Source organism: Cavia porcellus, unplaced genomic scaffold (genome assembly GCF_034190915.1).
Source record: "Cavia porcellus strain 051 isolate PalLab524CR breed Dunkin Hartley unplaced genomic scaffold, mCavPor4.1 scaffold_18, whole genome shotgun sequence".
NCBI classification, from domain to species: Eukaryota; Metazoa; Chordata; class Mammalia; order Rodentia; family Caviidae; genus Cavia; species Cavia porcellus.
Genome location: NW_026947501.1, coordinates 8,518,620 through 8,581,148, shown reverse-complemented (window position 1 = coordinate 8,581,148; position 62,529 = coordinate 8,518,620). Strand labels below are relative to the sequence as shown.

Here is a 62,529-nt window from a genome sequence, read left to right as displayed (position 1 = left end):
TGAAGAAATGATTGTGATTCTCACTTTTGGCTTTATTGATATGATGGATTACATTTATTGAGATAATGTATGTTTAACTATCCCTGCATGCCTGGGATGAATCTCACTTGGTCATGGTGTATAATCTTCTTGATGATTTGCTGTATCCTATTTGCCAATATTTTATTGAGGATTTTTGCATCTGTGTTCATTAGGGAAATTGGCCTGTAGTTCTCTTTTCTAGTTGGGTCTTTGTCAGGTTTTGGTACTAGAGTAATATTTACTTCCAGGAATGACTTAGGAAGGATTGCTTCCATTTCAAGTTCATTGAAGAGTTTGAGGAATATCAGCACAAAGGCTTCTTTGTATTTGTTATAGAATTCCACAGTGAATACATTTGGGCCTGGACTCTTCTTTGTAGGTAAGGACTTAATTACATTTTCAATTTCATAATAGAAATTGGGTATTCAGCAGTTTTACATCTTCTTGCCCTAGCTTTGGCACTTCATATGTTTGTAGGAATCTATTTCTTCTGTGTTATCAATCTTATGAGAGTAGAAGTTTTCAAAATAGGTGTTGATGACTCTGTGTCTTTCTTCATAGTTTGTAGTGATTTTGCCTTTTTCATTCCTTATTGGAAGAATTTGAGCTTTTTCTTCCCTTTTTAAAATAAGGTTGGTAGGAGCTTATCAATTTTATTTATTCTTTCAAGGAGCCAACTGTTTGATTCATTGATTCTTTGGACTGTTTTTAGTCTCTATTGCATTAATTTCTGTTCTGATTTTTATAATTTCTGCCCATCTTTTGGCTTTTGGCTTGACTTGCTATTCTTTTTCTAGATGTTTGAGGTGTAGCATCAGGTCATTTATTTGTATTCATTCTGTTTTCCTGATGTGGGAACTCAGAGCAATAAATTTTCCTCTGAGGACAGCTTTCATTGCATCCCACAGATTCCGCTGTTATATCTGTATTTTCTTTTGCTTGTAGGTATTGTTTAATTTCTTGTTTAATTTTGCCTGTGACCCACTGATTGATCATGAGCATATTATTCAATTTCCATGTCTTTGTGTGGTTTTTGAAGTTCTCTTATCATTAATTTCTGGTTTTATGGCACTATAATATAATAACATGCATGGGATAATTTCAAATCTTTTGCATTTATTTAAATATGTTCCGTGGGCTAGTATATGGTCTATTTTAGGGAATGTCCCATGTACTGCTGACAAGAATGTGTATTCTGATGTTGTTGGATGGAACACTGTATATGTCTATCAAGTCCATTTGTTCACAGGTGTGATTCAGTTTTGTTATTTCTTTGCAGATTTCCTACCTGGTTGATCTGTCCCTTTGTGTCAGTGGTGTGTTAAGGTCTCCTGTTATAATTGTTTTATTGCTTATTTAATCACTTCTATTAATACGTGCTTTGTAAACTGTGTGCTGTGGAATTTGGTGTATACATGTTTAAGATTGTTATCTCTTCCTCTTGAAGTTTTCCCCTAACTAGTGTGTAGTGACCTTTTTTATCTCTTAGGATCATTCTTGGTTTGAAGTTCACATTGTCTGCAAACAGATTAGTTACCTCTGCTTTTTTGGGGGGAGGTGGGAGTTACTGTTGCATGGAGTATTATTTTCCATCCTTTGACTTGCAGTCTGTGATTTTCCTTTTGTGTTAAATGGGTTTCTTGTAGACAGCATAAAGTTAAATGTTGTTTCTTGATCCATTCTGCCAGTCTGTTTCTTTTAATTGGTAAATTGAGACCATTCACATTAATGGTTATAACTTATATATTGGTTTATTGTTGACATGTTATCTTGCTGCTGTTGTATCTTTATCTTTCCTTTCTGTTTAATTTTCTCCTTTGCTTAGTGGATTTTTCCTAAGTGTATCTAAACTATCTTTCAGTATTCTTTGCAGAGTTGGCTTGGTGATCATGAAGTTCTTAAGCTGCTCTTTATCATGGAAATATCTTATTTCTCTATTTTTAAGGACATTTTTTCAGGGTACATTAGTCTAGGTTGGAAATCATTTTCCTTTAAGATCTGAAATGATTTGCTCTTCTTGACTTTATTGTTTGTGTCAAGAAGTGTGCTGTGATTTTGATAGGTTTTCCATTATGGGTGATCTGTCTTTTCTCTCTGACAGCTTTTAATATTGTATTTTTATGTTGGATTTCTAGGATGGTGATTGTTATATATCTGGGTGTAGTTGTATTTTGCTTATGTATATTTGGAGTTCTATATGCTTCACTGATCCTGATTTCAGTTTCCATTCTCATGTTTGGGCTATTACTTCTGTAAATAGCCTCTTGATATCATTGTGTTGCCCTCTTATTTTCCATTTATTCCTATCAATCTTATGTTGTTTTATTTGAATTATCTTGTAGCTGTTAACTTGTTATTTCCTGATGAGTCCTTGTTATTTTTGAAAGATCATTCATTTCCTTCTCACTAGCTGCAATCTTGTCCTTGAGGTCTAAAATTCTATCTTCACTTTTGTGGAGGCAGATTTGACATGTTCAATGGAATTTTAAAATTCCTGTATATATGTTTGAATCTGCTTCATGTATTCTGTTTGTTTCTTATATTGTTCATCCAGGGATTCTATCTTTGTGTTGTATTCCTCTAATTTTTAAATTGTGTCTTCTTTATATATGTTCAGCATTTCTTTCATTACTTTTATCATTTCTTGTTTGACCTGGGAGATTATTTCTAGTTTGAATTTCTTTAAAGCTTCCCAGAGTTGCTTATTTATTTTAGTTGCTATGATTTCAGGTATTTCAGGTGTATTTTATATATTTTCTTCTATGTTCATGGCTCCCAGGCTTTCTTGGAATGAGCTGGATGTTTGAGATTGCATGTTGGTCTTTTGTTTTGTCATTTTCCTATATATCTGTTTTCAAATGATGTTCCAAGGCTTCCCCTGGGCATGTTGGACATTGTCTCCTATGCCCTGGGCTCCTGGAAATGAATGGTGGTTGCTAAGCATGATCCTGTCAGGCCCACAGGAACTCCTGTGCCACTTCCAGGAAGCTGGGTGGGCACCTAACCACTACGGATGAAGGTTCAAAGCTCTCCCTGGGCTAGAACCAATGTTATGGAACTTACTTCATGTGTCCTCAACTCCCCTGATTGAATAAGGTGGCTGGGTGTAATCTAATCTTGCCACAAACCCTCCCTGTCCTAGTCTGTTGTGACTGTAAGGTGAGTGAGTCCTTGACCATTGGGAGTGATGATGTTAAACTCTCCCAGGGCTCAGGATGATGTTCAGGAACTCAGCTTTTGTGGTGGCAGTGCAGTTCCTCCTCCAATGGCAGCACAGTTCCCCACATGAAGAGAAGGTCACTGGGTGTTTCCCAGGCAGGCTGGATATCTTCATAGTCCAGTCTAGTGTGGCTGCAAGCTGAGTGGGTTCTTGACCACTGGGGGTGATGATCTTAAACTCTCCCAGGGCTTAGGATGGTGTACAGGAATTCACCTCTTCCAGCAACACAGTTCCCTCCTCCAGCAGCAGCTTATTTCCCTGGATTCATTGAAATTGTTTTATTCTATTTTGTTTGATTTTATTATGTGTGATGGTATGAATAGCTATTTTGAAGAAAAGAAGACATTATGACAGCCATTGCTGATTTAATATCATGTTATTTATCTCTAAGTTATATCTTATTGGATTTTAATATGTGTGATAGTATAAACAAATCTTTTATTGTAAAGGAGATGATATTGTTGTACTCTAAGAAAATAGCTTCATTATACATGTATTATAGCAAACCGGCAATGTGGCTTACTAAATGTGTTTTTTTTATCCTTTTTCCCTAACTGATATGTTAAGTGACCTAATTGATATGTTGAGCGCTACTCTCCTCTGTAAAGAATTGCAAGAATCTCACCTAACTGATATGTTAACCATTGTTGCCCTCTCCAAACTACAGAAGTTGTGCTAAAACAAGCTAACAAGGGTTGTTAATCACTGTTAGGCACCTCTATTCTCCGCTAAAGAGCTAAAGAAAACTAGAAGGGCCCATTAATTTACACTTGTTTAAAGTAACCTGCTTGTGTGCAGAGAGATTTGTGTATGAGTTTAACCTTTACCTGACCTTGACACATAACCGCCGTTTTCTGTTCTGTATGGCACCTTATTGCTTCCCTCTCCCCTCACCTATCTATCTAGGCCATAAAGAATTTGGGTTTCTGGTGACCTCTTCCCGACGCGGTGATGATCTGTCATAAAATGAGCCTGCCCCAATTTTAAGAACTGTTTAGCTTCAAAGAAATTACTGGGAAATACTATAGCCCAAACCCCAATTGGTGCTTTCCTTTTGTTCTGTATGCATCAAATGAGTTAGATATCAGATCTTTGTAAAACTTAAGTTTCAGCTTCTTGTAACTCTTGACCCCTTCACACTCACTAGCGAAAACGAGCTGTCCTGGGATAATTAACTTCTCCACTTTCTTCTCCAAATATTGCTGCAGATGTGCCACTCCGAGATAATGTCAGTCTGCAGGATGGGAGTAATTTGAGAAACACCAGAAACTCCCGAGATTGTCAGAGCTAAGTGGACAGCAATTCAGTTTCCAGACTCAGGTCAACAAGTTTGATGGCTCTGCAGGTTTCTTTGTTTCTCCCCCCCCTTTTCCTCCAGCCTCTTTTTAAAGTCCTCCCTTCAGTCTCTGGGACACAGTCTCCAAATTGGCTCCCGGAGACTGGTTGCCAGGCCTGGAAATAAAGCCTTTGCCACCTAAATTTTCGTTCTCTTACTTCCTTGGATTTTATACCAGGGCCCAAGTTATAACATTTGGGGGCTCTCCCTGGATGGAAGCAAGACCCCAGACTCATTTCTGAACATTTGAAAGTAAGTGCTCTGGAGGGTTTGTTTGGGCCGCGGTCAATTTGTAATTTTGAGGGGATGCCCTCAATTTGGGAGCGGGAACCACCCGAGGACAGAGTCAGTTGGTTTGTGGGACAAATTCTGTCCATTTGTGACTCTGCCTCGGGTGGGGAAGTGCTCTGTTTGGAAGGGGACGCCCTTAATTTGGGGAGTGAAACCTCCCGAGGACAGAGTCAATTGGTTTTTGTCATTTGTGACTCTGCCCTGGGTGGGGAACCACTCCGTTAGTTAATTTGTTCATTCATCCAGATCCCAAAATTTGACTAATTTTTGAGCAAAGGCCATTTTGCTGTAGCTTGTCTTGCCTTGTCTTGTATGTCTGTTTGTGTGTCCATTTGTTCTAATTGTTCTCCTTTTGGTTATTCCAAAGCTAACAGAACATTCTCTCCTAGGAACCCCTTCTATGAGCCCAGAATGGACTAAGGGATTTAGATACTTATGTTCAGAGTTTTTGTACTTAGAATTGTTTGCCTGTTTAAATTTGTTACTAACTTAGGGGCTTGTTGCCCATTTCTGTTGCAGGATCCATATGGCTTATTAGGTTTAAGGTTCATAATAAGAAAAATTATTTCCTTTAGCTCACCAAACTGTGCAAGAAATACCCTTTGTTTGTGTCTTTAATGTTGTGGTGCCTTGTTTAATATGTAAGTCTTCAGTTGATTGCTTGCAACCTCGGCATGCCTTTTAAAAGGAGTATTTTTCTTTCTGGTCAAAATATAAACATATGTGCACATATATGTGTATATTTATGGTTTTTAAGAATCACATCAACTTTACCAAGTGAAAACCAGGTCATACTGTAATTGAGCCAGTAAAAAGGTTATAGTTTTTTTTTTTTTAAAACAGCATTTTAATGTGGTAAAAAGACATAAAATAATTAAATATGTTTTAGACTACTACAAGGTGACTTCAAGGGTTTTGTTGAGAGTTTTAATGTTGTCTGAGAAGCGAGAGAAAAGGTAATTGACTGGTGATAGTAAAAAGGAGGGACAAAGAAAGTGGTTTGTCTTCAAGTAAAAATGTCTGGCTGTGCCAGAATATGAAAGAAGATAAAACTTAGAGGTATATTGTAAGTTACAGAAAGCTCAAGATGATGTAAATTTTATTTGTCTTGGTTTATAGTACTGAAAACAACAGGTTTGACAAGAAGTAAATGTGTTCAAAATTTGACAGTATTAGATCAGTTTTGATAGATTTATTTATAAGATTCTAAACCTTTGCTGCAAAGTGTTTCCATTAATATGAGATTATAGATGATAATAGAGATAAGATATAAATTCTTGCATGTGCTGTGGACATCTGGGAGATTATATGGCACGATTTTGTTACCTATGAAAAAGCTTCTTTTTGTTAAGTATGTAATTTCAGTAAAATGATGGCCTGCCATGTGGCACCCTGGGACAAAAGGTGGTGTGCCATCCAGAAAAAGCCTGCTCTCTGATCTGGAATGCCAAAACCATGTTTTCCCTTTGTCCCACCCCAATTGGACATCCAGAGGTAAGGAGGTTTCCCCAGTATTGCCAGTTGTTCTCTTTGCAAGTCAGTCGGCCCCACATGTTAGAAAAAAGATTACAAAGGTTTGAGAGTTTTGAGAAAATGCCCCTCAGCCAGTTGATAGAGATAGCCCAAAAGGTCTTTTAAAACAGGAAAAATTACCATCTACTGGGAAATTTGTCCAGCGTACCTGAGTCGTCACAACTGACTTAGAGTTTAAACTATTGAGCAAGTGGAATCAGGAGATTCCAGAAGTCTGGGCAGAAGACAATCCTCCAAGGCTAGCAATTAACCAGGTTCCCCTTGTGGTGGAATTCTTACCCCAAGCATGCCCCTTCCACTTGTGGCAATGCCCGATAAGTCTGCAGGCCTGGAAAGGGATTAAAGTCCACATACAGAGGCTAAGAGACAATGATATTCTCATTCCTTGTGCCTCTCCCTGGAACATGCCCTTGCTTCCAGTCCAGAAGGGACAAATAACTATCACCCTGTACAGGATCTCAGAGAGGTTAATAGACGAGTTCTGAGTCTATACCAACAGTGCCAAATCCTGAGAACACCTGGTACTCTGTTCTGGACCTGAAAGATGCTTTCTTCACTTTGCCTCTTACTCTGGTGAGTCAACCCTTTTTTGCCTTTGAATGGACTGACCCAGATACAGGGGTAAAAGAACAGCTGACCCGGACACGTTTACCTCAGGGTTACAAGAACTCTCCCACTCTTTTTGATGAGGCATTAGCAAGAGATCTTTTAGAATTTAGGGAAAAACACCACGAGATAGTGATCCTCCAGCTCATGGATGACTTATTAATAGCCTCGACCCCCCCAGAAGCTTGTAAGCTTGTCAAGAGACAACTGAGGAACTGTTAAGGACTTTGGGGCAATTAGGCTATAAAGTCTTGGCTAAAAGGGCCCAATTGTGCCATCAGGCTGTGACTCATCTGGGCTACAAATTGCGAAGAAAAGGGGATTTTGTCTAAAAAAGAGTCCAGGCTATATTGCAGATCCCATTCCCAGAAACTAAAAAACAGGTGTGTGAATTTCTGGGAGCTGTCAGATACTCCAGGCTGTGGATTCTAAATTTTACTGAAACAGCTCACCCTCTATATGGCTCCCTTAAGGGAAAAACTCACTAAACTGGACTGATAAATGTAAACAGACCTTGCAGCAGCTCAAGTGGGCCTTGACAGAGGCCCCAGCCCTGGAACTCCCTGATGTTACCAAGCCATTCACCTTGTTCATAGATAAACTCAGGGGCATTGCCAAAGGAGTCCTAACCCAGGACATTGGCCCTTGGAAGAGGCCTATAGCCTATCTTTCCAAAAGGCTCAATCCAGTAACAAGAGGGTGGCCTCCATGCCTAAAAATTCTGGCTGCTGTGGCAATGCTACTTAAAAGAGGCTAAGAAACTCACTTTTGGACAGAAGATTTCTGTATTGACCTCCCACAGTTTAGAGACTCTTACCAAAACCCCTCCTGAAAATGTGAGTGCTAGAATCTCACACTATTAGGCCCTGCTCCTAGACCCAGAATTGGTAGTTTTCAAGACTTCTTCAGCTTTAAACCCAGCCACCCTTATGCCTGACAATGACCTGAGAAATTTCACAGATGGAAGCAGCTTCATTCAGAACAGCAGAGGCAGAGGAGTGGCCGGGGCAGCAGTGACCACCAAAAAGGAGGTACTCTGGGTTAAATGGTTAGAGCCTGGCATCTTTGCCCAAAAGGCAGAACTCATTGCTTTGACTGAGGTACTAAAACTAGCCATGGGAAAGAGGGTAAACATCTATACTGATAGTAGATATGCTTTTGCTACTATACATGTACATGGAGCCATCTATTAAGAGGGAGGTCTCTTAACCTCGGCCAGAGCTAAGATTAAAAAAAAACAAAAACGAAAAGGGCTCCACAGATCCTAGATTTGCTGGCAGCAGTCTGGCTGTCAGCAGATTGCTGCTATTCACCTGAGGAAACAATTTGGCAGATCAGGCCGCTCAAAGAGTAGCAATCACATCAGAGGGGCCAGCTGAGAAAGTAACTGCTCTGATGCGAGTCCCCCCGACCTTGTCAGAACCAGTCTATACAAAGAAAGACTGCACTGGTTGTTGTGAGCCATCTAACAGATTCCAGTCCCTGGGACTAAAAGACAAGTGCAAAATTTCTAGGAGCCACAGGACTGATCCAGAGTTTGGGACCCTGGCAGAGGCCTGTTGCCTACCTTTCCAAGAGACTTGGTTCTGTGGCAGCCAGATGGCCACCCTGTCTGTGGTGATTTCCTCAGTGGCCCCCTCATAAAGGAGGCTTAAAAATTGACTTTTGGGCACAAACTCTTAATTGTTTCCTCCTATTTGCTGGAGACTCTCATCAAGGCCCCACCAGACCGATGGATGTCTAATTCCCGAGCCATACATTATCAGGCACTATTTCTGGAAACAGCAGCTTCAAACTCTGCTACTTTGCTGCCTGAGGATGACCCCTCATTGCCTCACCATAATTGTACTGAGGTCATTGATCACCTCACGGGACTTCGACCTTATCTAGTGGATAAGCTACTATCTAGAGTTCCACCCTACTTCTCTGATGGAAGCAGTTACGTCTATCAAGGTAAGCGGGTCGTGGGAGCTGCCGTTACACAAAATCTTAGGTTCTATGGGAACAAATCTTAGAGCCAGAGACATCAGCATAGTGGGCTAAACTCGTTGCCCACACTGAAGCCTCAAGTTGTCTTTATCAAAAATGGTGTTTATTGTCTTCTGGGGTCAAAAGATTAAAATGCTCCCCAAATTTGGACTTGTTGGCTGCCATCTAGATGCCAAGGAGAGTGGCTACTATCTGCTGTATAATCCATTGGGCAGAAGATGATTTGTTATACGGGAAAATAATTTGGCAAATGCCACCTTCCAAAAGACAGCCAGAAAGCCTCAAAATCAGTGGGGATTGAGATAAGCTTGACATTACTACTGATCCCATCTACTTTCTTTGTCAGAGCCCATTTGCACTTGAAAAGACCAGCATCTGGCAGCTCAACTTTCGAGAGATCCCCAGGGCCTAATATCAAGCTAGCCCAGTTTGTGAGCTTCAGATGCCCTCAGTGCCAATTGGTAAATCCAAAAGTACTGCAACAAATAGAAACCACTGGTTATCGTGGGACTATGCCTAAAAAACACTGGAAAATAGATTTTACAAAAATAAAAAGCCTGAACTTCAAAGATATAAGTGTTTACTTATAATGGTTTATACTTTCACTAGATGGGTAAAAGTGTTTTCTACTTAGTCTGAGTCAGCTCTGATAGCAGTTTCCCTGATTTGGTCTCCCTTTTTATCCACGGGGTCCGACAATGGCCTGGCTTTTATAGCCTAGTATCTCAAATTAACCTAAGCTTTGCAGATCAATTAGAAAACTCGATTGGGCTTACCAGCCTCAGAGTTTAGGAGAGGTAAAAAGATAAGTCAGATTTTAAAGACTATAATTACTAATGGCCTTAAAAACTGGTGAAAACTGGGTGTCTCTTTTCCTTTTGCCCCTTTTGCGTGCATGATGCACCCCCTATGTTGCAGATATTTCCTCTTTTGAGGTTTTATGTGAGAGATCTTCCTCTTATCCTTAAAGGTTTCTAGAAATTAGCTGATTTAACTAATCAAGATCTTATTAAGTCTCCCCCAGACTTTTCAGCTAGCTCTGACTTCCATCCACTGGTTATTTCCCTAGGCACCTGGACAAGTGACCTCACCGTGAATCTCTTGAGCCACAATGGACTGTCAAAATAGCTGAAAGCCTGCCTGGATTCAGGTCCCAATTTCAAAAGACAATCAGCCTGCGGATAAATGAACTGTCATTTCTTCCAAGGATACTTTAAAGCTTAAGATTGTCTAATATAACTGATAATTTTGTGTTTTCCTCCTTTGTAGAGACCCCAAGGAGGTCTCTGTCTGACTTAAAAATTGTTACTTGTATGATAAAACAGAGTAAATTTAAATGTTGGTTTTCTTTCTCCATTTGGTTAACAGCTTTAATGACAGCTGCAAGACCTTTGTTAATCCTCCTACTGGGCCTTGTATTGTAAACAAGTTGATAAACTATGTCAAAGATCTTAAAAGCTTATGATTTTAAAGACACATGCAAGGTTATAAATAGATGCCAATGAGTCAATGATTTGACTCACTGACCAAAATCAGTGGGGAATGTTGTACTCTAAGAAAATAGCTTTGTTATATGTGTATTATAGCAAACCTGCAACGTGGCTTACTAAATGTGTTTTTTTTTATCCTTTTTCCCTAACTGATATGTTAAGTGACCTAATTGATATGTTGAGCGCTACTCTCCTCTGTAAAGAATTGCAAGAATCTCACCTAATTGATATGTTAACCATTGTTGCCCTCTCCAAACTACAGAAGTTGTGCTAAAACAAGCTAACAAGGGTTGTTAATCACTGTTAGGCACCTCTATTCTCCGCTAAAGAGCTAAAGAAAACTAGAAGGGCCCATTAATTTACACTTGTTTAAAGTAACCTGCTTGTGTGCAGAGAGATTTGTGTATGAGTTTAACCTTTACCTGACCTTGACACATAACCGCTGTTTTCTGTTCTGTATGGCACCTTATTGCTTCCCTCTCCCCTCACCTATCTATCTAGGCCATAAAGAATTTGGGTTTCTGGTGACCTCTTCCCGACCTGGTGATGATCTGTCATAAAATGAGCCTGCCCCAATTTTAAGAACTGTTTAGCTTAAAAGAAATTACCGGGAAATACTGTGGCCCAAACCCCAATCGGTGCTTTCCTTTTGTTCTGTATGCATCAAATGAGTTAGATATCAGATCTTTGTAAAACTTAAGTTTCAGCTTCTTGTAACTCTTGACTCCTTCACACCCACTAGTGAAAACGAGCTGTCCTGGGATAATTAACTTCTCCACTTTCTTCTCCAAATATTGCTGCAGATGTGCCACTCCGAGATAATGTCAGTCTGTAGGATGGGAGTAATTTGAAAAACACCAGAAACTCCCAAGATTGTCAGAGCTAAGTGGACAGCAATACAGTTTCCAGACTCAGGTCAACAAGTTTGATGGCTCTGCAGTTTTCTTTGTTTCTTCACCCCCTTTTCCTCCAGCCTCTTTTTAAAGTCCTCCCTTCAGTCTCTGTGACACAGTCTCCAAATTGGCTCCTGGAGACTGGTCGCCAGGCCTGGAAATAAAGCCTTTGCCACCTAAATTTTTGGTGTCTTGTTTCCTTGGATTTTATACCAGGGCCCAAGTTTTAACAATATAGTAGCCATTGTTCACTTTCTGTTATTTGGTTCTGGATGCCCTGTAATACTTTCATTCTCTTTAATGGTTCTATACTATTTTGTTATTTGGTTCTGGATGCCCTGTAATACTTTCATTCTTTTGAATGGTTCTTTATTATTTTATGTTTGATACTATTATATGTGAAGGTACTCTTAACTATTTCATTGAAAGAGACATTATAGTGTTGTCTTGTGGTTGTACTCGGGTTGTCTTGTGGTGAAGTACTGTGTTGCTTACATTGTTCTGTTCTGATCTACTTTGTTCTGTCTATTGGAAACCCAAATATCAAATTCAGTCACCCAAGTATTGTAATCTTCTTTCTAGTTTTCCTCACAATCCAAACAGTTATATTTGTTATCCCACTGAGACATTATTGGAACCCCAGCCAGTCAATTCCAATTTACCATCACCAATGCAACCCACAGCAAGAGTAAAGACACCAAGACATATTTCAAGTTAAGGGCAGCCAAGGGGTTTTAAGTCCATTTACGGTGAGGACATGTGAACAAATGCCTGGATCCTAGGCCTCTCCCAGCATTTATTCTCTTGTCTGGAAAGGGGGGTAGCTCAGAGATGAGTGATAGTCAGGATGTCTGGTATTACTGAGTAACTTGAGCTGGCTGGCCAGGTGCAAAAATGGCATCTCTATAATTTGCAGAGATAAAGATATGCAGAAGGATCAATTTACATAACCCAATTAAGTTAACAGTGGAATAGTTTTGGGGACTATTGCTTCAGTTTCTGATATGCAAATTCTTGTGTCCTGGGGAGTCATAGCCTCTTATCTTGAAGCTCCTACCCAGTTGACAGTCCCAGAGCTATTTGCTCTAACATCTCGCCAGCTCAATCCTGTACTACCGAGAGCACCATGAGAGGAAATGGTACTGTCTGATGGCTAGTCTTTGCACATTAGCACCTCAGCTAGCCTTATTTGCAATGCTTAGAGCCAATTGAAGCGAGAAGGAAATACCCTAGTCAGCCTTTTACACATCAGCATAAGGAAACGAGTCTCCAAGTAATCAAAGTCACAGCAATTGTTTTGGATTGGAACGGGAGTCACTAGAGTTGCCTTCCACATTGTCCTCTTTTGTCTTAATCTCTTTCAAATTAAAAAAACCAAACATTTATTTGTACTTTGAAAGGCAAAAGTCTGGAGTTTTTTATATGCTGATAGCTAGAAATCAAATCTAGGTGTGGTTCTGCCACACATCATAGGAATTTTCCTCCATATCCTGTGGCTACTATTTTAAATTGATAAATTTGTAACTCAAAAGCAACTCAGTTGCTTGTGGTAACAAAGGCACTCTTTGTATCCCTCCAGGTTAAATCAATTTAGCATTTTTACTAGGGTGAAAAACATTACTCATAGCTGTAGGTCTGTAGTTGTCACATCCAGAGGTCATGCCTTAGACCAATATCTTTGGTCAATAATTAAAGCATTTGTTCCTGTGTCTAAAAACTCTTTAAATGGTTTTTCTTTATTTATCAGTTTTATTTCAGGTGGACCTGTTTAATCTGTTGAATCCAATAAATATCAGAAGACCCCAAATCCTCATGTATCCTTTTTAAATTTATCTTAAATTTTCCAATTTTTGTTAAGGGAAGTCCAATTTTTGGCAAGGGAAGCATAACCAATTGAGCAATGCAAGAACCTGGGGAGAGATGAATAGTGTTTTGAGTAGATTAAACTGTAAGCTTGATTTTCCCTTACAACTAAAACAAGCAACATTTTTTTTTACCTCCCTCCCTCAGGCCACACTCCTGGCTCAGTAGAGCTCTTTGTTTCCTTATCCTGCTTGGGATTTGATTTTAAAATATTGCTGCAAAAGAAGCCTACAAACATCAAAACTCTTGTTAATCAAAATCCACACAAGAAGAGTAAATGCTGAAATTGAGCATACAGAAAATTTCCATACACATTTTTGATTCTTTAGTATGTATTGGTCCTGTACTTAACAACTAGTAATAGCCATCTATTTTTTTACTCTTTGGTTTCTTATAAGCTGATTTTTCCTTTGAATTCAGTTAAGCTTGTTAGTCTCCTTAGCTTCTCTCAAACCTATTTGTCTCACTATCTATTCACTTCTCTCCCCTGGTGCATGCAAATAAGAAGTGTCCCCTCACCTACTGTTTCTTCTTACCCTGGTCCATGTCTGGATCAGAAGCTACTGACTACAAGCTCTGTAATAGACTCAACACTGATGAACTGGGTTCCAAATTGAGAACATCTTGGAAAGATTTTTCTTTTGCTGTGTGCCTTTTTAAGATCTTTAAAAATTCATTCCCAATTATTGAAGTCAGGATCTTGTGCTTGCTGGGAAGGTGCTTGTGCCACTGAGCTATATCCCTGAATCCATTTTTGCTCTCAGATAAGATGGCTTGTTCACAGTGGGAAGACTCACACTTGTTCTTCCCTCTATTTGCCTGGAGTTCCCAGTGAAATTTTTCATCCTGTGAAGACCTTCTCCATATCCAGACTTTCCACTCCAGGCACACTTACTCTTTCAGGCTAAAATTCCTACCCCAAGGATTTCAGGTCCCTGTTCCAGGCACAATTATTGTGGACCAGACCTATATCTCCAATCTGTCAAGTGAGTGTATGGTGAAGGCTTAAATAAATGAGATAAATGGTATGATTTTAGGGCTCCAGGAGGATCAAAACCTACAGAGTTCAGGGACTCTGGTGGCTAAGATGGAGGATGCCTCTGGGCGGCCTGTGTATTATTTTTTCAAACAGTGCAGAAAACTGAACAGACCTTGGTAGTAGTTCAAGAACTTTGCAAGTAACAAATTATGTTAACAAGGAAACGTATCTCAGGAGAAAATCTCTATATTGCATTTCACTACAGGGGTGAAATGCCTGTGGCTAAAGTCTCTATTTAGTTAATTGAATTGGATCCAGGTATCCTCAGCATTATTTACCCCTGGCCATGAAGCAGTCCTACATGTTAGTTTCCTTTCCAGTTTCAATGGCACCCAACAGTGAGCCACAGGCTGGAAGTCACTCCATGCAACATATGAAGCTAACTGAAAATCTGTCCCCATCATGTATAAAGTACCTTTATAGATCATCTTTTATGTTTTTCTAATGATAAAAGACCTTAATAGACACTTTTCAAGAAGATACATGTTCATAAATATATGACAAATTGTTCAATGTAATTAGTCATTAGGACAACTAAAACTATAACAAATTATACTTCGTATCCCTTGGAATGACCAAAATTAAATGATTGGAAATATGATATGTTTTGGAAGATGTGGGAGAACCTGGCCTTACATATTTACACTGTAACTGCTTTTGGAAAAGAGTTCATCAACTACTTATAAAGTGAAATTTACAAATCCTCTGGACTGTAGTAATAATACTCCTGGGTGTAAACCCAAGAGGAGTCATATTTTTTTTTACAAAAATGCTTGAAAGATGTGTATAGAAGCTTTACTTGTTAAAGCTAATAAATGGAAGCAACCAAAATCTCCAAAACCAGAAAAATGGTAAATACTTTTCTACAGAGAAATTCTAGTAAGCAATCAATAATGAAGAATTTACAGATATGAAAGACAAGTGGATAAATTTTACAGACATTTTGTTGCAGGGAACAAACTATACACAAATGAGCATAACAATATGATCCTATTTATATGAAGTCTGAAAACTGGCAAAGCCAATCTATGGAGATGGGATCCATCTGAGGGTGTTTTGAGGCAATGCATCTTGGGTGGAGAAGCTCTTGGAGTGCTCGGTAGCTGGCCACACAGGTTTCCACAGATGGCAAACTGCTTGAATGCTACATTTAAGTCTGCTGATCTCGCTAAGTCTAAATTACACCTTAGTGAGAGGGGAACCCCATGGTCAGTCAGTGTCACTGAGAATAGCAGGGAGGAAGGAAGCAGGCAAGCAAATCCCTTTTCCTTCCTTGAAAGAGAACACATTCTGTCAGAGTTAAGCAGTCAACTTTAGGATCGTTCTCTTATCAAAGCTGAACTGAAGTAATCATAGTCACTTTTTACACCTAAGTTCACAATCGTTATTCTACAGGTTTGACTGTTACCATTTTTGTGCAGTGAACATTTCCTGCCAAGGATAAAGATCATTGTAAACAACTCTGACAAAGAACCTTCCATCAGAGCCATGGACTCAATCATTGAGGGATATGAAAATAAGTCAGTGTGAGGTAGCATCTTTAAGATCAAGTAAACCTCTGTATCATTGAATCATGTTTCATTTTGTTTGCATAAAAAACAGATTTAGATCATTTATTTCTCCCTCAAAACCTTCTCCATTGTCAATTATATAAGTCCTATGGCTTCTTTGGGAAATCATGCATGTAAAATATACAAAATGAAAACATACTGCTTCAGTATTTATACATTCTAGCATGATTCCGTATTAGGAAATAATAGGAAAGTTTGTTAAAAGTGTGATAACTCGGACCCTGGTATAAAATCCAAGGAAGCAAGAAATTAAAATTTGGGAAGCAAAGGCTTTATTAGGTAAAATCCAGGCCTGGTGACAAGTCTCCGGGAGCTGATTTGGAGACTGCACCCCTCACAGCTAAAAGTCAGGGCTTTTATCTTGTAAAATCCACAATGGATTTTATCTTGTAAAATCCATTGTGCTGGTCACACAATGTAAGGAAGGGGATGGGAGTGTGATGCACTACAAAACAGAAAGGGCAATTGCAAGTCTCCCTGCATACTAGCAAGTTTAGATAAGAAGAAATCTTGTTTTTCTTAGCAAAGAATAGAGAAGTCTAACAGCAATTAACAACCTTAGTTATCTTACTTTAGCACCACAACTGTTCTATTTGTAGAGGGCAACAATGGTTAACATATCAATTAGGTAAGATTTTACAATTCTTTACAGAGGAGAGCATTGATTAACATATCAATTAGGTCATCCAAAGGGAGTAGGAAAATAGACAGTAAGGCCAAGTTACAGGTATTGCTATGATACAAATGTAATGAAGCTATTTTTGTGAAGAACAGTACATTCTAATGCAATTAACACAATTTGTGATGGGCTCAGGAGCTATTACCTCAGGCCTTTGTTTTGTGGCCTTTTGGGAAGTTAAAACTTAACCTAGTTAGATGTGAAGGGGGAAGGGGAGGGGAAGCAGCAGGTGGGCTTATACAGAACAGACCTTATGGCGTGATAGTTAGGGGGCTTAGGTTATAACAAAATGACTCAAGGTTAAAAATAAATCAATTTTAATTTGCTTGTACCAGAACACAGAATACAGCCACCTGTCATAATATAAATGCAAATAATAGTAAAGTCTGTCATGAAAGGGGTTTTTAAAGCTGGCATAACTGATTTCACATTTCTCAATTTAGAAGAACCATCTATTCATTAAACTTTACTACCTACCATTTTATTTTATAACATGCTACAAAGAACTCAGTTAAAGTCTATTAACCTGAAATAGTCCATGCTAAACTAAATCTAGGCTAAATAAGAGACAGTCTAACAAGACAAAGTCCCATGGGAGCTCATTAAGAAAACCAGCTACACAGAGCTATGAACCAAGCAGGCTACTCAGTGTTTATAGGAAAATGGGATATGCTTGTTAGAGCAAAGTTCTTTAAATATCATCTTCACACCTTTGTGCACTGTCAGCCACTAGAAATCACAAGTTGGATTTCATTCACGTAGGCTTCTCTATTGGATTTTATTTACAGGAATCAGGAAGGCATAACAGGCATCAGCTTAACAGGCATCATCTATCTCTAGAGTTATATGATCTTGTTTCCTTCACTAGAAAAAGATGTTATTAAACAGCTAGAATATGTCAGTTAGACTCTTTCACACAGAAGTACAATAGTATTAATGTATTTTGAAATTATTTTCCTAGAGAATGATAAAAATGAATTAAACTAACATAGATAATTTTGAAGCAATATAAAATACATTAAAATTAAAAAATAGTTGTGAAAATTCATTAAAAATTAACAAAATTTAAAATGCTGATGTGAGAATAAAAAAAAACAAGAATTAGAGGGAAGTTTTCCATTAGTTACTGCCTCTCTTGACAAAGCTTAAGTCTTATCAATATCAATCATCTGCTTTTAAGAAGCATGTCAAAATATAGATCAATAAAGAAATCCACATCAGTAGCAAGCTTCATCTCTTCCTCGACATAATTGTAAACAACCCCACTTTCCATGGTTACTCACCTTTGGTAAATTGAGAGCTTCGATAAGGAAAGGATAGTGAATGATAAAACTTTAGGTTTCCATCTTTGTCAATAACTTCCTATAATCAAAAAATATATGAAGATAATGAAACAACCAAATAACCAGAAGTGTATAAGACATACTTACTTTCTTAATTTACAGAATATAGGGAAGGAGCTGAGGCAGATTTTTAGAAACAGGAGTATATAAAAGCAGTACTAACAACCACATCTTCTCTAACTAGCTCAGTTCTATCCCATACAGAGATAGTGAGCACAGTTCTACACTAACATTACCATCAAAACAGCCAACCTAAAATGCAGGCACACAAGTCACTTGTGTTAAATTTACATACAGAACAGGAAAATTGATTAGACATTCCAGTAGAAGAACCACTGAACAAAATATGTATTAAAATTAAAGGTTTTAGAAAAGAGATCTACATTTTCCAAACTATGAAAAGCATACCGTTCTTACACAGAATGCTTTTTTTCCAGTTTTACTAATGTATAGAAAGATTTAGATTTATAGTGTACAATATGATGTTCTAATGTATCTTCACAAAATGATTACCACAATCAAGCTAATTAAATTTTATATTGAAAACATTTAAGAATTAATCTTGTATAAGAAACTCATATGACTACTCAGAAATAAAGCCTATGTGAAATAAACTACATGTTGACATAATAAAGAAAGGTACAAGTATTTGAGAGTGAAATGATATTTAGATTATTTCTAGTGAGCTCTATGAAAATTCCTGTGATTCTGAGTTTTTCTGTATGATTTTTAAAAAACCCATTATTTCTCTGTTAAAGGGCTATATTGCTCTCACCTATCTTCTTCAGCTGTCAGTAACACCTTCCCATAGACTCAACTCTGTGGTCACAAGTGGCTGATTCTCTTCTCCCCATGCCTGTGTCACTGCTTCCCTTAGGCCTGCTGAGCTGTGCATATTGGTGTAGACCGAGCCTGGAGAGAGCACCTTCCTTAGCACACAGGACCATATTCATGGCATCAAAGTAAGCAGGATGAAACAGTTAATGGCACCAAAACACAGCCTCCTCTCTGAGGGTCCCAAGTCACAGGGAAGCACCAATTATACATGTGTAGGAACACCAAAAATCTAATTTTGGCAAAGAAATTCCCCAGGTAGCTCATACAACTTTTTTGTAGTCAAAGGAGTTAGCACCATCTCACTTCAGATTTTTTAAGCTAAAACAAAAGTTCTGATTAAGGTCAGGCTAAAATCTTTAACTTCTATTCATACATTTTCAACTTAAGCTGTATTCTTTTGATTTATTTGCATGTATTTATGCAAAACAGAAAGCTGAAACTTGCTAAGAGCAATAGAAAAACTCCCCTGAAGCTGTTGAGGCAAACAAAAGATGCTGGAGAAGAGGAGAAATAAAAATGACAAATGTTTAAACAGGATAAAACCAGTGTGGTTAAAAGTAAGGCATAAAAGGGAGAGGGAGAGTGAGAAGGCTGGGTGGGGAGAGGCAGAGCAGTAGAGAGGAGTGGGTAGGGGCAGAAAACAACCAACCTGAGAACCACAGAGGAAAGAGACACAGATAGCAAGGAATTAAAACCAGCTGAGAGTTTGAGGACACACTTCTGACATGTAACATGACATGCTTTTTCAATATAGTATTTGTGAGATTTCAAAAAATTAAAAAACAAGAAAGTATAGTCTTGGTGACCTACTGACTAGTGGGAGGCTGAGTTACTAGGATGGCAATACACTTGAGGTCAGTCTTGGCTACATAGTGAGTCCAGGCCACCCTGAACTACACAGTGAGAGCCTGTCTCAAGGACAGGCAGGATTTCCTTGGGAGGAAAGAATTTCATAAACAGTGCTGTATCAAACATTTTACCAAATAATCAATGCATTTACACATTGCACTGGGGATGGGCATGCGTGCCTGTAGTCTCAGGAGCCTGAAGCAGGAGCATCACGTGAGTGCAGGAGTTACAGATTATCCCTGGCAACATAGCAAAACACCATCTTAAAATAACATTATAATTATAGAGGTTTCTAATGAAATTTTTCTGACCAAAGTATATTGTGGAAGAAAAAACACACTTTGAACTGGAAACTTACACAAGCCAGCTCTGTATCCTACAGCTCAATACAAGTGCTTCATTCCAGGGGATTGTTACTCACACACCTCCTGGACCCAGACAACACTCATCACAGCCACATTTCCTTGTGGGTGAGCCCAGGTAAACATTCCACTCCACAAGAAGAGGCACCCCTTAGCTCCCTGGTGCATGGGAGTGTTCACAGGAAGAGCCCTGTCCACTGCTGCTCAGGCTTGGCTCAGGCAGTCACACTCCTGCACTCACTGCTGGCCTGGCAGCCCTTTTAGCAGCCTAGGAAGCTCTTTGCCTGCACCACATCTCCCATCTAGGAGGAGAAGCCTAGCACTTCCAAACTGCCAGAGGTTTCTTTTCTCCCTTCTATTTCCATTGCATCTGCACCCAGATTTAAACAATCCTAATCTGCCTGACAGTGGGCTGGACTTCTCCCCATTAGCTGATACCCTCTCCTTGGAGAGATAGGAATCGTATGTACCACTCTGCTCACTTGCATATAATAGTATCGAATATAAGAAATGGTGATTAAATTAAACTTCTAATTCCTAAAAGCAGTTAGCATTTCTAAATCTGTATTTTCAGTGTACAACTCTGCCTTATGCAGTATCTTTGTTAGTCAAATACTGTAATCTGAAAATGAAAGTCCTGGACTGGGGCTGGAGCTCAGTGATGCAGGGCCTGCTTGGCAAGCACAAGGCCCCAGTTCAATTACTGGTGCCAAATTAAAGGTCTGAAGAAACAAGTGCTTAAATATTAACAGTCCTATCAATAATACTTTCATCTGTTTTCCAAAATGCATATCATTACTTCTGTACTCAATTTAATTAGTTAAAATAAATTATTCAGTTGTCTGTATTTTCCCTAAACATCCCTTACACATTATTTTAAAGGACTTATGAACATATTTTAAATTTCCCAAACTGTTATTTTCAGTTTAGCAAATTGTAATTTCCTAACAGCAGTATTTCACTGCAGCCACTACTCTGCCTATCTCAGTTCACTGTAAGACTTTTGTAAACCCACCCCAGTTCTGGTAAGAACTGCAGTGTGAAGGTCTTCAGTCAGACCTCAGCACTGTGATAGAGTTCAAATGGTTGATGGCAGACAGGCTCCAGGAACCAAAAGAAAAAGGGTGCATGAGTTATTTACTTGTGGGAGTCTGTAATTATATTCTTTAAAAGACACACTTCACCTGTATAGTATTTTAAAAGCAAATTCTTCATATTAATTTTTCCATAGTTTAAGAAATCAACCAAATGTGTACTTAGAGACCACATTAAACTGACTAATCCACTAATGGTAAAAAGTACTGTTGTTCATGTAATCTCATACTTTTTAATATACCATACTAGCAAATTAAAAAAAATAGACTTTTTTATTATCTACATTTATCTTTGGGGACTTTCCCTTTCTGTTCTTAGCAGCTCTTACCTTCATTCATTTTAAAATGTTTCCAGGGCTGGGGATATAGCTTGATGGCATGGCACCTGCCTGGCAACTGCGAGGTCCTGAGTTTGATTCCTGGTTTAAAAAAAGTTTCCACTGCAATAAGATAATTTCTTGTACTCTTGCTGAAAAGAAACATTATATGTTCAAGGGAGGCTGTGATTTAAACAAACTATGTGCCATTCATTAGCGGAAGAAATTTTGCAATACATACTATTTGGGCATCCACAATTCAGCTAATATATAAAATACATACCAGTATAACCTACTGATGACATTTATGTTTCAAAACATTTAAATTTCCACTAGTTTTATTTATTCAAAAGATTTCAAAAGGGAACAAAGTATGCAGCTATAGTGTTTTCCATGTTTATCTGGCTAATTGTTCATTATCCATTTTTCTGCTGTCACATAAAATGGATTATGAGGACTTAAAACTTACAGGAAAGGAGCAGTTATAATTACTGACAGTGTGAATGGGTCTGTTGGTTTAACTTCAGAAGGAACAAAACTGTGACTTTTAAATGCCTATCTAAAACTGATCAGTGCCAGGTGTGGTGGCACATGCCTGAAATCTCAGCACTAGAGAAGCTGAGGCTGGAGTATGGTTATGAGTTTGAGACCAGCCTGGGCTACAAATTGAGCATAAGTCCAGCCTGAACTGCATAGCAAAACTCTGTCTCAAAAAGACAAAAACAAAAACAAAAACAAAAACCAAAAAACCTAATCAGAAACTATAAAGCAGTGGGTATGGGTATGTGTGCAATTTTTTGTTGGACAGGGTCTGGCTACATAGTTTAGGCTAGCCTCTAATCCATGCTCTTTCTGCCTCAGCCACCATACCCAGGTAGTAATTTTTTAAATTAAAATTTAATAGTAACTCTTTAAAAAATGAATAATGGCATTCGTATACTCACTTCTTAATGACTAAAATAGTACATGTAGAAGTCCACTGGAATGAAAGTGTAAATGTCTGTGATAATCTAACATTCTAGAAGAAACTTACTACTTTCATAACTGTAAAAATTTTCAACCAACTATGCTGATTGTACAGTTAATATTTAGATAAGTTAGACATGACTCTTAAAGAATAACCTAAGGCTTAAAACCTTCACACACACACACACACACACACACACACACACACACACACACGTACACACGCACACATACACACACAAACACACAGTAAATACTATGCCCTTTATGTAAAATTACTATCAGTACAGGTTAAAAATCTTAAAAACTAATCCAACTTTCTCCATACTGACATCAAGGCCAATCAGTCAACCTGTCAAAGGTTTCAGAAGACAGTGGTAGAGAAGGATGCTAAATTCAGGTCTTGTAAACCCAAGGCAGTGTTTCCACTCTACCACATTCGTTATAATGAAATGGAAGTGGCAGTTGACTAATTATAAAAAGTATATTCTATTTCACACCAATAATTACCTGTTGAAAATATACAACTATTAGAATCTACCTTAAATGTTCATAGCACTACTCAGTTTTTCCAAGAAGTTAAAGGTTGTGGCAGTTTTCATAAATATGTTAAAAATACATACTGAGTGCTCACACCTACTGTATTCTTCAGTAAGAGACTCTTCAAAAACTGGCTTCTCTAAATTTGATAGGCCACAATACAACCACCATAAGTTCTATCCTAAAGACCTTAATCCCTTTCTCTCAGTAGTAGGTGGTATACTGGTATACAGAACCTTACATTTAATTAAGTGCAGTGAAGAAATACAAACTTTCCAAAATTATTACTTATTTTTTTTCGAAGGGGTGTGGTTTGGGCATGTGGCAATCTAGAATCATTCAGATACCACTAAAAAATAAGATTCAAAAAATAAAATCTCTCATTCTAGGCATATGTATCATGTCACCATGGTCTCAGAGTCTCAACACTGAGACTTAGGCATCTCTCTGCTAAATGGTACAATGACGTAAAAATGTTGAAAAAATATCTTTAGATTTTAAAACACCTTAAGAGCAACTAACACCTTTTTCAAATTTTGCAAACACTCCTTTGGCATGGTAAGGACCAAAAGACATGCTGTCCACTCAGCCTTCTTAGCATCTGGGATGGAATAAAGCAGAACTCAGCCCGAAGGGGTGGGATAAAGACAAAATGTAAGTTGAAGACATGGAGACAAGAAGACTGAGGCTGTAAGAAAGCAGAACTGCTAGCATGATCAAGGATTCAGGGAGAAGCAGAAGCAAAAGTAAGAATGTTGGTCTGCAAATTAACCTGAAATTGTAACACAGGTTTACATAAACATGAAATATTAAAATTCCATGAGCCATACACATTTAAAAGCTTTATTGTCTTTAAAACAATGTAAGATCATCACAAGTTCAAATTCATTCTAAATATGCCACATGGCCTTTTTTGAAATAATATCTTAACTAACACACTGATTATTTCAGAATGTGACAAAATCAGGACTAGAGGGGCCTCCTTCTATGAGTAAAGTCTAGACCTTTTAATGGAACTGAGGTTTGCATCTTCACTAGCTACACAGAGGATATGAACACTGCCCAGCCACGCACCCCAGTGAAATCCATCAGGGGTATGCTCAACTAGTATCACTGGTTATAGAGGTATGGAGCCCAGCATATCCCTGAGCCACAGAGCCACCCACCTGGGAGTGACAATAACTCTTGTAGAATTTGAACTCTGCCCATCAGAACACAAGACCCCAGCACCTAGTTCAGTTTTGAGTCCCAGCTAACCATAAAGCAGGTTCTCAAGGTGTTGAACTCCACACAGCCAGGAGCAAGGCCTCGGCATCATATGCTGCGGTGCATAATGGCTAGCTGCACATTCCAGAGGCTCTGAAATCATCTCAGCTAAAGGCAAGGTCCAGGCAATGCCACACTTGGGGTCATGCTCTGCCTCACTTCCTGGGCACTGTAGGTTTTAAACTCCACCAAGCCAGGTGCTAGGTGCTGATGACACACTGTGGGTGTGTCCCTACTAGTCACCTGGGTGCCAGAAATTCTCAACTCCACTCTACGAGGCTCTAGGTCCCAGAAACACACTCCTGGAGTAGACCCCTGCTAGCAGCAAGAGGATCCAACTTCTTTCCAGCTCAACATCCCAGAGCAACCCAGTGCAGTAAACCAGGGGTTCACTCAACCTGCCTCACAGGCCACAGAGCACAAGGACCTGGTATCATAGGTCAAGGGGGCACACTGGCTAGCTATGGGGAAAATAGAGGACTGAAACTCTGCTCAGAGCAGTGGTCCAGTGCAATCCATGAGGAGAGTGCCTGACCAGCCACATGGGTCCCTGAGGAAAATGACACAAGATAAGAGCAAGAATCACTCTCAGTCTTCCAGTCCACTGAGAACAAACCCAAGAGAAAATGAAATGGAAGATACTGGACAATTGAACTTTCTCAACTGATAGCAAATGAAGTAAAGAAACAAGTCCAGAAAGTATTAGAGGAAATCAGGTCAGAAATAATCTATGAGGTACAAAATGAAATGACAAACATAATGAAAGAAATGCTGCATATATCTAAAGATCTAGATTAAAAAACAGAGGAAAAGGAAAACGAAGGAAACCTTGAGATACAAGACAGAATTAGAATGCATGAAACAGATTCAAAGGAATATTCAAGTAATTAAAAATTTCATTGAAAGCTGGCAAAACTGTATGAATGAAGCTAAAGATAGATTCTCTGACTTGAAGACAGAATGGAAGATTATGATCATGAAAGAAAATGTCTCTTAAAAAAAAAACAAGGAACCAGGAAACAACAATTCAACAGCTGCAAGATGATGTAGATGGAAACAATATAAGATTGATAGCTGTCAATGAAAAAGAGATTTCAACAAAAATGAACTGTGAAGACTATATGCAAAAATAATAACAGAAAGTTTTCCAACCATGGGAAGAGTTTCTGATATCAGATAAGTGAGGCATCAAAAACCTTAATTAATCAAAACAAAAATAAATCTTCACCCAGACATATAATAATTATGATATCAGAAATTCAGTGCAAGAACAGAATTCTAAAATCTGTCAGAGAAAAAGATACAGATCTGGGGAACTCTCTTTGTCGCATGGGGACCAGTGTGCAGTCTCCTGCCAGAACCAGTGAGTGCGGCCTAGGCAAGGAACCCTGCCCCAGGAATCCTGCCCCGGTCTGGGGGAGCTCTCTTCATTGCCTGGGATCTGCCTGCGGTTTCCTGCCTGGACCAGCAAGTCGGGTAGGCACAGAATCCCGCCCCAGTCTAGGGGAACTCTCTTTGTCACCTGGGGATGTCACCAGCTCATGGTTTCCTGCTGGGCCCAGCCAGTCTGGCCTAGGCACGAAATCCCATCCTAGTCTCCGGGAACACTCTTCATTGCCTGAGGGGCCAGGCCTTGGTTCCCTGTGGGCCCAGCCAGTCAGGCCTAGACATGGTCTGGGGGAACTCTCTCCCTCACTTGGAACAACACTTGAAGCTCAAAAATATAGGAAAATGACAAAATGAGAGACCAAAATGCAACATCAAACATCCAGCCCATCCCAAGAAAGCCTAGGAACCACATGCATAGAAGAAAACACATTTCACATACCTGAAATACCTGAAATAATAGTAACTGAGATAAAGAAGCAACTCTGGGAAAACTTAAAGGAATTCAAACTAGAAATAATCTCTCAGGTAAAAGAAGAAATGGTAAAAGAAATGAAGGAGATGCTGAACATATCTAAAGAAGACACAGTTAAAAAATTTGAGGACCTAAACAAAAAGATAGAATCCCTAGAAGAACAATATAAGAAATAAACAGAATACATAAAGCAGATGCAAAGAGATATACAGGAAATGAAAAACTCCATTGAAAGTTGTAAAAATCGCCTGAATGAATGTGAAGATAGAATGTCAGACCTCGAAGACAAGATTACAGCTAGTGAACAGGAAAGGAAAGATCTTTTAAAAATAATGAGAAATCAGGAAATAACAATTCAACCCCTGCAAGACGATGCAAAGCAGAACAACATAAGGTTGATAGGGATAAATGAAAAAGAAGGGGACAACATAAAGGATGTCAAGAGGATATTTAGAGAAGTAATAGCTGAAAATTTCCAAACACGAGATTAGAAACTGATATCAAGATCAATGAAGCATATAGAACTCCAAATAGCCATAACCAAAATAAATCTACACCCAGACATATAATAATGAACATCCCAGAAATTGAACAAAAGAATAGAATATTAAAAGCTGTCAGAGAGAAAAGACAGATCAACTATAAAGGAAAACCTATCAGAATTACAGCAGACTTCTCAGCACAAACAATAGTCAAGAATAGAATGAAGTATTTCAGATCCTAAAGGAAAATGATTTCCAACCTAGGCTGACACACCCTGCAAAACTGTCCTTCAAAATCAATGGAGAAATAAGATACTTCCATGACAAAGAACAGCTGAAAAACTTCATGATCACCAAGCCAACCCTGCAAAGAATACTGAAAGATAGCCTACATACATTTAGGAAAAAACAACGAAACAAAGCAGACAGTTAAACAGACTAGAAAGATAAAGATGCAACAGCAAAAAAATAACATGTCAACAATAAACCACTATATAACAGTTCTAACCATTAATGTAAATGGTCTCAATGCACCAATTAAAAGAAACAGACTGGCAGAATGGATCAAGAAACAGAATCCAACCATATGCTGTCTACAAGAAACCCACCTAACACAAAAAGATATTCACAGGTTAAAAGTCAAAGGATGGAAAACAATACTTCATGCAATGGGAACCCAAAAAAAGCAGGGGTAGCTATTCTGTTTGCAGATAATCTGAATTTCAAACAAATAATCATCAGAAGGGATAAAGAAGGACACTACATACTGGTTAGGGGGAAAATTCAAGAGGAAGAGATAACTATCTTAAATATATATGCACCAAACTCCAGAGCACCCTGTTATATAAAACAAGTACTAACAGAAATGAAAAACCAAATTAGCAGTAACACAATTCTATCAGGAGATCTTAACACACCATTGACACCAACGGACAGATCAACCAGACAGAAAATCAACAAAGAAATAAAAGAACTTAATCACACCTGTGAACAAATGGACTTAATAGATATATACAGAGTATTCCACCCAATAACAACAGAATACACATTTTTCTCAGCAGTACATGGGTCATTCTATAAAACAGACCATATATTAATTCACAGAACCTATTTAACTAAACGCAAAAGGGTTGAAATTATCCTTTGCATGCTACTGGTCCATAGCAGCTATGAAATTAGAAATTAATGACAAAAGATACTTCAAAAATCCCACAAACACATGGAAAGTGAATAACACACTCTTGAATAATCAGTGGGTCACAGATGAAATTAAAGAAGAAATTAAACAATACCTACAAACAAATGAAAACACAAATACAACTTACTGGAATCTGTGGGATGCAATCAAAACTGTCCTCAGAGAAAAATTTATTGCACTGAGTTCCCATATCAGGAAAACAGAATGAATACAAATAAACAAATTGATGTTACACTTCAAACATCTAGAAAAAGATGAGCAAGTCAAGTCCAAAGCCAAAAGAAGAGAAGAAATTATAAAAATTAGAGCAGAAATCAATGCAATAAAGACAAAAAATCCAAAAAATCAATGAATCAAAGAGCTGGTTCTTTGAAAGAATAAATAAAATCAATAAGCCCCTGGTCAACCTTATTAAAAAAGGGAAGAAAAAGCTCAAATTCATGCAATAAGGAGTGAAAGAAGTGAAATTACTCCAGACCCTATAGAAATACAGAAGATCATCAACATCTATGTTGAAAACCTCTACTCTCAAAGGTTTGATAACACAGAGGAAATAGATTCCTAGACGCATATGAAGTACCAAAGCTAGGTCATGAAGATGTGAAACTACTGAATAACCCAATTCCTATTAATAAAACTGAAAATGTAATTAAATCTTTACCTACAAAGAAGAGCCCAGGCCGGATTCATTGCAGAATTCTACAAGTAATACAAAGTTGACCTAATGCCAACACTCCTCAAACTCTTAAATGAAATTGAAAGGGAAGCAATCCTTCCTAAATCATTCTTAGAGGCAAATATTACTCTAGTACCAAAACAAGAGAAGGACCCAACTGAAAAAGAGAACTACAGGCCAATGTCCCTAATGAACACAGAAGCAAAAATCCTCAATAAAATATTGGCAAATAGGATGCAGCAAATCATCAAGAAGATAATAAACCATGACCAAGTTGGATTCATCCCAGGCATTCAGGGATGGTTCAACATACGTAAATCAATAAATGTATTTTAATCCACCATATCAATAAAGCCAAAAGTAAGAATCACATGATCATTTCTCTAGATGCAGAAAAAGCCTTTGATAAGGCTTTCCAACATTCATTCATGATAAGAACCTTACAGAAAATTGGAAGAGATGGTCTTTACCTCAATATAATAAAGGCCATTTATGACAAACCAACAGCCAGCATCATACTAAATGGCCAAAAATTGAAAGCCTTTACTTTAAAATCAGGCACAAGACAAGGATGTCCCTTATCACCACTCCTATTTAATTTAGTACTGGAAATACTGGCCAGAGCAATTAGACAAGAGAGAGAAATAAAAGGGGTAAAGATAGGAAAAGAAGAAGTTAAATTATCATTATTTGCAGATGACATGATACTCTATATAGAAGATCCCCAAAACTCCATTGAAAGACTCCTAGATATAATAAATAAATTCAGTAATGTAGCTGGATACAGAATCAATACTCAAAAATCAATAGCATTCCTATACACTAACAACAAAGTGACAGAGAGAAATAAGAGAGGCAACACCCTTCACACTAGCAACCAAAAAATAAAGAGAAATATTTAGGAATTACTCTCATGAAAGAAGTGAAAGACCTATACAGGGAAAATTATAATATACTGAAAAATGAAATTGAAGATGATCTCAGAAAGTGGAAAGACATCCCTTGCTCATGGATAGGAAGAATAAATATTGTGAAAATGGCCATTCTCCCAAAATTTTGTACATATTCAATTCAATCCTGATGAAAATACCATCAACATACCTCATAGAACTCGAGAAATCACTCCTAAAATTCATCTGGAGTGAGAAGAGACCTAGAATAGCAAGGACAGTTCTAAGCACTAAAGGCAAGGCAGGAGGCATCAAATCCCTGACTTGAAGTTATACTACAAGGCAACTGTAGTAAAATCAACATTTTGATTATATATGGTTGTACTGGGGCCCATCTCTCATTTCCAAGCCTCACTCAGTCCAATCAGTATTTATGGCATGTTCATTATACACATGACAAAACTCTAGATTCTAGAGTAGTTTACAAATGTAAACTACGTGACTGCTGCTCTTGAAGAGCTTACAATATGAAAGGCAAAACATAAATTTTAATAAGCAAAGCTTACATGCTAAGACAAGGCAAATTGATAGGTAGGGAACACACACAGTCATTATTTAGAGAACTCTGAATACGCCTGATCAGGGAGGACATGCATATCATGTACATGACCCATAACTAAAGTTACAAAAAATTCAGAAATATGCTGCAAGAGAAAAAGAAACAAATGAGTCCTGTGGTTTCTGCCACAAACAGCAACAGCCTAAAAGCCAGTCCAAACTGAGGAGATGGAAAAGAAGAGGTCAATAAGCAAGCTGTGAGTGACAGGACAAAAGGGAAGATGCACTGGAGGTCAGGCTGCTGGGTAGGAGATGATTACCTGAGCCTCTTCAAACTCACTGCAGTATACAGTGGAGGCACTCGTGGAGGCTGTGTCTGGGAAGATCAGAAGCTACTTTCCTGTGTGTCTCTTTCATTTTCATTTTAAAGCATGCATGAATGCAGTGGTGACACAACTGTATGACATACTTTGTATTATTGGAGAGATGTGTATATTTAGCATAAATGAATATATAAATTCAAAAATTACATTCTTTCTTTCTATAATAAAGTTGGATAATAGGAAACTAGTATTTGAAGAGTACTAAAAATGCACTTGTTCTGATCATTTTAAGGTTAACTACATCAGGAGCATCATTTTGTGTTACAAGGTTGGTTTCACTGATTAGATTTATTATAATGGCTCCATATTACCAATAAAATAAAAGTAAATAATATTAACATTGTAAATGCTATCCAGGTGTGGTGGTGGACTCCAGTAATCCCAAAACTCAGGAGGCTGAGGCAGAAAGGTCTCTGAGAGTTTGAGGCAAACCTGGCAACATAAATGAGTTCATAGCCAGTCTGGACTGCATAATTAGAGCATGAATATATCTATAAAAAACAAGAAATAAATAAGTTAACAAAAAACAAAGCAACAAACAAACAAAAAATCAGTACACATTAAATTTAGCTTCCAGAGCAGGAAATATTTCAAAACAGAAAGCAAGGAAAAGTTTCAGAATGAAACAAACAACACACTGATGTGGCTATTGTGAGATCAAGAATCAAATGAAACTGCCATCAAAAGGAAAACACTTGATCAAAGTGTTTAAAATATAGACAGGAAGGGAATGGAGAAAACCAAAACAACTATCAGAATGGAGCAACAGAAAGAAAAATATCCGGATCCACAAGGAAAATAACCTACAAAACATACCCTCCTCTTTTAGGACACATATTTAATTGTCCTATGTAAACATTTTGATTCTTATCAATTTTCATACCTCATTATTCAAATCTTGAATAACCTAATAAATGGCTGCTACAAGTGTCTTTTTTGGTGTAAAGTTGATAAATAATTGATGATCTGAGAGTCAAGTAATGCCTAAAAGACACCAGCACAGGAAAGAAAATCGAACTTAATAGTTAACAAGTGAGAGAATCTATTTTACATGAGGGCCACTTTAAAAGCAAGCAAGAAAAAAGTAATATAATATATACTCATGAGAGTTAAACAAATTAAGCTGGAAGGTTACATTATACGATTGAACATACTCAGTCATGAAATATGATTAGAAATAACACATTATTCCCAGATTTGCTGGATTGGGCCACCTTAAACTAACTTGAAATAAAAAGCTTGGAGGTTCCACTCTAGTGAACATAGTTTGTTGCTTGGTCTCCATTCTTTCCTTCTTTCTTTCCTCCAACCCTCCTTTTCTCCTTTATCTTCTTTCTCTCTATCTTTTGTGAGCCAGGGTCTCACTACACAATTCATGGTGGCCTTAAAAATCACAGCAATCCTCCTGCCTCAGCTTCCTGAGTGCTGGGATTGCAGACATGCACCACTATGCCTGGCCTCATTTCTTCTTCTGAGAGGGCTTCTGCCTAAATCTGTTGCCCAGGTTGGTCTCAAACTTCTAGGCTCAAGCAACCTTCTTTCCTCAGCCTTCAGAGTACTGTAGCTGAACTATAGGGGTGAACCATGAAGCCTAACGTTTTACTGACACTTTTTAAAAATCTAAATATTTACACACCAAACTGTAACAATTATTTTCAGCTTTACATATTCCTTTCAGGCCCTGATTAACATTAGTGCCAGTTTTCAGAATTACACTTAAAGAAATAGAGTGGTATCTTGGTTCATGAATAGTTTGGTTTGCCAGTAGTTTGGTTCACCAAAAGAAGTATTTGCAAAAATTTTTGTTTGTTTTCAAACTCTCCTTTGGGCAACAAACATTGCCACCATGATAATTTTTTGAGTTTTTTTTTTTTTTTTTGAGACTGGGTCTTGCTATGTAGTCCAGGCTGAGCTTGGACTGCTTATGTAGCTGAGGGTGGCTTGAATTCACGGAATGATTGCCCTGACTCAGCCTCCCAAGGGCTGGCATCACAGGCATCTATTATGCATGAACACAAACATGGTTATTTTCCCAGGAATTGTGGAATGAATTAAATTCTTGAACCGAGGCACTACTGTATTATTTATTTTGTCATTGCCACTGCATAGCAAACTTGTTTTTCTATATAATTCATACCCCACTCTCAGTTTCTGACATGTATCTTTGGATTCCTAATCTAATTTACCTTGAATTCTGATAACTATTCTTCCACAACAGCATGGTCAGATCCAAGCATCTTCTACTTTCCATCTGTGTCTCTAAAATTAAAAACAAAAACAAAAACAGCACTTTACCCAAGAATAGGACTGCATGACACAAACTACTAAAGGTAGCAGTGGATGCCTTTTACAGAAAAGAAACTCAGACATTACTGTTTTAGTAGGAAGACTGGCTTTTAGTCTGAAGTGTAATTGTGTCAAAACACTTTCAGAAATAAATTCTATTCTTAATGATACCTTATATTTGAGACCTATGTTCCTAAAATTTTCATATTTTTCACATTTTCCCCTTCAATTTACTTCAAATTGAGAAGTAAAATATGCTGATTGAAATTAAACTACACTGTTCAAAACAATCACAGAATTTTCACAAGCAGAATGTGGTACACAACATAGAACCAAATGACAAATTACAAGTGATACAACTGGATCAACTAGAAAGCAAGTCAAAACCTCAGCAAGCTGATAGTAACATGTACAGTATACTAAGGGAGGCTTAATGGTGAGGTACACCGATCCATTATCTAAAATGGAAAAAAGTCCAAGTACAAACTGTGCCAATTGTACAGTGGTATATAAACTGTAACTCCAAGTAAAGATTATGTAAAATGTGAAAAACCATGGATGCATATACTCACTGAACCATTAGGTCTCTGAGGAAAGTCTGCATAGCTCTGAAAAAATATAAAATGCGTTATTACAGTGTTGGCTCTCAAGCAAAGCTCTGGCATTCATGCCTCTGAATAGCAGCTCTTCTGTTCCTTCTTACAGTTGGGTTTGTGGTGCATTTTCAGCCATCTTTTCTGCCGCCTAGCTGTAGTCGTCTTGGGGTAGCCAACCAGCTTCTTTGGGTGCTGCCTTCTTAGGGTTTTGACATGCCCAGTGCCTGTTCCTCACACACAGGCACCTCCAGGTGATCCTATTCATTGAGCTGAGTAATTATCAATCACAAGCTTCCCTGCAGCACTCAGGTAGGAGGCTCCTTTCTCCTGGCATTGTTCATTACCTTTAGCTATCAAAACTGCTTTAGTACAAGCTATTAATGAGTGACACTCTACTTCCAATGGTCATGGTGATTAACACTCTCTCTTCTACTTAGGTGACTACGTAGATGAAGAAGAATGTCCCAAACAATGCAATAATAGGGAGCTTAGGAGCAGGACATCCGAAGGAGGAGCCAGGGATCATCCTTGGCAGCTGTGGGCTGCTGGTTGTAGTGAGCTGTTGCAGAAGGAGCCCTGTTGTATAGCCAGCTGTGTCCATCTAAATCTGATGTGGCTGTGGCTCACTAAGGCTACTATCATGATTGTCCCACACAGCTAGGTCATCAGTTTTGATTTTCAATAGTTCAATCAATAACCACCCAGAAATAAGACACCTATTCCTTTTTTTTGGAAATTGCTGGATAGCTTTGTAATGTGGAGTCAGGGATCCCCAACATTCAAGAGCCTGGGATGTGGAGGCAATGCCCTTATGGACTCCTAGTGTCTGTGCTGTGCATGACGCTGCTCTGCAACACACATTTTCACTTTGCAGCATAAGTCATAAATTGCACTGTATCAAAGAATTTCTTCTCCAAGGCAGAGACCCAAGGGTAAGGGGCCTCAACTCACAGCCAGAGGATGAGGCAGAGAGAGACCCAGATAGGACCATGTGTGACGCACCCAGGTTCACTCTGGAGCATGCTGTACTAACGTTCTAGACAATTGTCAATCTAGTTAAGCAGACAAATCAGGATGCTTGAGTACATGAGCCCTGCCACATAACAGCTGGGCTCCACTCTCATGGTATACAGGCCTGGGAACTAGTGGCATTTGCACACACTGTGCCTGAGTAAGGGTGGCTGTGACCACTGCAGGCTGGGTGCTGGCCTCAGTGCTCAGTCTGTCTTGTCCATCTGATTTTGCCCTCGTGGAAGTCTTAGACTGGACCCAGAGGACTCAAGAGTTTACCCTTCCCTGCTAAAGTGGGACAGTCAGGGGGAGTCATGGCTGTGCATCAGTGTTGAGTCAGTGGTGGGTCACAAAGGGCCTCAGGGGCACACAGCCCTCCTTCATGTAGGCAGAATGAGCCTGGCAAGTCTCCTAACCTCTCTCTCCAACAGTCTGTTGATGTTTGGTGTCCCTTATAAACAATGATTGTTACCTGATGTGGAAGTTGTGTTGTCTCTAGAAGTTTGAGAGTAAGAGGTGCATTAGTGATGGGGATCACTTGAGTATTAATTAGATCTTTTTTTCAGGTGGTATGAGAGTAAAGGATATTAAATGTATATTTGGAGTCAGTGTAACTGTTTGTGATTTTGTCTTTAGTAAGTGTGAGGGCCCATGTGAGGGCAACGGTGGGGGCCACTAAAGCTGAATACATGGGCAGGGCTGCAGCATTCCTGGGGCATGGCTCAACTGAGAACAGAAGTGCCTCAAAGTGCAAGATAGGCTACAGCTGAGGACACCTGGCTCCAACCCCAATTAATAAGATAGAGACTGTAGCTGTGGGTATTTCAATCCTGTATGAAAGTCACCTGGAGACTCTCCTAGGCTAGTTCTCTTTAATTAACATAACCTATTAATTCTAGGGTTCCTTGAAGCACGCCTTAGGTCCTGCTCAGGTGTCCTGCGTTTTCCACTCTAACTTTTTCCTTGTTTGAATACGAAATATATATAGGTCACCTAAAGACTCGCGAGCTCTGCAGTGGATTTTACAATCTCCCGGAGTCATAAACTTGAGCTAATTGGAATTTTAGCCTAAACGAGTGTGTCTGCCTGGAGTGGAAAGGCTGGGTAGGAGGAAGGCCTTCCCAAGATGGAAACTTCACCAGGGACCCCTGGAGAGGACAGGGAAAACAAGGGTGAGTCTGTGCAGTGAAGAAGCCATTTTATCTAGGAGTAAACATGGAGTAAAAATTCTCAGCCAAGGAGCAGAGGTGCACATACTGCTGCTCCAAAGCCTATCTAAATGCCACAGAAAGACCTAGCAAAGATGTTGAAAGAAGTACCTAAATACAATCCATGTTTTGCTCAGACAAGCCCTATAGATATTGCCAACTGGGCGGGAGCTGGAAAGAATCTTAAAAAGGCACAAAGCACAGGAAAAATCCTGTCCCATGAGACATTCTCAAGTTGGAATCTGGTTCATTCAGTTTTGAGTTCCTTTAAGAGTTTGCAGTCAATAGCCTCAACTTGGACCTGAAGGAAAGGAAAGAGCCCGCAGCAAGGCTTTGTGCTGTGCTTCTGCAGGATCTTCTTTTTCTTCTCTTTTTATTGTTTATTTTTTTGTACTGGGAGGTTGAACTCATGACCTCCCTTTTGCCAGGCAGGTGCTTTGCCCACTGAGCTGTGTCTCTGGCAGTGATTAGTTTTGGCTTTTGTGAAGATGTTTTGGGTGGTAGTAGGCTTGTTTGCATTGCTTTAGATACATTGATTATAGACACTTTGATGTCTTTTGAGTGCTTGTGTTCTTTGTGTTGTCATCTGTGATCTGAGTATCAGAAGCTGTAGGCACAGGAATACTGGTAACGAGAGGGAAGGGAGGAGCACTCATTTGTATGACCACATATAAATGCGGCCAGGGGTCTCATCAGTGATGGGAAGTAAGGTGGCTGTGCTGAGGGAGCAGCTAGCCGAGATGTTGATTATAGGGTCTTGCATTAGTATTAAGTGAATTAGTTCTAGGTGAGAAGATGTCATTAAGGCAGGAAGTGCTTTGTGTGAAATACAGTCATCAGGACAATGGAGTGAGCAGACTGTAATGGATTGTTTTAAAGTGAATTCTTTGGTCTCTTATATTTGTTTGGCTGCTGAACCAAGGGTTCAAAGGCAGGAGGGCCATCTCTGTATTGTGTCACCTTGCTGTGTTGAGGGGTAGGCTAGTGCTTGGAAAGAAGCGTGTGTGTGTGTGTGTGTGTGTGTGTGTGTGTGTGTGCATGAGTGTGTGGGTGTGGGTGTTAAATCTCCTAAAGCAATATGACCTTGGAGGTAGAAAGCTCACACTCTCCAACCTTCCCTTCCCTTTGGGCTGTTTTCTGAGGAATGTGTGATAGTTTGATATTTGTGGGAAGACAAGTTTCCAGTCCTCTTTTGTTCTTAAGTATGCTGGCCCCAGTAAGAACTCAGAGGATGGCATCCCTCCTGTTCTCTCCTCCCACTAGCCTCTGCACCTGTGCAGCACAGGCATCCTTGAGCCTGCTCCCTGCCACCATGTGTCAGCACTTTCCTCTGAGAGGCAGGCTGAATGGAGGAGAGGAGGGTCGGGGCTTCTCCCTTCTCACCCCACACCAGGGATGGCATCAAGACTGCTGTGCCATGCACTGGAAGCTTCTGGTAGTCTGTATACTGTGCTGCACATTTCCTAAGGCAGGTGGTGTGGTTTTTGTTATGTGACAAGCTGTTTGTCTCACCTTTGTGCGATCAAGTCGCTGGCCACTTGTTACAGAATATGGGATGTCATTCTCCTCTGCAGGAGTCTGGAAAATGGCAGTGACCACTCCTCCTCAGCTGTGCTGGTCACTCAGTGCTGTGCACAGTTCTCTTCTGAGGCTCTGCTGTGCATCATTCACTGCAGGTGCAAGTGGACCAGTTGTTCCCTTGCATGCAGGTTTTGTCCTTGTACTTTGAACATGTGCTGTTAGGTGCTGGCTGTGTATTTACAATGCCAACTTTCAGGGCAATTCATTGCTTTTGCCATGGAAAGTCTAGATCCTGCAGACTTTGTGCCTCTAATGAGAGGCATAGTCAAAGCTGTTGTATAAACATTGCCGTAGACTCAGAATGAAAGCGAGAGAAGGTTTTGCTTCATGATCCAAATTTTAACAGTTGACTTTAAAGAATTAACTGGGGATATGTGTAAGATATATGAGAAAGTCCATCACTGTCATATTATTTTTAACTGTAAAATTATAAAAAAATAACCTCAATAAGCATTGGTATATTTACAATCATAAATCAAGAAAAGCTAAGATGTTCCCCAGAACAATGTTTAATGGTGCAGGCCAAGGTTCACTATCTGTATGAAGTGGAAAGTCCCATCAGTGGGTATGCACATCGGTGTATGTGGCCCAATTCTGGGTTGCTATCAGGGCTGGCAGGTGTGTGTGTGTGTGTGTGTGTGTGGTAATAATTAACTGTGTGCGTTTTCTAGTTTACTGTATTTTCAATTGTCACACAAAAATAAATGCTGCTGTAACAGAGGAGAAAACTTTTCATTCTTTTTCTTCTTTTTATGTTTTATTTTATGTTTTGTTTGTGCTAGGGCTCAAACTCGTGACCTCTAACTTCCAGACAGGCACTTATGCCACTGCTCTAAATCCCTGGCCAAGGAAAGGTATTTTTGAAAGGGAAAAATTAATGTTTTCCTAGTATTTGGAGTTTTTAGAAAATAACACTTTTTTTTGAGACAGGTTCTTGCTATGCAGTTCAGGCTGACTGTGAACTTACTACGCAGCACAGACCGGCCTTGAACTCATGATGATCCTCCTGCTTCAGCCCCCCAAGTTCTGGGATTACAGGCTTGTACCACCACACCTGGCCTCACCTCCATCTTTTGAAAATTTTCCATTTGACCACTGTCTTGTCTGCCCGGGTCTCTTGTCTCCAGGAAGTCCTCTGTGCCTGGTGCCACTTCTCATGGCAGCCTTGGGTCTGCCTCCCTCAACAGCCTGCTGCTCTGTTTCCTTGCCTGTCTTCCTCCTATACCCACAGCATGTGGCAGACACAGCCCCACTCAATAAAGCCCAAGCTGGTGGGCAGCACTCTTCTTCCTCACCTGAACACAGCTCTGCATTTTGGCCTAGGTCATAGCACCGCACTGGTCCCTCCGAGAGGCATGGATTTCAATTTCAGCACCCTTCTTTCCAAGATTGGGGAGCAACTGAACAGCGAAGAGCTCGATGCCCTCAAGTTCCTGAGCCATGACCACATCCCACAGCAGAATCAGGAGCCCATCTTGAATGCCCACATGCTGTTCCAGAGACTCCAGGAAAAGAAGGTACTGGTGGAAGGTGACCTGTCCTTCCTGAAGGAGCTGCTCTTCCAGATCAACAGGCTGGACCTGCTGGGCACCTACATGAACACCAGCAAGGAGGAGATGGAGGCTGAGCTCCGGACCTCTGGCAAGGCCCAGATCTCGGCCTACAGGTGAGAGCCAGTCCTTGCAGGACCAGAGCCTCAGGGCAATGAGACAGCTTGGGGCCTGTTGGGCAGCACTGTGTGTGGGCTGAGTCTAGAAACAGAGGGGTCTTCCGTGTAATCCAGAGCAAAGATGCTAGAATCATGAGGTAAAATTAATTATTCCAAGTGAAACCTTACTTACCAGTTTGTCAAAATTAAAAGTTTCTCTAGATGTTCTCATTCCTTCCCTCTGTCCTGCACCCTCTTTGGTGTCCATGCCTCCTGATGGCCCTGCTTACCTGTGTTTGAGGGTTTCTGTCTCCCACCAGAGTGCCAGTGCAGTGGAATCCACAGGATTCTGAGTCCACACTTAGAGCCTCAGATTCTGCTGTCTGCAGAGGTGACAACTTCAAGGCCATCTCAGCTGCCTGTGGACATAGGCCGCCTCTAGCCACAGGCTACAGAGCTCAGCCTTTCCCTGGCTGTGTGTGCTCCATGGGCTCTGTGGCATCTGTGGACTGAGATACAGGCCACTGATAGTGACAGCTTTATGGTCCCTGAAAAGCCTGTCACCTTCCCTCTTTCATGTTTCAGTTTCAGACTCTTTTGCTGTAGTTTTTAGTGTTCACTTTCAGGAGCTCTCCTCCTCAGCTTCAGCCTTGGGCATGTCTTGCTCACTGTGGCAAGTGCCATGGTGGTCTCACCCCAGGGTAGACAGTCATTGTCCTTTTACGCCCCCTGCTGGTGTCTCTGGCATGGCCTCACCCTGTGTGGACTCCTGTGACAAGATTTCTGGGGCACTGGTTTCCTTAGGCTTCTGTGACAAAGTGCCACATGTTTGAAAAGGTGCAGGAAGTATATTCTCCCACAGTTCTGGGGCTCAAATTCAGACATGCAGATGCCGGCAATACCTTCGAGGAGGCTCCCTCCTGGCTGCAGTCCTTGCTGCTCCAGGTGCATCCCTGAAGTCCCGGCCTCCCTTCTGTGTCTCTATGATTCTCTCTACCTGTGTGGCCCTGGCTCTGGCCTGTGCCCAGATTAACTTAGTGTTACTTACTGAAATTTTATCTGCAGGGACTTTTCCACAATACATCATGAATCTAGACTTGGGCCAGGCCTGGATCCTTGCAGCAGGAAGGACCTTTTGAAGTATAATACTCCAGAACTAGGAGAGTGGGACTGTGGGCTCTCATCTTAGCCTTCATGCTTGGTCCTGTGAAGACTCCATTCTTGCATGAGTCAGGCACAACAAATGGCTCTCCTAGCATCGTCGCACCCTCTGGAGCAGGGCAGAGTCTCCAGGGGTGCAGGGTCCATACACTGCACTCATATCATGGTTTGGAAAATCAAGGGTCAGCCCAGGAGAGGCTGTGGGGAGAATGAGCCCCTTCAGCACTATGGAGGGAAATGTCAACTAACACATCACTGTGTAAATCAGCATGAAAGTCAAGAAACTGAAGCTGGAAATCCCATATGACCCAGCTTTTACTATTAAAGGTATCTTCTCAAGAGAGTTAAGAGGCATCACCATACCTTGAGACATGCACCCCGAAATTATAGCACCAAACTCATAAGAGCTACAGCTTGGGCATGTCTGACTGGCTCAGTGGAGATGAGAGACCCAGGTCAGCACCGCTGTGCTCGAGTGGGTGACAGATTGCAGGCAGTCAGCATTCAAGAGTGTCTCTTCCTCCCCACAGGGTCATGCTCCTTCGGCTCGCAGAAGATATAAACAATTACGACTTGAAGTCTTTTAGATTTCTCCTGTCTACCAACCTTTCCAAGTTTAAGCTGGATGACATGGTGAGACCCCATCTCTCTTGAGACTGAGTCCTAAAGGGCCTCCACCCAGAGTTCCTGAGGCCAATGAGGGGCAGAGTTGCAGTCTAGGCCCTTGTGAGGGTGGAGTGAGAAGCAGTAGGAGCAGGTGGTGTGCAGCTCAGCTGTGTGGGACTTGGCTGAGGAAGGGTGGTAGCCTGAGAGTCTCCCTCTGAAGTGCTGGAGACAACTCCACATGCATGTGGTATATGGCTTTGTGTGTATTTCTGTTGTGTGTGGTATGTGTGTCCATCTCTGTGCTTTATGTTGGCTTTATGTGTCTTATATGTATGCATGGTATACACTGCATGTGCAGCGTGCCTAGCTATTGGAGACCCTTTTTACAGTGCCAGTTATCAGGGACCCCTGCAATGTGTCCCAAGTCTCCAACTCAAAATTACAGTGTATTGTGGGAAAGAAAAAAAAAGGGACAAGAATTGTGAGAATATAGGACTATAAGACAATCAGTGTTCTTGGGAACGGAGACGCCAAATCCCCAGCTAGCCACATTTATCCTGTTCAGGGGCAGGAGGAGGAGGGTCCTTTTCCAGGAACAGCCTAGAAGTAGTAGTTGAATGAGCAAGCAACATCCTGAAGGAACCGAGTTTAGATCTGTCCCCACGCCTGTGCTAGTCTCCCTGTACTGCCCTCAGCAGACTCTAGCCCCTTCTGTGAGCCTCACTGACCAGAGGACGTGCAGTTTCCAGACCCAGCACACCAGGCAGACAATGAGAACCTTGAACACCTCTGTGTCACTTTGTAACCTGTGGTGCCCAGCATGCTTCTGCCTCTGTATGTCTCTGTAGCAGTGTGTGTACATGTATGGGTGGATTCAGGTCTGGAGGAGGCTTGGGTGTCAGAGGCTGTGCTGGGGTGTAGGGCCATCTTGGGGCATTTCCACAGTGATTTCGCTGCACACTCAAACTGGATCATCTGCAACGTGTCCATATAAAGTCTTGAGAGCTGGGCCTAGGTAACGTGGGACTGAAACTCCCAACTTGATAGATGTCTGAAACACTGAGTTCGTATTCTCTGACATCAAGGAATAAATTCTCTGGGAATGACAGAGGGTTAAGAATAGGAAGAATTCATTGAGAAAGAAAGAATGCATTTGTCTGAGATGAACAGAAAGTGCCCTGCTTCTCAAGTGTGTTTACAGAGCAAAGCCAAGAGATGAGGCAGGCTGAAGGGGGGAACAGAACTATGATCAGTCAATAATATTACAAATATAGTTGCTTACCCCAGCCAAGGTGACTGCTGCCTTCTCAGAGCCTCAGTCACTGTGGTTCATTCCTAAAGAAATACTTGGGTTAGCAGGTCTTTTGCTTCAAGCCTGGCCTTCAGTGATGTGCGCAGAACCACAGCTCTTCTGTGTCACCCAGCCCTGTCTGCTGCCTATAATACTTCTACTAACTTAGCTGTCTATAATATGGGGAGCAAACCAGAGACTCCAAATGTGGCTTGTCTAGCCTTTTCTTTGTGGCCAGGAAGCATACAACTGCCTCTACTTCCCTCTGCCCCAGGAATGTGATGATCCAGGCAGGGTCTCTTGGGCAGTGAGATGGGCCTTTTTTGGGGGAGGGGAATTGAACACATTTCTGAGAGTGAATGTTGCCCAGTCAAGGTTTCTCCTACTTCTCCTTCCCTAGAACATGCTGGAGATCTTCATAGAGATGGAGAAAAAGGCCATGCTTGGGCAGGACAACTTGGACACTCTCAAAAAGATCTGTGACCAGGTCAAAAGGAGCCTGTTGATGAAGATCAGGGAGTATGAGGAGCAGCGAGGAGGTGGGAATGTGGCTGATCCATAGATCACACCATCTCAGTCAGCTGCCTCTACCTGCTGCTCCTCAGTGTGCTCCTGTTTTCTGGCCAAGCCTTTTGCAGGTATCTGCAGATGCTAAGAGCTTTTCATAAAAGCATATCAAATTGCACCTTCCTGTTTCTCAGAGGTTCTTTTGCTGTTTTTTTTCCAATGCATTTCACAAGTGGAAAATATTTTCTGTGAACTTTTCTACTTCAGAGACAAAAAGCTGGCCCCCTCTGTTGTGCTTTTTGCATTTGTTGTGAAAACTCAAAGTGTGAGGATAGTAGATTAAAACCAGAATATCTCCTCTGAAAAGTTTGCATGCTTGGCACCAGTGACCCCATGGAGAATGGCAATAGCTGACTAGTCTGGGCAGTGCCTGGTCAGACAGGACCCGGGCCCCTGCTGGTTCTGCAAGCTGTGTGCATGCCTTCCCATCCCTGGGGTGTGTGATGGATTTTCTTCCCTCTGCAGCACTCAATGCTGTTGTCTGCTCTATGGGCGGGGCTTCTGATGATGACTTCAGAGCATAACCAGCATCGTTGCCCATAGGTGAGAGAACAGAGGGAGTTGGTGTGGACACAGGTGTGAGAGGAAAAGCTTTGGGATAAAAATCAGTACATTACCTCTCTGATTAGCTAAATGTCCCAGGAGCACAGAAATTACAACTTGAAATAAGGTGAGCTTTCAGTAGGAAGAAGCTTTCAAATTACTCTGTCTCTTTCTAGTCAAATTTGCAAAAGTGGAAGAGAAAAGAGTAGCCAGCCCAGAGGAAGCTTCCATGCACAGAATCATCAGTTCCCAAACAGTCACCAGAAGCTGTGCAATTGGAGCAGATCTCAAAACACTGCTAGCCTTTTAGAAGAAAGCCTATTGTGACAAAATTCCAGCCACCCAAGAACTCCACTCATCATCAGCTCTTCACAAGAAAGCTTTCCAGACCTTCTCTAGGCCCACAGGTCTGCTTTCTCTGCCCACAGCTGTGAATAACAGGGTTTTGTTTATGATTGTCCTCTTTTCTTCCAGCTTTCTCCCAACATGCCCAAGTCACATTTATAAAGAGTGACAGAGGTAGACCTCTTAGGCCACCTTTCATGGCTATCTTCATTCTTGGTGATTTTCCTCTGCCTGCAAACAGAGCAGAGATGTATCACTGTAGATCCAGGGTAAGGTGGCGAATGTGGTAACGGGATAGGAAAGAGTGTGACTTCCTCCCTTCCTGAGGGAGCACCATGCTCATTAGTGGCAGTTGTTTCAAATCTGGTGAGATGTAGTAGTTGGGTCACTAAATGCCTAGCAGAGGAATGTCCTTTTCAGCAACTCAGTGTTTGCATTAGTGAGTAGTAACTGAGTGCGTCAGGTTTTGGCGCATGTGGATGTGCCTGGAGCCTATTGCGATCATCTCCACCCTGTAAGCTCACCTGTGCTCCCCTTTCTCCTTGTTCTCTCCTCCTCTCTCCTGGTCATCTGTCTGCTTTCCTGATGTCCTAGAGGCAGAAAGTAGGTAACCGAAAACACTTTCTAGCTCTGTATGTGCTGGGCTGATTTTGCTTGACACAATGATTCCTAATGTTTTCATGTTTTTGCAGATGACAGAATTTCACTTTTTTGTGCTTAATATGATGATTATTGTTAATTTTCCTTTTATTACCAGTGTCTATTAATGTTACAAAATACTGGGTTTCAGTGAGTTTCACCACTACTCTCCTTCACTCGTTTCTGCCCTGCTTTGTCCCTTCCTCATCTCTCCTTTATGCTTTCATGTCACTTTTCTTAGAGTACACAAGTTAGGGGGAGCATGCAGTATCTGTCTGAGGATGGTTTGTTTTGCTCAGCATGATAGACTGTGAACCCATTTATTTCCTTTAAGATGTCAAAATGTCATTCTTCTTTATGGCTGGATAATACTCCATCGTGTATGTACACATTTTGTTTATCTGTTCCAGGGCTCCTAGGAAGGTTCTGTCTTGGGCACTTATTATAATTTGTGCTGCAACAAACACATGGGGTTTCCAGGTTCCCTATGGTGTGCTGACTTCAGTCTTTCTGGTACATACCCAGCAGTGATACAGCTGAATCCAGTAGGAGCTGTTATTTAATTTTTTGAGCAATGTTCACTCTGATTTCCAGGGGCAATATTCTAGTTCACATTCGTATCAGAATTTGGTGCCTTTTGTTTTCTTATAGACAGCTGCACTGATGGTGTTAGGGGCACTCCAAGTAGTTCTGCCTTAGACTTCTTAGTGTCTAAATATGTTGCATAGGTTTTTTCATATACTTCTTGGCCATTTGTACTTCAATAAGTATCTGATCTGCTCGTTGGCCCATTTTTTGATTGGGGTATTTGGTTTATTGGCATTAAGCTTGTAAGATTTTTAATATATTCCAGGTCTAAATTCATTGTCAGAAGAGGAGCTAATGAAGATTTTCTCCCATTGTAGAGGCTTCTGCTTCACTCTGTTAGCTGTTTCCCTTGCTGTCAGAAATTTTGTAATTCCATGTGGTTCCATTTGTTGATTCTTGGTTTTCCCTGTTGTGTTGTGGTGCTTTCTTTAGAAAGTCTTTGCCTATGTCTATGCCCCAAGTGTTTCTCCTATGTTTTATTTTAACAGTTTCACAGTTTCAGGTCTTATGTCTATGTCTTTGAACATTCGTAATTGATTTTATACAGTGTGAAAGATGGACTCATCAGCAAGATTTTAAGCAATTTAATGATGCAACTCAAGGACTTTCTTTTTTAATAAGGTTGGCCAAATGTTTATTAATGTTGTTTATTCTCTTGAAACACCAGCTCTTTGATTCGTTAATTCTTTGTATTATTTTTTAGTTTTAGTTGCATTATTTTCTGCTCTAATCTTTACAAATTTCTCTCTTCTATGAGCTTTGTGTTTGACTTGTTCTTCCCTTTCTTGGAGCTTGAGATGTAGCATTATTTTATTTATTTGCACTCGTTCTGTTTTCTTGATGTGACTATTTATTGCTGTATATTTTCCTTTTAGGAATGCTTTCATTGTATCCCACTGGTTACAGTATGTCATGTGTACATTTTCATTGTATTGTAGGTATTATTTTATTTCTTCTTTAATTTCATCTGTTACCCACTGCTTGTTCAGAAGGTTGTTATTTAATTTCCATGTATTCGGGTTTTGTAGGGTTTTTTTTTTTTTTTGTCATGATCAAGAAAGTAACGTACCAACCCAACGTGGGACACCTACTCTGCCACTCTTTGTGGCAGGTACAAGGGTGTCTACCTTCTGATCAGACAAACAGATGGGAACAGGGCTGCAGGTTCCTTGAAGACTTGGGCCCAGGACAGCCTGCCTATCTGTATGTGGGTACAGTTCTTCTTTCTGCACTTGCCACAGGTGAAGGCATCCATCCATCTGTGTACCACCTGTGCGGGCCATCTGGTGCTCCCCGCTGGCCTATTTCTTTGATCATGGTCTTACAGATCTCCTTGAGCTTATCACTTCCCATGTCCTGGGGTGAGGGGCCATGTACTTACTTAGCCTGCAGCTCCACAGAAGCAGTGGCCAGTGCCTCCTGTGGGGCTCACCTCCAATGTGATGTCATCACCCACCATGATCTGATCTGATCTGCTGGGGAGTTATGGAGCCACATATGCAGTACATTTCTCTGAAGCTGTGGGTTCTTGGCAATCTTCAGGTTGAAGATACAGCTTTTTCCTTACTCACATAGTTCTTGTTCTTCATGGCTATGTTTCCCACATCCTGGAAGATGTGTGCAGCTGTTTAAGGACCCATCTAAGGCCAGGCAGGGAGCTGCACCCACCCAATCCTCACCCTGCAGGGGACACTCATGTGGTGAATACTGCCTGGCCATACATGGGTGGGCCCCTCACCAATTCCTGGTTGAGGGAAGTCCAGGCCTCCCCTACTAGCAGGCAAAAATGATCCCTTGGCCTATCCAGGGAGGAGGGTCCCGCTGGGACAAGACATCTCATTCACACACACATGCACACCCTAGGAACAGGCAGGATATGTATAGCCAAGAGAAGGTACTGGTACCTCAGAGTGGTGTCCAGCAGCAGCCAGCAGAGGGAACCAAGCCTAGTGGTCTCCAGACTCCATCTGAAGCCTCGGGCCCACCCAGGAAGCCCTGTACAAAGGATATACTCCTCAATCTGAGCCAACAGTCTGATGCTCACAGTCCACACCAAACAACTGCCACGCCATGTGGTCATGTGCAAAACAGAGAGAGCCCTCACTACCATGCCATTGGCTTCCCTGCTAGCCACTCTTCTGCCTGGACAAGACAGCACCCCCTGGTGGGTAACAGGCATACACACATCCTCAAAGGCACTGGCAGGATCCAGGTGCTCTGACAACGCCAAGGAGCCTCTTCCTCCCTGCCTGCCATCTCCCAAAAGCAGGACAGTAGCTAGGGAAGGCTGTCTCTGCAGTGGAGGGAGGGCTGTGCTGTGCTGTGCTGTACTGTATGATACAGAAGGGCAGGTCAGGCCAGGGTGCCGGGTACTCACAGCTCCGGTTTGCAGGGCAGTGGTTAGCATCTCACTGCACTAAAGTTGTTGCATACAGCATCACAAGTAATATACACCAGAGGAAACATGGTGTGATCCTTGGGGTAGATGGCATTCTGGGCAGCTAGCTCCAGTCTCTTACATCTGAAAAGAGACAGGGAACAGAACTATGGGAGTAATAAAACTCAAAATGTATCAAGTTTGTTGTAAAAAAAAAGGGGAAAAAAGTGCTTTAAAGGATACAACTGCAAGTGTGGATAGATGATCATATTACGGAGTTTTTGTTGGATCACTGAACACAACTGTTTGCAGTCTCACTGTTTGAATGTCGACTTTGTATGCTTTGATCCTGTGACTTGAGCAACTATTTCTAAGATGACAATGCATAATCTATTAACTGGTGATTTCTTACTGGTTTTTTTTTTTTTTGTAGTCCTGTATTACTTGTATGCTTACACTGTTTTGTCTTTTTCTTTTTTTTCCTTTAAAATAAAATAAAATAAAGAGAAAAGGAACAAATACTGGGCTCAGACGCAAGGCCACAGACAATCCCAGGAAGAGGCCAGTCCCCACAAAAGCAGATGTTACCCTCTCTCCACTGGGAGCCTTCACCTCGGAACTTGCCTTTAAAGTGACAGACGTATACCAGGTGCCCCTTCCACCCTCCCACAAGCATGTGGTTCTGTGTATGAGTTGGCTGCAGTGAGAGGCCAGGAGTTGAGGGCTGCGGGAGAGGATCAAGAAAAATGCACATTCTCCCTGCATGCCCAACCCACTCCTAGCGCAGCTGGCACCATGCACAAAAAGCCTCCACAGTGCACAGAGTCCACCACTAACTTTCTGGCCCAGATATCCCACCAGCATCTAGTGCAGGTCCTTAGGACGGAAACCCAGCGTGCGTGGCATGCCAGCAGTCACAATGCCATAGGGGGCTTGCCGTAGCGTGGTTTGGTACCAGTGAGCCCCTATCTGAAGCCTGTGGAGAGCTCTCTTTTCACACCGAGGGTGGAGGTCATCTCACCCCATGCCACATGCACAAAGGGCGGGCACCCTGCAGCCTGTTCCTGGCCTGCGGGCTGTGGCAGCAGGGACACCAGAGCAAAGTCCTGGCATTCAAACTGCAGGGTGCTGGGGACGTCCTGATAGGCTGAGGCCTGGGGAGCCCAAAACGTCCAGGACCAGTCAGCAAAAGGCGATGGTTCAGCCTGAGAGCTGGGCTAGGCTGCCTGAAGGTCGCATTTCTCCCAAATGTTTTCTCTGAGCTCTCTGTGTGTTAGCGCTTGCTGCCGGGAACACGTGGCCCAGAGTGTGTCCCATCGCAAAGGTGTTCCTCTAGCGCACCTCCCTCCCTCCTGCAGCCCAGGCCCTCGCTGGTTTCCCACGCTGGGGCCATACACCGCGCAGCTCAGGAGCTGTCTGGGCGCTTCAGCCTGGAGCTCAGCTGAGGACGTGCGTGGAGGCGTCTGTTGGGCTAAGTATTCTGCTCACGAACCAGATAGGAGGCACCTGAAATACTGTCGGCAAATGTGGTCGGGGAAGCACACAGAACAGCTCCAGATTCCCTGCTCACTCACAGAAATGATTCCTGCCCTTAACTCCCCAGAAGGAGGCGAGAAGCACGAAGAGGGGGGTGGACGGGAGCTCACGGAGAGGCCAGTCCCCCAGCCTTTCGGAGTACACTCTTTAGGGAAGAGAACATGCGTGCTCCAAATGCAGAGGGGCTGCGGGCCTCGGACGCATCCACAGTTTTTGGTCTCAGGGGCCTTTGCGTTGGACAGCAAGATGTCAAATGCCTGAGGCGATGAAGACCAGGGGATACCCTTCGTGCCCTGTGCTTTTCGGGGTGCGTCCAGATTTTAACCTCTCTGGGATGTGTTAAGGCTTGTGTTAAATTGTTGGTGTTTATGGTGGAGGCAGGGCTGAGCGTGTTTACTCTGTCAGTTGCCTGTGCCCCACATTCCTCACAGCTCCCCGTTTCCCTCTCCAGCTTCCACCTCGGCCCCCTTGGAGTCCAGGGTTCCAGGCGGCTCCCGCTTCGGATCTCTTGTCCCACAATGCGATCTGGCGGTCAGCAGCGAGTTCAAAATTGAGGATGGAGAATTGTGAAGCTTGTGGACAGGTTTACAAGCCCTGGGATGGTTTCTTAAACACGTGACCTTCATCTGTGTGGTTCTGGAGACAGAGAGGCCGCAGAGATGGGAGAGGAAGGAAAAGGGACACAGAGTCTTCCTTTGTGGAAGACTTCCATTCTGTAGCCCCCTATGGAAATCCTGCCCCCTAAGCTGTGAGGTTCTGGTTGCTCCCCATTGAAGAAGTGGTGAGAAAGGGCAAGGAAAGATCTGACTTCAAGAGGAATACAGTGCTCCCTAATTCCAAACAAAGCAAAAGTATCTGAATCCACTCAGATCAGCCAGTACCAGAGTGCTTGAGAAGGGCGAGATATTTATGGGTGTTCCTGTGGGGACTTTTGGCTGACCATGTCATGGGTGGTGGGGTGGAAGAAGCAGCTTATCTATCATCCAGTGTGTGGCTTCCCCAGCCAGGTCTGTGAGGAATTGGGGAAGAAAGATGAGGTGCTCAGAGAGGTGTGATACACCTACTGCTCCTCAGAGGGAGAGAGCCAACCAGTGAGGGCCCAAACCTGTGTGTGTGAGCCACTCTCTTAGGTACTGCAGGAAACTGTGTGCAGCTCAAGTGTGCATGTTTGATGACCACTGTCTGTGTACCTGAACAGACCTGAGCTCAGAGCAGCTGACAGACAGTTAAGAAAAAGCCCTGCCCTGCAAAGTCTACCAAGTAGCACCTGGGACACTTGGGGAGCTTCTTGTGGGCCACTCTTCTCAGAGAGTGGATCCTCAAAGTGTTTCATACTGGAAGTGATACTCAGTAAGTAATTACGGTCTCTGCACTCTAGAAGCATAGGAATCCCAAGCCTAAAGTCATGCTTAAAGGCAGGCCCTGAGATGCACTTTATCGCTGCTTCTTAACATGTGCTGCTCCTTAGAGGCCTTTTTCAGTGAAGCCTGCAGTCTTCATGTCTATCTCACCCAGGCTTACTGGCCTGTACTGAAACACAACTCCCCCTACCCACAGGGTGAGTAACTTTGGAACAAAAAGCAAAAACTGTTGTATTTATCTTACTAGTCAAAGTGGCTGGCTGTGACCTTTAAAAGTTGTGGTTGCCTAGGAAACCAAAGAGTTTCAAAATATACTACATCTACATAGAATACCACGCAGCTCCCTGCCTAGAAGACTGAGGTGCAGCAATGGTACAGTCATTATTAAAGAGATCTTAGGTCTCTCAGTCAGAATTTCTGTGTAGGATGAATTGTAACTAAATGCTCCACTTTCCTAATGTATTTTTATACATTTACTGATTCTTTCAGCTACATTTATGGAGCACAGGCACACTTGCCACAGCTAAATACATACAGGAAATATCCTACACTTTGGAATGTCTTAAAGCTAATGCAGAATGAGCCCTCTGATGAATTATGAAAAAGATGAGCATTACTAGATCAAAATGCTTTATCACTTTATCCTGAACATTCAATAATAATTGCTTCTATGAGTCACAGAGTTCACTAGGAACCATGGAAGATGTTTTAAAGGCAAGCCAAAAGACAGAATATCTGTCCACAAGAAACTTGACAAAGAAGTAAATATTTGTCAAAGTCCAAGTCAAGAGAATTTTGGCAAGAATGTAATTGAAAGCTGAAGGACTAATTTGGAAAATAACTTGGGAGGACATCTATTGAGATAGAGGAATAAGGAGAAAGACATTGGTGTAACCTAATTAAAGTGCCGTTATCCTGTTCTGTAAGCGTCATTATCCTGACCTGTGTTTCAACTCTTGTTTCTTGTGAATTATACTTTTCCAGAAATGCAATTTGGTCCTGGAACCCACTTGATTATAATATATTTGCTGACCGTGATTGTAAAACACTAGGTCCCAGGACCAATTGGCCCTGGTTGTAAAACATTTGGCAGATATTAACTCCCTTTTTGTATAAGCTCCCTCCCTTTTCTCTTCTTTGAGGTTTTACCTTTTAAAAACCCTCTGTAACTGTCTTAGTTACTTTTTACTCATCGCTGAGACAAAATACCTGAAGCCCAAAGTTGGGAAAGGAAAGGTTTATTTCTTACAGCTTTTGGAGGTTTCAGTCCACACTCAGTTGGCTCCAAGACAAGTGGGCATGGCTGGACTGCAGTTCATGGCAGCCGCCAACAGCAAGCTGGAACCAGCAAAGAGAAAGACATACCTTCTTCCTGCCATTACATCACATCCTGGCTCCACCCCTATGTGGGTGGAGCACTGACACCATCAATCCATGCACTAGGCAATGAACCAATCACAAATACACAATGCAAACCCATGAGGCTTGGGGGATACAGACATAAACCGTGACATTCCACCCCTGGCCCCCAGAACTCATATACATCCTTTATACAAAAGACATTTAGTCCACCTCCAAGAGTTGCCAAATTCCTAACAGCTTCAGCATTGCTGAAAAGTCCAAGTCACAAGTCTTCTCCAAGATCTATGGTAAACTCATAACTATAACCCCCTGTACAAATGAAGCAAGGTTAAACATTACTGAAATGAAAAGGCACAAGATAAACATTACCATTCCAAAAGTTACAAACAGGGGAATATAAAGCATTGGAAACAAAGCAAGTCCAACATCCAGCAGGATGAATGTTAAGTCCTAGAGTTCTAAGCTCAGCATCTGAAGCAATCTGGTTGCAAGCTCCAAAAGCCTTGGGTGATTCCACCCCCAGGGCACTTCCAGTGATTGCAACTCCCGCAGCTTTTCTCTTAAATCTTCTCTGCTCGCTTTTTGCTGCTTTCCTTGTATCATCCACATTCCTGGTTTTTCCAAACTTGTGGGGTCTCCACAAGTGCACCTTTGGCTTCATACTTACATCTTCACAAATTGCCCTCTCAGGGGCACAGTGCTTGGCCAGCCAGGCCCTTTGCAATCGAGGTGGAAGCCATCTTACCCTCAGAATTTGTGCATTTTCCTTGTACCTAAAATCAGCACCTTGTGGATGCCACCAAGGTTTGCTGCTAGTTGAAGCAGTAGCCAGGCTTTTCTCTGTCTTGGCTGTAGGGGTCAGTTGCCTGGATTGCAGGGCTCTGTTTACCTGATTGTGAGAAAAAGCTTCTCTATGTTGCCGCCATTCTGGAACCTCATGTGGCCACTGTTGCCACTCTGGAACATGGCACTCTGCAGCTTTTCCCTCTGAGCAAATTTTTTCACCTTTGCTGTGAGGCTGTACAGGTTGGGGACCCACTTCCTGGGATGCCCTGGGGCCATCTTATCTCTCTGTTTCTCCTCAGGAATCAAAATCTCAACTCTGTCTTTACAATCCACAGCCTTCCTGGAATTTTCCTTCAGGCCAAACTCACAGCATTGTACATTATCCTGCTGGGCTCTTTACTCCTGATGTGAAACATAAAGCTGGCTGAAAGCCCCCAACAATATCCATGCCACAGCCTCAATGTTCGATTGCTTTTTAATTTCTTTTTCAAGATTAATCAGTCCATTGCCCTGTGTCTCAGTCTCAGGCAAAGTCTCTGGGCAGGAGCAAAATGCAGACAAACTTTCTGCCAAGCCATAGCACACATCATGTGGAGCCCAACAACCAATACAGTCCTTCTTCCCAGAAGAAACCTCCCAAGCCTGGTCTTTACCATCAGGCTTTCTATCAGCCTTCTGGTCTCCTGAGCTCTGACCAGAATCTCCTCTACAGAACAGCCTAAGCTGCTCTGGCTCTATGTATCCAGGCAACATGTCCGAACCATTCCAAACTCTGTCCATAAACCATTTCCAAAGCCTCTCAAAAAATATGGTCAGGTATAGTCACAGCAAACGATCCCGCTCCTTGGTACCAAATTCTGTCTTAGTTACTTTTTACTCATCGCTGAGACAAAATACCTGAAGCCCAAAGTTGGGAAAGGAAAGGTTTATTTCTTACAGCTTTTGGAGGTTTCAGTCCACACTCAGTTGGCTCCAAGACAAGTGGGCATGGCTGGACTGCATTTCATGGCAGCCACCAACAGCAAGCTGGAACCAGCAAAGAGAAAGACATACCTTCTTCCTGCCATTACATCACATCCTGGCTCCACCCCTATGTGGGTGGAGCACTGACACCATCAATCCACGAACTAGGCAATGAACCAATCACAAATACACAATGCAAACTCATGAGGCCTGGGGGACACAGACATAAACCATGAAAGTAACCTAACCTGGTTACACAGCTCTGCAGATTCCAAAGGCAGGCTTTATCACCGGGTACCAGCTAAAATAAAGTGCTTCTTTTGAAAGATGTGTTGCTATGTTTTTTGTACATCTTGGGGCCTTGTTTTTTGGGGTACAAGAGACATCACAGAAAGCAGTCAGTTCAACACACAAGTGGAGTAACATTTTGCATGGAAAAAATTACTTTGTCCTCAAACCCATGAAGAGAGTAGATTGCTATGAAAAATGTAAGTATATAATGACTGACTAATAACAGTCACAAGTATGCAGGAGCTGAGCTGTTTATGTTGCTTTCAAGCTGAGGTTTTATGGGTGTTGGAGGATCACACAAGGAGTAAAAGGATTGTATTGTACATACACAGCACTAGCAGGAGTCACAGGATGATGCAAGGAGCCCTAGACTTTTGCCTGGACAAAAGGCTTCATTATAGAAGCAGAATCTGAGCTCAGGACCTTTTACAAGGGCAGTGAATCTGCCTAGACTTTGCCCTGCAGGGATACAGGGCTGCTATGCCAAACAGCAAACAAACCTGCCCCTTGCTCTAAAGAAAAATTATCTGTCTTCCAAAACTATTAGTGTTCCAGTACCTGGGAACTAAGGACAGAGGCAGACAGAGGCAGAAGACATGGGAATCAATGTCTCCAGAGGGCAATCCTCTTGGTTTTTTTCTCTGATGTATCCCAGGTACCTGGAACAATGTCTAACATATAATAGGCACTTCTTGAATTTAAAACAACCCTAAGAAAGATCAGTGGAGTAGCTTGCTCCAGGCCCATCTTGAGGGGTGGTACTGGCAAGCTGCCTGGTTTGTCTTGCTTTAGTTTTTCCTATACCTTCACCTCAGAAGAGTCACTAATGTTATGCAGTGTCAGTGCCTCACTACTGCAAAATGAGGCTGGGATGGAGCCCTGAGACAAGTTCTGCCCATCATGACCTTTTGCATCTGCAGTTTTTCAGAGTTGAAGTGAACTAGAACTCACCACACATGGACAATGACATAGACAACTGGACAATCAGGTGCCTCCCTTGCCCTAGTATCTATTCCAGAGGAGCAAGGGGTGGTGGTGCCAGAGTCTGTCTGCTGCAGACACTAAGCAGCCCCAGAGTGGCTTCCGCCCAGCACAGGAGAAAGGACTTGGGCCCCAGGACAAGATACATCTGCCCAAATCCCCATGAAACCTTTGAGAACACTATCCCACCCGTCACCACCTTTCTCCTAAGAATGCCCATAGGAGACCCGTGGGATTTCTGCTTTAGAAGAAACAGAAATAATGGGGGTGGAAATCCACATAACAACCTTCAGTTGGCAGGTCAAGGTCCCCAAAGGTCACAGGCACATGGTTCTTTCTACCTCATCTTCCAGTTTTATGGTACACTGGGTCTGAGGAGGCTGCTTCAGACTAAGATGCAGCAGATAAATTTCAACTGGAAAGACAAGCCAAGGATAATGCACTGGGGCATGGATTCAAATGGTGACACTCCCTCAGCACCAGTGCAGTGCACTCATGCCCACCCCTCCCATGTGACTTGGTCACCTTCCAAAGTCTCACCTCCAAATACTGCACTCCTGAGGTCAATATTTAAGTGCATGAATAGGGACAATATTCTCTAGGAGAAACATTTTCCTTTCAAGAAAGTAATATCTTAGAGTGTCTGAGGAGACTGCAGCTTAGTGTTTGCTTGCCTGGCATGAGAAGCTCTGGGTTCAGTTCTTGAATACACACACACACACACACACACACACACACACACACACACACACACACACACACAGAGCCTTATATCTGTATTACAAATTTGACTGGGAAACTTTTTCATGGATTCCTCGCATCATTAAATGGTTAACTTTTGTGGGCTGTCATGATAGTCACTAAACTCCTAAAGAACCAGCTCAGCCAAGTCCTAGCCACATGTCAAACAGTCCTACTTAGCTGACATCATATTTAACAAGCTTTTAGTTGAAATTTTGCACAATTTCAATGAGTCAGAGAAACAGCTTCCAAGAATCTCCTTTGCACTACTGTTTTCAGAAATTCCTGGCCCTGATAGCATCATTTTGAGATTGACTGGACTTGAAAACAAACCTCTTCTGTGAGCCAGATGAACTATGTAGACAGCAGATCCCCAGATAGCAAGGGGGCTGCAGGCTCATACTGAGGATATCACTGCTTGCTCATGGGTTTCCCCACAGACATCATCCATTCCATTCAAAAATTCCTAATGAACATCATCTTTCATCTTTCCTATCATAAAATGCATTGAAAGGATTAGACATCTTTTCTAGAAACAAATAGTATCCTAGAAAACAAAGAGAGCTAAACAAATGCAGTTATAAATAGACATGGAATATAGGCTTCTGGGAAGTTTTTGGTGTTTTATAGATGGCCATGACTGGGCAGCTCTTGTGAAAAGATGTTTGTGCTTATCTTTGGACCACAGACAAGTCACAGTATCAAACACTAAGAAAGCTCCTACTGGTACTTGAACTTTACAGAAGTGTAATTTGAGTGTTCCTTGATGTATCAAAGAGCCAGAATCTGGAGGCCGCTTGGGCCCAGGTTTCACATTGGCATCCTCACTAGTTCTTTGGGTCTGAGATGAGCTACAGTGGAAACACATTTACTACCCACACTAAAGCATGCAGCACATTGGAAGGGGTAGCAAGAGACTAAATTAATCCAGGAAAGAAAGACCATGGATAAGGTAGGGATAAAGCAAGAGTGAAAAAGGTAAAATAGAAGAAAATTGAAAGAATGGAAAGGATATTTGAAACTTGACCAAATATAGGAAATATGTGTATTGCACTTATGAGCACACCTCAATGCAAGGCTCATGATAATTATATGATGCAAATGGAGTTGATATTGTTTCTTCAACACCCTATTTTTGAAAAACAATCTGAGAATGACCTTCTTTGCTTAAAGCCATTTAATCAGGACACGGTGCAGCAACCCTTGAACACAGATGGCCAGTTGTGGCAGATGGAGCAACCTGGCATTTTACCCCAGCATCCTGCCACCCTGGCTATTGACCATCTGCAGCTCCTCTGTCTGTGATTCCCCTGCATCTGCTGTACTTCGACTCAGATGCCTACACTCCAGAAGGCCCTCCCCACCCACCTCCTATTGAAGCCTTTGGAAATGTGCTGTGAAAGCCGGAGGAAGTCACCGTATCAGATCAGCTTCCTGAAAGGCCTTGAATTCTAACCAAATATTTCCAGAAAGATTCCTTGGAGGAAAAATGATGACATTTCAGGAAATAATAATTCAGTTTGAATATCCCTAACTGCAAATCTAAGGAGGCATCACTTGGTGATGAAAGTATCCTAGTTGAAAACTTTGTACTCTGGCAACTAAAAGCAGCTAGGTCTCAGTGCATGTAACTATTGAAAGGATTTTGACCCATTTGGGATACTGTAGCTGGTAAAAAGCTTGGAGGCAGACCCAGGAGGCTCTATCTTGGGCTCTATCTTCCCCACCCCTAGGAATTTACCTGTGGTGCAAAATGAATAACAATGGGCTACCTGTGCATCACTAATGCCCCTTAGGCACCATCCCAAACCTAAGCTATATGTATGCCACCACTCCACGTGTCTGCCAGAGAGAATGCCAGCCCCTGGAGACAATGCCAGACCCCAGAAGGTCTGGAGGTCTCTCCCCTCATTCTTAAAATAAAGGTCATTTGTATTTCATACTTCTTATCTTTTCAGCTGCACCACAATTCTATCATATGGTTCCCTGACCAGGAATCCAATTCTATCAAGTATTTATTTTCACACATTTTGAAAACAATTAAAAGATATATGACAAATGTAAAGCCAAAAATCAAGTATGAGGATATTTACGATATTCATTTTAAAAGCTCTGATGGACTGGAACAACCAAAACTGCTTATAGAAGTTAAATTAATACAATAGATTTGAAAATTTTAGCACTGTATAATAGCAAAAATCTCAGTATTCCACTCAAGAGAGATGAAAATACACACCTGTGTGGGAATTTCTGTAGTAGCTTTATCCACCATAGGCAAAAGTTAGAAGCAATTATCATTTCTATCAAGTGGATATACTATTTAAACCATGCATATAAGAACATTTTTCCTAGACATAAAAAAGAAATAAACCCTGATACATACACCATGGAAGAGTGCTATACAAATTGAAAAACATCAGATACAAAAAATGCACTCATTCCTTCATAGGAAACTATTCCACTGGTAGAACCAGAGAGACAGAAATCAGAGCAGTGTTTTCAGAGGATGGGGAGAGAGTAGGTATTGACTGTAAAGATTCAAATGAAACTGAGGGAGACCAAACTGAGATTTTCCCTAGAAGAAATTACAGGACTTTATGGTGGTGGAAGGCCAAATAGGGGAGTTTACCCTAAGATCACTTTCTACTTCCCCTATCACAACTTCCTTTTTCCTTTTCAAGTGCATGAGAAGAAAATTCCAATCAGCTCCTCCTGGGTCATCAATGTCTGCCCTAAGCACCACCCTGGTCAAAGGTTATATATGTCCCATACCCCATATCCAGGGTAGAGGAGAACCAGGCCGCTCCAGATTATGGGCTCCTCCCTACATCCTTAGAATAAAGGCCAACTTTACTTTTATATTCTGCTCCTTTATTGCACTGAAAAACTCTAACACCAACATTTTATATAAATCATCAAGTATACTATGGATTCTGCATTTGCCAAAATTCAATGAACAACACACTTTAAAATAGCTAATTTTATCTCCTATGTTCTATTCCTCAATAAATCTAACTTTAAAGGTGTATTAAAGAAAACTGTGGTTTAAGGTTTTTTGAATCTCAGATTTTTTAAGATAATATTTGAAATAAAGGAAAACAATTTCTTGCAAATTTTCCATAAGATAGTATCTTACTTCATCTGGGATAGTGTAGCAAACAAAACTTTGGGTAATTTACAAGCAAATAAACATAAACTGATTTCTGATAGAATTGTGGGGGCGGTGGCTGAAAAGATAAAAAGTATGAAATATAAATGACCTTTATTTTGAGAATGCAGGGAGAGATCGCAGACCCCGGGGGGAGATGCCACACCCCAGAGGATCAGGCATCTCTCCCCACATTCTCAAAATAAAGGTCATTTATATTTCATACTTTTTATCTTTTCAGCCACAATATAAATGACCTTTATTTTAAGAATGTGAGGAGAGATCCCTGATCCCCTGAGGTCCGGCATCTTCCCCTGGGGTTGGCGATATCTCCGTGGGTCACATGAAGTGGGGGCATACATGTAACTTACATTTGGGGTGGAGCCTGAGGGGGCATTAGGGATGCACAGGTAGCCCATTGGTATTCTTTTGGCATCAGAGGTAAATTCCTAGAGGTGGGGGAGATGGAGCTCCTTGGTTTTGCCTCTAAGGCTTCACTGGCTACAGTGTCTTGTCTGGGCCAAACTCTTTCATATCCCATCTTATGATTATTATTATGAAAAGGGGCAAAGATTTCTTTTTTACCTGCTTCCTGTTGGAAGGGGGCACTGTACTGGGGTCTAGAGGAATTGATGGGATGACAGTTGATGCCCATGTAGAAGCTGGTGCCAGGTGTTTTAGCCAGGACAACTTTATCATTGGTGAATGCATGTATGTTAGACTGGAAAAACAAAGAGACAAGATGTTATGAGGAGGCATGGCAATGTCATATTTAAGGACTCAGGTGAGGTAAAAGGAAAGGTCCCTTTGATTTAGATATGTCATTATATCAGGACCATGTTGAAGTAGAAACATTTCCATGGTAAGGCAGAATTCTGAAAAATAAATGTGGGGTTAGGAGGAGTGAAGTTATGAGAGGTGATTATTCCCCCATCTGAAAGGGTAAAAGTTAAGAGGGTAAGGCTTGTCTATTGCATGATGTGGGAGCCTTTAGGAAATATTGTTGAGAGTCTTGCTGTAAAAAAGGATAAGAAATTAAAAACCAAATTGGATAACAAAACATGACAGCCTGAGAGTTGTGGCTGTGAGGCCTTGGTAAGGCAGAGATGAGTAGGCAAAAGGATGGTTAGATCTAGGGCTGGAAGGGCACCACTTAGCCTGAGTGATGTAAAACCAGGATGGCAGTCTAGCAACTTTGATCACTGTTGAGATTGCCAAGAATATCAGGTATGTGTCGCTGTAACCTGGTTGTAGTCCTTGGAATGATTTGCTGTAACAGGACTTTTGTAAGTATATCAGCAGTCTCCCTGGTTGTGTGAAAGGCTTTTATATATCCTGAAAAAATATAAACACAGTGAGAAGACAAAATTTATCTGTCAGTCTTGACCAGGGTTGTCTGAGAAATTGGTGATTAAGAAAGGAAGGGGGTGATATATCTACATCCCTGAGGAGAGATTTACTAGTGATAACAGGTGTAAGCTGTTGAGGCCTCAGTGTATCTAGGTCAGTATGTATAAACACAAGGGAATAAAAAGAATTTTTAAGATTTAGGACTGTAGAGTGAGTGATGGAGGGAAGATTCGGCACTACTGGGTGGATTGGGAAGAAGAAGTCTGGGACCTGCATGAAATAGGCCCCATTTGTAAATGGCATAGGTTGATCCTCAATATCCCCTAGAGACTGAGAACTTAATATAGCAGCCTGAAAACTCCAGAAGAACTCTGTATATATGGCCTCTATGTCCAAAAATATAGAGAATGTCTTGCCTGAGACTTTTAGTGGTGTTTCTGAGATGGACACCTTAAAGTGGGCTGCTGGTGGCCCTGAGCCCCGTCAGTCTTCAGCAGCAAGTTTAAGCAGATCTGTCAGTGATGAATCTGGCAGTGTTGGCATTTCCTTGAGGGCTAAAAGTGAGGATGGCTTACCCACTCTTTGGTGGCTAGGACAGTCCAGTAGCCCTGGGGTAAGGTCTCAAAGGAACGCCAGGCTGGGGGCACTCTCTTGTCCAATGTCCTTCTGCTGCATTTGAGGCATGGCCCATGGGGGGGGGGGCAGGCAGCTCCACTTTGTGTTGGTTTACCTGTCTCAGAACTCCCAAGTGTCATTGTCATCTCTGTTGTTGAAAACATGAAAAGCCATATTAAGAAGGTCTCTATGAGGTTTGAAGGTCAAGTTTTGCCTTTTTGATGTGGGATGTGGTCTACAGTAGAAGGTATCTGTAAAATTTAATTAAGTATTCAGGAGTCAAATATAATCAACAGGGTATGTATGACTTTAGTAATGGCATCTCATAAGGAGGACAAGGTCTAGGGAATTTTAGGAACTGACATGTTATTTATGTCATATGTAAGTATCTCTTTATGTTGTTAAAGTGTCTAATGCCATCTGATTTTTGAAAGATGGCATGTTTTATTAATTTTTACCTCTTCATTTAGGAGAGAAATCAGCTACAGTGTCATTTATAATCAGTTGAATATAGTTAATTATGTCTCAGTGGAGGGCTGAGCCAGGGCAGGCAGACAGGCTGGGAAAGGTTTAAGTTTGCTTCTGCCACAGTGTTGGTCTTGTTGTTTTGCATGTATCATATAACCCTTGTTTTGGAAAAGAGATAGTGGTTCCCAGCAAAAGGAATTTATAATCATTTTTTAATTTTACCATAGCAACTATGAATTGTCTTAGTCATATGAACTTTAGTTGAGGTGTCTCATATAATGCTATGGAGATTAATGAAGGCTTTAATTGATAAACAAAGCTGGTAAAATTACCATGTGGCCATTTCCCCGCTTATCAGCCAAAGTCTTTGTCTATTACTGGCTTATTTAAGCTAAATAAACCTTGATTAAATGGTTTGAGAATGTAAAAAAAGGCTGGTGTGGACTAAGAAACAGGATCTGTGAGCCAAGCCACCGAGCTGCTGTTTATTTGCATTTGTGGTCAGAGTGGCACTTGCACTTGGGGGGTGGGGACTGGTCCGGGGCATGGGCAGAGCACGCCCACCATGGGGGCGGTGCACACAAAGTGAAGGCTGAGTGTGCACCAGGATGCAGTGCATGGAGCGGGGCTGGAACTGCCCCAGAAACGTGCACAAGGTGGGGGTGGTGTGAGTAGAGTGGGCTGGGTGGCAAGTGCACAGTGCATGGGGAGCAGAGCTGAGATGCAGAGCTGAGATGTGGCATGAAGCCGGGACCCTGCACACTGGGACCCTGCACGTCAGGACCCTGCATGGAGCTAGGGCCCCACATGAAGCTGGGACTGCTTGTGGGGCACATGGAGTAGGGCACGACATTAGAGCCAGACCCCACGCAGAACTGGAGCTCAGCATTAGAGCTGAGACACCGTGCAGAGTTGGGGCACAGTGTGAGTTTAAAGCAGCAGTATCTCCCAACACTGTTTGGGCACACCTCCCCCATCTCAGTGGGGAATGGGTCGGCGCACATGGCAGGGAAAGGGGAAGTGGTGAGGAAACAAAGGGGATGCTGGGGGGAAAGGACACACATTCTCAAAACAAAGGCTTAAAGATAGAGAGTTTTGTAAACTTGTGGTCAGTGTGATAAGCTATAAATAGGCATGGATTTTTTTTTATTTTAAGAGTACTCAGATTGGAAATCAAGCATTGCAAAGGTGTGTCTTTTGGGAAGTAGAAAAGATATTTTTTATGGCTAAATCTCAGGTGAGAAATGGACCATGGTCCAAAGGTTGGGCCATCACCCGTCCTTTGGAATGAACAGTAGTTATGATCAGTTTCAAATCTCATATTTCTCAGTTGTCACTGAGATTCATGAGTGGATTTCTTGTGGGTTTTAGTAACGCTCTGCCCGTGAGAGCTTAAAGGATGTGAGAGTTTCTCAGTGTGAGCCCAAGTTGGCCCAGAAAAACTCTGCCTTGGGCAGTTTAAGGACGTGAAAGTGTCATGCAAATCCATGGAAAGGGGGGAAAAACTCACGTGGGGCCTGGCCCAATGCTGAAGAATTCTCCAGATTTTCCTCCCCTGTGATAAATTGGGCCAGTGTTGTTTGCAAGCAATTGGCGACAAGTTTACAGCTCCTGAGTATAGAAGTGAGTGTAGTCCGGTCTGTGAATGGCAGGAGACTCAGACTGGGAGGGCCCCAGGAGTCTCTTGTCTGCTGTTCCTGGTCAGGGAACCATGTGATAGAATTGTGGGGCATCAGCTGAAAAGATAAGAAATATGAAATATAAATGACCCTTATTTTAAGAATTCGGGGAGAGACCCCCCGATCCCCTGGGGTCCAGCTCCCCGTGGGGTCGGCGATCTCTCTGTGGGACCCGGAGTGGGGGCATACATGTAGCTTAGGTTTGAGGTGGAGCCTGAGGGGGGCATTAGGGATACACAGGTAGCCCATTGGTATTCTTTTGGCACCAGAGGTAAATTCCTAGGGGTGGGGAAGATAGAGCCATAGGTAAATTCCTAGGGGTCGGGGAGATGGAGCTCCTTGGTTTTGCCTCTAAGGCTTCACTGGCTACAATGTCCTGTCTGGGCCAAAACTCTTTCAATTTCTTACAGCTCTGGAGGCTAGGAAGTCCAAGGTCAAGACACCAGCAGATGTGATGTCAGAGAGGGCTCTGCTCTGTGGATGGCATCTTCCTGTGTTGTCTTCCACAGGGTTCCCAGCTTCCTCAAGCCTCCCTTTGAGTGCACTAACCCCAATGGTAAGGGAATAGACCTCATTGGACACGAAATCTGAAGAGCCCTCAGGACCTACTGGTCCCCCACAGGCCACACTTCTGTAATACTAATGTTA

General features: G+C 41.6%; 1 protein-coding gene across 1 annotated transcript; it reads left to right on the top strand.

The window, feature by feature from the left end:
* Positions 1-34,991: 34,991 nt before the first annotated feature.
* Positions 34,992-47,177, top strand: LOC134471256 (caspase-8-like). The gene is made up of 4 exons (XM_063229335.1): positions 34,992-35,218; positions 38,159-38,501; positions 40,175-40,277; positions 41,942-47,177. The coding sequence occupies exons 1-4, from the start codon at positions 35,173-35,175 to the stop codon at positions 42,101-42,103; spliced, it is 654 nt and encodes a 217-aa protein (XP_063085405.1). The 5' UTR covers positions 34,992-35,172; the 3' UTR covers positions 42,104-47,177.
* Positions 47,178-62,529: the final 15,352 nt, after the last annotated feature.

What these genes read in the sequence shown, in the direction of transcription:
- LOC134471256 (XM_063229335.1), top strand. Translation starts at nt 35,173, where the DNA reads ATGGAAACTTCACCAGGGACCCCTGGAGAGGACAGGGAAAACAAGG. An exon ending in AGAGGACAGGGAAAACAAGG is followed by an intron (nt 35,219 to 38,158) that starts GTGAGTCTGTGC and finishes ATTTTGGCCTAG; the next exon opens with GTCATAGCACCGCACTGGTC. An exon ending in AGTTTAAGCTGGATGACATG is followed by an intron (nt 40,278 to 41,941) that starts GTGAGACCCCAT and finishes CTCCTTCCCTAG; the next exon opens with AACATGCTGGAGATCTTCAT.